Below are 72,089 nucleotides of genomic sequence, written 5' to 3' on the forward strand. Positions count from 1 at the left end.
TATCCCTAGTTCCCTACTACTCCATTTGGTGAGGATGATGGATTCACGGTCGTGTCTTCTTTTCAGACGCGCGCCCTAATTTATTTTGGGTTCCTCTTATGTATTGTAGGGCAAGAGGACTCATGTTTCATGAGTATCACAACATACTTGATAGCTTCGTGGAACTAAAGAAGAAAATCAGGAAGCAAGATGCAGAGCTGCGTATTCCATTTGGTGACGCCAGGAAGAAGACGGGCAAACCATCTACTCTCTATTCCAAATAGGAACACTTCAAATACTATAATTGAGTCAAATTAAAGCCTAGGAAATTATCAAAAAAAAAAATTTAAAGCTTAGGAAGCCATATACATGCATCTTCTCTCCATTTCAAGATAGTATAATTCGTATTAGCATCCTATGGCAAACTTTGTAAAGTTTGTCCAAGTTTACAGGGGGAAAAAACATCTATAGTACCCATATATCATTACACTCATCATGAAATATACTATCATACTGGTATTTATTTTGGTATTGCAGATGTTGATATAGTTTCTAACAACATGGATGGGGTAATTCTTTCTAAGTTTGACTAAAGACAAAATTAGCATGCATTATATTTTGAATGGAGAAAGTGTTATTGATACTCCAGCTCAACCAAGGGTATTTTTGTCCTTAACTGATTGTGAACACCTAAAAGAGATTGGATGAAGAATACTTTGGTCCAGTTCCATGGAAGGCTCGTCGTCTAAACTCTTATAATCAGATCTCCTTCAGCGGCAAGAGATCTCCTCCAGGCCGTCATCTTACTCTTTTCCTCAAGAGAAAAATATATTTGAGGGAAGTATCACAACCAAAATGTATTTGGTCTGACACAAGAAAAGCCAAAAAAATATTTAAGTTTTAATAGTTGAGTTGTCAATTCAACCACACGTGAAAAATAAATACTTGCTTGACAGAATTTATTACTAGCAAAGGTGATGAAGTGATTGTAGCTTGATTGCGGTAAGGTGACGGAACAATACTCGGCGGTTGCAAGTGCAAAGTATCTTAAAAAGAGCAACAACTATTAAAAGCGTAGGCATGAGGATAGATAATGAGATGTTGCATGGACATAATCAGTTATGTAATAGCGGGTAGCATAGGGAGATAGTAGTCTGGCTCAAATTCATCAACTTATTTAATCATGTATTTCGTATGAAGGTATACATGCTTGCAATAAGAATTTGCGCAACATCTTTTGTCATAGCATCCCGTTTCAGCAGGATCCTAATAGAAATTAAGGGTACTTAAGGTATTCATTTCACAGAGTACCAAAGAAAGCAATAACAATCAATAAATGTAATCCTTAAGTTACAACCATTCCCTTTGATATCCCGATTATTGTCACTTGTGTGCCTCCCGTGCCAAACTATAACAAGTGCATACAACCTGCAAGTATGGTCCAAACACATATAATATTCATGAAAACATACATGGTTCAAATCTGAAATCATGGCACTCGGGACTTAGTGTCAAGCCTTAAGCATAGAAAATCACAGCAACATTAATCTCAAGACATATAGGATGCCAGGCATCAAACCCTAACAGTTCCGCTGATCGTTACATGAGGGATCTCATCCAATTCCCACACACATATTCCTACATTAAAATTATTTGCACATGAGTGGGGAGATCATGATGGTGATGATGGAGATGGAGTTGATGATGAAGACCCCCCCCCCCCCCCCGCCGCCCTCTCTGAAGGTCAGATCAACCCCCGAAATAGGTCAAATAAGGCAGTACCTTCGCCTCGAGAAAAAATTCACAAAATTCCGCGTAGCAGTTTTAGGCCAGAAGGGGTTATATGGGCGAAGAGGCGACACCTGTGGGCCCCATGCTCTCCCACCTCACGGCGGTTGGGTCGTGGGCCAGCGCTGCGTAGGCCCCACATGTGACCTCGTGGCATGCCTATGTGGCTTTTTCCCCTGAAACTTCCAAAAAAAATCATGAGTTTCTTGGCGACCTTTCTACAAAAATACACCATGTGAAAATAGTGATGAAAACATTGTCGATCCACATAGTTTTTATTCAAATTATGAAAGTTAAAGGACAAAAATACAGGCAGAGTTTTAAAAAATGTAAATACGTTTAGATGTATCATTTTCCCATGTGTCCATTCTCAGCGGTGGCACATTTCTCGTGAAAACCCATCTGGACGCAACCGAGCAGACTGACATAGAAGGTCATTCAGCATGATCTGGTCAAGCTTCAAATCTTCTTGCCCTTCCAGGTCCAACTCTTCACAACCTTGAGGTTAACCAAGGAGATCGTGATGCCATACCCTCCACACTAGACCCGGGCATGGACAGCCCGGCCCGGCCCAAAAGCCCGACATCTGGGCTCGGCTTTTCCGCCCAAAGCCCGGCCCGAAAGACCGAAAATAAGCCCGAACAGGGCATAAATCATTTTTTTATTAGAAATACAGGCATAATATAATTTAAATATCCCCAAAATCATTATTTTAATTATAAAAGGGCATTGTCCATGTGTTTCGGAGCGGGTTGGGCTCGGATTTGGGATTTTGAGGTTGGGCTTTTCAAAGCTCGGCCCTGCAAATGCCAGGTTTACTCCACACAAAATCTCCACGACCTACACTTCATATTCACTAGCCAACCAAAACATATGGAGTACCTCGTGGAGTTTGTTGGTGTGCAACATGGTGCCCCACGGCTTGAAGCCAAGGCGTGGCGGAATTGTGCCTTCAAGATCTTCGAGGTGGACATCCGCCGCTGATAGTTGTTCCTACCAATACTTGGGGTGACCAAGCCATATTTCTCAACATTGACAGGTGCATGTGTGTCCTGACCACTAGTTTGTCGTCTATCTGCGACAACTTGGTTTATTTTACTCTGCCATGTATCCTCATTGCGATATAGTCTCTCTCCCTCTCTCTGCTAATGAAAGTTGTTCCTATCAACAGGTTGGGGTAACCAGGCTGTATTTCTCAACATTGACGTGTGCATGTGGATCCCGACCAACAGTCTGCCATCGATATGCGGTAACTTGGTTTATTTTACTCTGTTGTGCATCTTCATTGCGATATAGTCTCTCGCTCTCTCTCCCTCTCTCGCTCCCCCCTCACTCCTCTCTCCACTGCACCAAATACACGACATAAAGGAGAAGACACACCCGTTCGCGCGACGCTTCACCATTGTTGATCATCTTCTTAGTATTGTCAGTAAGGGAACTCTTGTTCCATGAGTACGATTCACTATACCATGAGGTTCAAAGGCCAAGAAAAATATTCCCAAAAACGAAACCTTCCCCCATAGCAGAGCTGTAAATACGCCAATAGGGTTAGCAAAAAGAAAAGGAGTCAATGTATAGATGTATTAGATACTCTGCTAACCTCTCTGCCCTCCCCCTTTATTTAACCCACTAAATTTTTGGTCAGTCAACTATATGTGAAATGAACTCGTCAATTGAAAGTTAATGCATATGTTCATAGTAAATCTTGGACATGTGATTTTCTGTTTATTTTTTATCTTGAAAAAAAACATCTTGTAGAAGCTACATGTATTGATACTGCTACCACCCCGTGCTAGCAAAATATCCATATCGTGTCATACCCTCCCCTACCTCTCTTTTTGCCTCCACGACACATCCTACTACCTCACCGCTCTCTCCTCAAAGTATATAGCAACATTTTGTGCCACAGTGTTGGCGGCGAGACACGGTAAAATTCTCCATTCACTTTCATTGAGTCAATGTCCTTTGATTTCAAGTGAAATTTTAACATTGTTATGAAAAATATCGGGACAATAGTATGTTTGTGTGACCAACATGATACATCTTATCCCTATAGTACTTTTTGAGAAAAAAAAGACATATTATGTAAGTTTCAAAAGGTATGAAAAACTCCATGTGGATAATGGATACACATATGTGCATATAAAGTTTGAAACTTAAACATGACCGTTTAAAATGCGTGCAAAAAAAAAGAAGCTGATTGTTTTCATAATAATTTGCTATAGCTTACACATTATGTTAACCATTGCACATGTCGCAAATGGTCATGTTTAGGTTTCAAAATTTGTGCACACATACTTCCCATTCTCTACATGCAATTTTTAATATTTATTTATAAATGGAATCAAGTACTAGATTCCACATATTTGCACAAAAAAGTACTAGATTCCACATAGAGACGAACGATCATGGCAAAAGATTAATGGAATTGAAGTGAAACCACCTCAGTATGGAAAACATGTTGGTGGGCCATCTAAGAAGAGAATAAAGAATCATGTTGAGATGGAAGAAGGGGCAAAGATGAGTAGACATGGCACTATATCCCATTGTAGAGTGCGCAACTCAACAGATCACAACAAAAGAGTGCCCAAATAAAGGTCAATAAGGGTAATCACTCAGCGCCGATAAAAAGACCACAAACACAAGGGGAAGCTACAAGAAGAGAACCATTCTTACACAGGTACAAAAACATTTTGTTTCTCAATTTAGTAGTTAGCTCATTTAATTCTTTGCAACTATTGCTCATACTTTGTTTATAGGAATCTGGTAAAACAAGTTGGACATAGGAAGCAACACAGTCAAACTACCGTGCTTGAAACACTCCTTCAAGTATATTATTCTTTCTTAGCATCTCATTTCCCTGAAATGTGTTGCATTGATGTTTGATGCTTCTCTAGTTGTAAGCAGGCTCAAGCATCACAACAATCACCTGTGCCATGAGGCCCTATTCCAAAATCCACCTTCATTGCTCACAATACAGATGCTTAGCAGCCCACTATAGCTACCACATCCACTGTTGGCTTAAAGAAGAAGCTTACAAAGGCCAATATCACTGAATAAGTGAACATGTTCTCACTTTGGACAAAGAGCTTTTTGGACAGACAATAATTCTATTTGATTATTTTGATGATGCCAGCTAGGTGCCGAAGTAAACCTCATGCATGTATTGTTGTGGGTTTATATGCACCTTCTTATGTGCATTTTGAGGTTCTTATGTAATAGAAACCTAAATTTCTAGCTTTTGTTTCTAGTGACATGTAATTCACTCTTAGTTATATGTACCCAGTGCACTTCATATTACTATTGTTAATGCAGCCAATGCACTCATTTGTGTCAATGTTTCAGATGATGTTCTGTTACAGCTAACATGTGTGTTGTAATTGAGACATTGTTTCAAGCTAGCCTTTTTTGTGCATGGTTGAGGTGAGCTTCCAGGGCCGGTTGTAGCCATGGTACAAGTGAACGAAGCGTGGGAGCTTGCATCCATGGTAGGGGATAAAATGAGGAGGATATACTGAAGGGAAGTGAAGAAAGGAGCAACCTTTCTATGGTTATGCACATGCACGGGGTAAATGCAAGCCCACCAACCATTTCAGAAGGGAGTTTTGCCACCAAAACTGAGTCATCTGACGTGACAAAGGTCAAATTGCCACTGGTGCATGTCAGTCATGCTCCGGTGAGTTTAGGACGGGCGGTGGCACACTTTAGAAAGAAGTAGGACTCAAATATGTGTTTTCATAGTTTTAGGACTAAAGTGACACACCTCGAATACTTTTAGGACTAGTGGTAGATTTTACTCAATTATAAACTATTGCAAGACCATATGAATAGCTAAGCCATGTGTCGGGCTCAAATAGAAGACAAACCCTACCACTAGGGGAAAATAGCTTAAGAGGAAATGTTAAGCATTTGCTTTATGTAGCATACAAGACATGTAATATAAATAGAACCCGCTAGATTGCCATGGTGCTTTCTTGAAAGGCGCTAGAGAGGAACATTGGTTGGTGAAACAAAAGTATTTCCCAAAAATTCCAGAGATATGTCATGCATGTCGTTTTACCTCTTTGATTCGTCGTTACCTCGGTTTTCTTGTTTAAACTTTCATCGATCCATGCCTTATCTAAGCAATCTAGTGTTGCCACGACGTCGCCCCTTGACGAGTCCAGGTTTTACATTGATTACACCTTTTATTTTGTACAGTGGTGTTAGGGTTCTCCAGATTTTACCACGTCCTGACACCCTTGGATCCGTTTTCGCCAAGATTCCTTCCGTGGAAGTATTTGGAGGCACAAGGTAAGGATTCCAACGGTATAAGTGTTGGGAAACATTGCATGAAAAACAAAAAAAATTCTATGCACACGCAATGATCTATCCATGGAGATGCATAGCAACGAGGGGGAGAGTGTGTTTACGTACCCTCGTAGACCGTAAGCGGAAGCGTTTGACAACGCGATTGATGTAGTCGAACTTCTTCTAGCTCCGACCGATCAAGTACCGAATGTACGACACCTCCTAGTTATGCACATGTTTAGCTCGGTGACGTCCATCGCCTTCTTGATCCAGCAAGACGTCGAGGTAGTAGATGAGTTCCGTCAGCACGACGGTGTGGTGATGGTGACTGTGAAGTGATCTCCACAGGGCTTCGCCTAAGCACTACGAAAATACAACCGGAGGCGTAAACGGTGGAGGGGGCGCTGCACACAGGTAGGCGTCTCTTGTGTGCTAGGCACCCCCCCCTCCAACATATATATAGGTGGGAGGGAGGGAGGAGCAGCCAAAAGAAGCGCCCAAGTAGGAGGAATCCTACTTGGGGTCCCTCCCAAGCCGCGCCCCCCTCTTTCCTTATTTGGAGTGCGGGGAAAGGCAGGGGAGGGTGGCGCCCCTGTTGGAAATATGCCCTAGAGGCAATAATAAATAGGTTATTATTATATTTCCTTGTTCATGATAATCGTTTATTATCCATGCTAGAATTGTATTGATAGGAAACTCAGATACATGTGTGGATACATAGACAACACCATGTCCCTAGTAAGCCTCTAGTTGACTAGCTCGTTGATCAATAGATGGTTACGGTTTCCTGACCATGGACATTGGATGTCGTTGATAACGGGATCGCATCATTAGGAGAATGATGTGATGGACAAGACCCAATCCTAAGCCTAGCACAAGATCGTGTAGTTCGTTTGCTCAGAGCTTTTCTAATGTCAAGTATCATTTCCTTAGACCATGAGATTGTGCAACTCCTGGATACCGTAGGAATGCTTTGGGTGTACCAAACGTCACAACGTAACTGGGTGGCTATAAAGGTGCACTACAGGTATCTCCGAAAGTGTCTGTTGGGTTGGCACGAATCGAGACTGGGATTTGTCACTCCGTGTAAACGGAGAGGTATCTCTGGGCCCACTCGGTAGGACATCATCATAATGTGCACAATGTGACCAAGGAGTTGATCACGGGATGATGTGTTACGGAACGAGTAAAGAGACTTGCCGGTAACGAGATTGAACAAGGTATCGGGATACCGACGATCGAATCTCGGGCAAGTAACATACCGATAGACAAAGGGAATTGTATACGGGATTGATTGAATCCTCGACATCGTGGTTCATCCGATGAGATCATCGAGGAGCATGTGGGAGCCAACATGGGTATCCAGATCCCGCTGTTGGTTATTGACCAGAGAGTCGTCTCGGTCATGTCTGCATGTCTCCCGAACCCGTAGGGTCTACACACTTAAGGTTCGGTGACGCTAGGGTTATAGAGATATTAGTATGCGGTAACCCGAAAGTTGTTCGGAGTCCCGGATGAGATCCCGGACATCACGAGGAGTTCCGGAATGGTCCGGAGGTAAAGATTTATATATGGGAAGTCTTATTTTGGTCACCGGAAAAGTTTCGCACTTTATCGGTATTGTACCGGGAGTGCCGAAAGGGGTCCGGGGGTCCACCAAGGGGGTCCACCAGCCCCGGGGGGCCACATGGGCTGTAGGGGGTGCGCCTTGGCCTATATGGGCCAAGGGCACCAGCCCCAAGAGGCCCATGCGCCAAGAGATAAGAAAAAAAAGGAGAGTCCTAAAGGGGGAAGGCACCTCCGAGGTGCCTTGGGGAGGAAGGACTCCTCCCTGGCCGCACCCTTCCTTGGAGGAAGGGCCAAGGCTACGCCCCCCCTCTCCCTTGGCCCTATATATAGTGGGGGGGAGGGAGGGCAGCAATACCTAAGCCCTGGCGCCTCCCTCTCCCTCCCGTGACACCTCCTCCTCCCCGCTTGCGCTTGGCGAAGCCCTGCCGGGATCCCGCTACTTCCACCACCACGCCGTCGTGCTGCTGGATCTCCATCAACCTCTCCTCCCCCCTTGCTGGATCAAGAAGGAGCAGACGTCACTGCTCCGTACGTGTGTTGAACGCGGAGGTGCCGTCCGTTCGGCGCTAGGATCATCGGTGATTTGGATCACAACGAGTACGACTCCATCAACCCCGTTCTCTTGAACGCTTCCGCTCGCGATCTACAAGGGTATGTAGATGCACTCCCCTTCCCCTCATTGCTAGATTACTCCATAGATTGATCTTGGTGATGCGTAGAAAATTTTGAATTTCTGCTACGTTCTCCAACAGCCCCCCCCCCCTTTTCCTTTCTCCCATGAGAGGGAAAGGCAGGAGGGGCTAGCCCTCCCCTTTTTCCTTCCCTAGGGCTGGCAAAACGAGGGAGGGGGCGCACCAACCCCCTTGTGGGCTGGTCTGTCCCCTCCTTTGGCCCATAAGGCCCATAACTTGCCGGGGGGGTGCTCGGAACCCCTTCCGCTGACCTGATTCCTTCCCGGTACATCCCGAAACACTTCCGGTGTCCAAATATCATCATCCTATATATCAATATTTACCTCTCGACCATTTCGAGACTCCCCGTCATGTCCGTAATCTCATCCGGGATCCCGAACAACATTCGGTCACCAAAACATATAACTCATATAACATTATATCGTCAAGGAACGTTAAGCGTGCGGACCCTACGGGTTCGAGAACTATGTAGACATGACCAAGACACCTCTCCAGTCAATAACCAATAGCGGAACCTGGATGACCATATTGGCTCCTACATATTCTACAAAGATCTTTATCGGTCAAACCGTTATAACAACATATGTAATTCCCTTTGTCCATCGGTATGTTACTTGCCCAAGATTCGATCGTCGGTATCTTCATACCTAGTTCAATCTCGTTACGGCAAGTCTCTTTACTCGTTCCATAATGCATCACCTCATGACTAACTCCTTAGTCATTTTCCTGCAAGCTTATGATGTGTATTACCGAGAGGGCCCAGAGATACCTCTCTGATACTCGGAGTGACAAATTCTAGTCTTGATCTATGCCAACTTGTAAGTGCATCTAGTGCCCCTTAGTTATTTTGGTGTATTGAAGACTTATAGGTTAAGGGACTAATGTGTTTGTGAGTGTACACAGGTTCTATAAGTCTATGAGGAGTTTCATATTTACGATGAAAGTCGACCCCTAAAAATGAATGTCTTTAGTTGAAGACTTTGGTTCTCTTGAAGACTTTGAAAGTGAGGAAATTGGTGTGACCTTGAAGACTTTGATATTGATGCGAGGATTATGAAGCGTGAAGACTTTTGTTTTCATAGTTTCATTTTCTCTTTCTTGAGTCATAGGAAACACCGTACTGTTAAAGGGGGTCGAGGTAAAACTAAGGAAAAGTTTCCAAGTGATGCTCATCTCAAAATCGTACACCTACCCAATCCTTTCGAGTGAAGCCATTGGAAATCTCATACAGATCAGTCAGTTTCTTCAGTGACAGAGACGAAGATCTCCTGTTCTTTGAGGAATTTGTTCTGACCGAGGAGTTAGGAATTCGCCAATGCGGATTGCCTACAAGTGAGGAACATGATAGCCCTGAGGAATTTGAGAGCTCAAATTTCCGACTGTTGTTGTGTTATGCGCCACCTGTCCCAAAATATCTTATCCACCTAAAGGTCATATCATTGAAGGGCATTTATGTCTTATCATGTCGGGCTGCTCCCCAGGCTATAAATACCCGCCCCCTACAACCACTAGTTGGTTGTCTGCTCCGAGAGAAACTGACACTTGTCATTAAGAGCATCCCATCCTCCGAGGACTTTGAGCGAAAACCATCAGTGAGGAAAAACCCAAACCCAAACACCTAAAACCCAAAGTGATTGATCATCACTGAAGAGATTGTTCCTGTATGGAACCGGTGCTTGTTACCTTTGAGGACTGTGCATCCTCTAGACGGTTAGGCGTCATGGTCTAGAGCATCCAAGAGGAATTGTGGATTGCCGAGTGACCGAGTTTGTGAAGGTTTGGAAGTCACCTAAATACTTACCACGAGTGATTGGGCGAGGTCTGTGTGACCTTAGCTCAAGGAGAATACGGTGAGAACTGTGTGTCCGGGACTGTGTGCCCTCGGGTTTAAATACCTAGCTGCTCCAACCAGACGTACAATTGTCACAGCAGTTGGAACTGGTCTACCAAATCATTGTCTTCACCAAGCCACTGGTTCTATTTCCTCAACCCTTTCATTTCCTCATTCATGCGTTGATGAACTTGATCGTTATTGTTTGAAGACTTTGACTGAAGACTTTATCAATTTGCTCAATCCTAATTCTTCAGTCATCTTATCTTTAGCCTGCTTATCCTGTTGACACGCTACATGTGCTCTGTGCTTGTTTCATATCATCATGATGACTGTGTTACTTCCATGTTATGCTTGCACCTGAGTACTTATTCCGCTGCATGTGTATCGTTGCTTAGCAAATTCCTCAAGTTGAATTTCCTCAGTGATGAATTTGTAAAAATCGCCTATTCACCCCCCTCTAGTCGATATAACGCACTTTCACAACTCAATAAACACCTTCAGAGATACCTGTAGAGCATCTTTATGATCACCCAGTTACGTTGTGACGTTTGATAGCACACAAGGTATTCCTCCGGTATCTGGGAGTTGCATAATCTCATAGTCGAAGGAATATGTATTTGACATGAAGAAAGCAGTAGCAATAAACTGAACGATCATTATGCTAAGCTAACGGATGGGTCTTGTCCATCACATCATTCTCCTAATGATGTGTTCCCGTTATCAAATGGTAACACATGTCTATGGTTAGGAAACCTTAACCATCTTTGATCAACGAGCTAGTCTAGTAGAGGCTTACTAGGGACACGGTATTTGTTTATGTATTCACACATGTATTTAAGTTTCCGATCAATACAATTCTAGCATGAATAATAAACCTTTATCATGAATAAGGAAATATAATATAAAATAACAACTTTATTATTGCCTCTAGGGCATATTTCCTTCAGTCTCCCACTTGCACTAGAGTCAATAATCTAGTTCACATCACCATGTGATTTAACACCCATACACTACTGGAATCAGGATCTTTGCCGTCAGCCATCTCTTTGTCGTCGGCTAGCTGACGGCAAAGAACCTCTTTGCCATCAGCTTAAGTAAAGCTGACGGCAAAGAAAGAGCGGACGGCAAAGAACATGTATGCCGTCAGCCATAACTTTGCCGTCAGCTAGCGGATGGCATAGAATCTTTGCCATCTGCTAGCAGACGGCAGAGATGGTGGGTGACGGACTGTAAGAACGACCTAACGGACAGTTTCTTTGCCGTCAGCCAGCGAACGGCAAAGAATCTGGCCGTTTCAATGGTCGTTTCCCCCCGGCCCCACCCCACGTGCCCCGCCTCACCTCACCTCCCCCCTCTCTCTCTCTCTCCCAGCCCTCACCTCACCCGCGCCGCCGCCACCACCCCGACCCCCCGCCCCCGCCACCGCCCCGACCCCCCCACCGCCGCCCCGAGCTCCGCCCCGCCCCGTCACCGCCTCCTCCTCGCCTCGCCCGCCGCCCCGACCCCCCGCCCCCGCTGCCCCGAGCTCCGCCCCCGCGCGTCACCGCCCGAGGCCTCTGCCTCACCTCTCCGACACCGTCGTCTCTGCCTCGCCGCCCGAGTCCCATCGTCGACCACCGGCGCCCCGAGCTCCGGCCCTCAGACGCCGCACCAGACCCCGACGCCTTCACCGTCGACCCCCCGGCCCGGCCCCTCCCCCGACCCCGGTCGTTCCCAACACCGAGGTGGGCCACCCCTCCCTCTTCCCTCCCTCCTCTCTCTCTCTCTCTCTCTCTCTCTCTCTCTGTTTAGGTTTAGGTTTAGGTTCGGCATGGCCGGGTTCCGGCCGGTGGCGCTCGCCGCGGGCATTGCCGACCAGGTCATGGCGCGCGCCGGCACTCCCCCGCCAGGCCTCGTCGTCAAGCCGGAGAACGGCATGCTCCGGCTCGGGTTTGGAGTGCCTCTTATAGAGGGGGCCAATCATGGCTGCTCTGTTCTTATCTACATGGTGTGTTGTGCGTGTGATGATAATGTTTTTTTCCTTGGTTTATTTTTTTTCTGCCCATTGTTGATTAGTGGGTGATGATGATGATGATTGAGAGAGGTTTGTTTTCTTGATTAGTCGGTGGTTGTTAATTAGCAGGTACTAGTAGTTTAGATACATGATAAGATAGGGCTAATAATGTGTAGGCTTAATTTATCTGAATTGAATTGTTGTATTATGAACAGAGTGGTCAGTTTGTTTGTGTTATTGTTAGTTGGTAGACACGGACAGAGTGGTCAGTTCTGGAGCTCGTCCTGCTAGCTATCTCCAGCATCTTCATATTATCCCTTCCTTCATCGACCAATCAATCATAATAATGAGCCAGCCGCCTCCACAGCTTAGCACGGCCATGAACTAGACTACTCTTTTGATGAAATGAACTGAACGACTACTCTTTGGTAGTTAAACACTGTTGAGCCCAGCTCTATAATAATACAGTGATGAGTCAGTCCCTCGCAAGCCAGATAATTTGGTCCAAAGAATTCGATCTCCCTCTTCCTTTTTATACTAGTAACATCATGTAAAGAGGATTTGTGTGTGATGAATCCGCTTCTGATTTTGTCTAGAAAAGTATGGACAGAAGTGGCATGCTAATGGGGGAACCGCCCACTAGGGTAACAACAGGGCACAGCACAGCACGGGCTGATTGTGAATGATGATGGAATCCAGGGGCACTAGCAGACATAAGCTAAACGAAAGCTCGCGAGACAAATAACTTGGGGTTATTTCTTATAAGTTGTTGTTTTATTGATTTCAGAACACTTAATTAATTTTGGTTGTGTTTTTTAGATTACTATGCTCTGTTTTTCAACATTTTCAGTTTTCTTTCATGTCTAAAAAATCCCTAGTTTTGAAGGGTGCCAATTGCCATTGCCAACTAACTTATGAAATTAATTAAGTGTTGTTGATGTTGTTGATTATCAGAGATGGGGGGAGGCCACCATCGCAGGCTACGCTCTGCCATAGTGGAGTACAAGTTGGACAGTTTCGAGTTCTTCATGATCATACTTGAGAATTCCTCCAAGAGGTAGGTATATAAAAGGAGAGATCTCCCCTTCACCCATCTTTTTATCATAAATCTGTTGTTTGCTACATAACTCCTTGACCCACGTTGCAGAGGCTGCCTGACACTTTTATGGAGATGCTGGACGGCCATCGGCCAAAGAATGTGACGCTGCGACAAGCCGGCAGTGGGCTTCGCATGCATTGGGATGTGGAGGTGGTGATCAGGAAGGACCACATGTACCTGTGTCGTGGCTGGGAGCAGTTCGTCCGTGCCTACAACCTGAGGCACGGGTACTTCCTTGTCTTCAGGTACGACGGCGACGCCATGCTCACCGTGAAGGTGTTCAACATGACTATGTGCCGCATGCGCTACCAGGACGACGACGATGCCAGTACGCTCCGCCTCTTCTTCCTCTCCATTTGGCTTTGTCTCACACTGATTGTTAAAAAAATTGTTGCATTTGGTCAGGCAATCGGAGCAGCGGCAACGACTCTGGCTATAGCACTAGCAGCAGCGAGTCTGGCTACAGCAAAAGCAGCAGCGAGGATGATCTGGAATGGAGTGGGGAAGAAGAGGAGCAGAGTGGGGATGAGGAGGTGCTGGCTGACGATGGGCAAGAGATGGTGTTGGCTGAGGATGACCTAGCGATGGTGGTGGCTGACGATGGGCAAGAGATGGTGGTGGCTGACGATGGGCAAGAGATGGTGGTGGCTGACGATGGGCAAGCGATGGTGGTGGCTGACGATGGGCAAGAGATGGTGGTGGCTGAGGATGACCTAGCGATGGTGCTGCCTGAAGATGGCCTGGCAATGGTGGTGGTGCCTGACAATGACCTCGCGATGGTGGTGGCGCCGGCGATCCCACAGCCGGGCGACATGACCATGCCAATTGTGGTAGAAGACTACATCCCACTGCCTCCACTGCCTCGCCGCTCTAGGTGCGTCAGGATGATGAAGGAGAAGGAGAAGAAGGAGGAGTGAACTATGTCAGGTATGTCAGATCTCCAAAATGATCTATACTTAGCTTTGTTTCCTCCGAAATGACCTAAGTTAGCTCTAATATGCTAAGTTATCTCTAATATGCTTAGTTACCTAGGTTTGCTCAATAATGACATACAGTTGGATTACTTGTGTAAAAAATGGCATATTTATGCTTAGTTAACTCAAAAATGGCATAATTAGTTAAGTTAGCTCCAAAATGACACATTTAACCTAGGTTAGCTCCAATATGATCCATTTTACCTAGGTTAGCTCCAAAATGACCAAGTTTACCTATGTTAGCTCCAATATGATCCATTTTAGCTAGGTTGGCTCCAAAATGATCCATTTTACCTACGTTAGCTCAAAAATGGCATAATTACTTATGTTAGCACAAAAATGACCTATACTTACCTTATTTTTCCTCCAAATTGACATAATAAGCTTAGTTAGCTAAAAAATGGCATAATTACCTATGTAAGCTCTAAAATGACACAAATAAGGAATAAGAAGAAGAAAAATAAGGAAGAGGAGAAAAAGAAAGAATAGAAGAAGAAAGAGAAGAAAAAGAAAGAATAAAAGAAGAAGAATGAGAAGGAAAAGGGTAAAAACCTTCTTCTTCTTCTTCTAGTCTTCTTCTTCTTCCAGTCTTCTTCTTCTTCTCCAAAATGACCTAAGTTAGCTCTAATATGCTTAGTTACCTAGTTTAGCTTAATAAAGACCTATACTTAGCTGCTTTATATCAAAAATGGCATAATATGCTTAGTTCACTAAAATGGCATAATTAGCTAGGTTAGCTCCATTTTACCTAAGTATGCTTACTTCTTCTTCTAGTCTTCTTCTTCGTCTTCACTTTCTTCTTCTTCTTCTTCTAACTTTCTTGTTTCCCATTTTGCAGATTTCATTTACTTCATAGAAGCTTGCATGGATGGAGTGCTTCTTTTCCCTTTCTGCTTTTATTTTGTATCGATGAACAATGTGGAACTTGTTATATGGATGGATGGATAGGTGTTGGATGAACAATGTGAAACTATTGTTATATGTATGGATGGAACTATGTGTTGGTTATGTATGTATATATGATGAAACTTATGTGTTGGATATGTCTGCTGTGAAATTTGTGTGTTCAAACTTGTGTGTTGAAATTGAATGAATTTAAGAAAAAACTGAAAAAACAGGAGCTATACAGGCTCTTTGCCGTCCGCTGGCAGACGGCAAAGAGCTTTGCCATCAGCCAGCAGACGGCAAAGCTGCCACGCGGCAGCTACCTGTGCAACCTGGGGGCTGGCCTATTTGGTTACTTTGCCGTCCGCTGGCTGACGGAAAAGATGAAATGGTCTTTGCCGTCCGCCAGCAGACGGCAAAGCGCATCGTTAACCCCCTAACGGCCATAAGCTATCACGTGTGCCGTCCAGGTCCTTTGTCGTCTGCTGGCGGACGGCAAAGACCATTTCATCTTTGTCGTCCGCCAGCAGACGGCAAAGAGCCCTTCGCCTAGCCTATTCAGCCGGACCTGTTGCCGTCTGTTGACTGACGGCAAAGGCCTTTGCCGTCCGCCAGGCATGCCTTCACCGTCAGCCATGGCGGACGGCAAAGTGCCTGATTCCTGTAGTGATAGTTCACATCGCCATGTGACCAACACCCAAAGAGTTTACTAGAGTCAATAATCTAGTTCACATCACCATGTGATTAACACCCAAAGAGTATTAAGGAGTGATCATGTTTTGCTTGTGAGATAAGTTTAGTCAACGGGTCTGCCACATTCATATCCGTATGTATTTTTGCAAATTTCTATGTCTACAAAGGTCTATATGGAGCTACTCTAGCTAATTGCTCCCACTTTCAATATGTATCCAGATTGAGACTCGGAGTCTTCCGAATCAGCGTCAAAGCTTGCATCGACGTAACCCTTTACGACGAACTCTTTATTACCTCCATAATCGAGAAATATCTCCTTAGTCCTCTTAGGTAACTAAGGATAATTTTGACCGTTGTCCAGTGATCTACTCCTGGATCACTATTGTACCCCCTTGCCAAACTCATGGCAAGGCACACAACAGGTTTGGTACACAGTGTGGCATACTTTATAGAACCTATGGCTGAGGCATAGGGAATGACTTTCATTCTCTCTCTATCTTCTGCCGTGGTCGCGTTTTGAGTCTTACTCAACTTCACACCTTGCAACACAGGCAAGAACCCTCTCTTTGACTGATCCATTTTGAACTTCTTCAAAATCTTGTCAAGGTATGTGCTTTGTGAAAGTCCTATTAAGCGGCTCGATCTATCCCTATAGATCTTGATGCCCAATATATAAGTAGCTTCACCGAGGTCTTTCATTGAAAATTCTTACTCAAGTATCATTTTTATGCTATTCGGAAATTCTATATGATTTCCAATCAATAATATGTCATCACATATAATATCAGAAATGCTACAGAGCTCCCACTCACTTTCTTGTAAATACAGGCTTCACCATAAGTCTGTATAAAACCATATATGCTTTGATCACCTTATCAAAGCGTATATTCCAACTCTGAGATGCTTGCACCAGTCCATAGATGGATCGCTGGAGCTTGCACACTTTGTTAGCACCTTTAGGATTGACAAAAACTTCTGGTTGCATCATATACAACTCTTCTTTAATATCCATTAAGGAATGCAGTTTTTGACATCCATTTGACAGATTTCATAAAATGCGACAATTGCTAACATGATTTGGACAGACTTAAGCATCGCTACGGGTGAGAAAGTCTCATCGTAGTCAACCCCTTGAACTTGTCGAAAACCTTTTTGTAACAAGTCGAGCTTTGTAGATAGTAACATTACCATCAGTGTTAGTCTTCTTCTTGAAGATCCATTTATTCTCAATGGCTTACCGATCATCGGGCAAGTCCACCAAAGTCCACACTTTGTTCTTATACATGGATGCTATCTCAGATTTCATGGCCTCAAGCCATTTACCGGAATCTGGGCTTAACATAGCTTCTTCATAATTCATAGGTTCGCCATGGTCTAGTAACATGACTTCTAGGACAGGATAATGATGTCTACTACACAACCTTCTTCCTGTAGACGTTGTTGGGCCTCCAAGTGTAGAGGTTTGTAGGACAGTAGCAAATTTCCCTCAAGTGGATGACCTAAGGTTTATCAATCCGTGGGAGGTGGAGGATGAAGATGGTCTCTCTCAAACAACCCTGCAACCAAATAACAAAGAGTCTCTTGTGTCCCCAACACACCCTATACAATGGTAAATTGTATAGGTGCACTAGTTCGGCGAAGAGATGGTGATACAAGTGCAATATGGATGGTAGATATAGGTTTTTGTAATCTGAAAATATAAAAACAGCAAGGTAACAAGCGATAAAAGTGAGCGAAAACGGTATTGCAATGTGTTGAAACAAGGCCTAGGGTTCATACTTTAACTAGTGCAAGTTCTCTCAACAATAATAACATAATTGGATCATATACCTATCCCTCAACATGCAACAAAGAGTCACTCCAAAGTCACTAATAGCGGAGAACGAACGAAGAGATTATTGTATGGTACGAAACCACCTCAAAGTTATCCTTTCTGATCGATCTATTCAAGAGTCCGTAGTAAAATAACACAAAGCTATTCTTTCCGTTCGATCTATCATAGAGTTCGTACTAGAATAACACCTTAAGACACAAATCAACCAAAACCCTAATGTCACCTAGATACTCCAATGTCACCTCAAGTATCCGTGGGTATGATTATACGATATGCATCACACAATCTCAGATTCATCTATTCAACCAACACAAAGAACTTCAAAGAGTGCCCCAAAGTTTCTACAGAGAGTCAAGACGAAAACGTGTGCCAACCCCTATGCATAAGTTCACAATGTTACGGAACCCGCAAGTTGATCACTGTAATGTAATATGATCGGGCTGCTAAAGTGCACGCCTCGATTGATCTCATTGATTGGTATATATACAGGGTTACAAAACTTGTATCGCAAGTTCATCAAGTCGGTTTTAACCTTATATGGTAACCAACTATACAGGATCAATTACAACACGTGGTCGATCCGGTTGGGGATACGTAGAATCATCTAACACGCCCCCGCAATCTGAACGTGGAGACATGTCGTCGCCGATGTGAAGACTGGACCGAAACTCGAGGAACAATGGTGTCGGCAATCCTTTAGTAATATGTCCGCAAACTGTGATGACGATGGAACATGTAGTACGCGCAGGGCTCCAATAGCAACTTTCTCGCGAACAAAATGTATATCCAGCTCAATGTGTTTAGTACGGCGATGTTGCACTGGGTTTGCGGACATGTATACTGCAGATATGTTGTCACAGTAGACGACGGTGGCACTGTCAAGCAGGCAATTTAGCTCAAGTAACAAATGACGCAGCCAACAAGTCTCGGCTACGGCTGTAGCAACTGCTCGATATTCAGCTTCAGCACTGCTGCGAGAAACTGTCGGCTGTCGGCGAGAAGACCATGAGACTAGATTGTCTCCCAGAAATACACAGAAACCGGACGTAGAGTGGCGAGTATCCGGGCATCCAGCCCAATCAGCATCCGAATAGGCAACGAGAGTGTGTGAAGAGGAGGAATGAAGAATGAGACCAAGATCAAGTGTTCCTTTAAGATAACGAAGAATACGTTTGATTAGAAGAAGATGTGGTTCTCGAGGATCATGCATGTGAAGACATACTTGATGGACGGCATATGAAATTTCTGGTCGGGTAAGAGTGATATACTGGAGTGCCCCAGCAAGACTACGATACTGAGAAGGATCAGAGACCGGTGCACCGGCAGAAGCAGAAAGTTTGGATTTGGTGTCTATAGGTGTTGGAGAAGGATTACAGCCAATCATGCCGGCACGACGGAGAACATCGATGATGTACTGAGATTGAGATAAATGAATAGTGGAGGGAGTGCGGGTGACGGAGATGCCAAGAAAATGATGAAGAGGACCAAGATCTTTCATGGAGAATTCACGGCTAAGTTGAACAATTATTTGATGAAGAGTGGGTTGAGAAGAAGCAGTAAGAATAATATCATCTACATAAAGGAGAGGATAGGCAGTGGCTATGCCATGATGCAAGACAAAAAGAGATGCATCGGACTTAGATTCAATAAATCCAATGGAACGAGCATAGGTGGCAAAACGTTGGAACCATGCGCGGGGAGCCTGTTTGAGACCATAGAGAGATTTTTGAAGACGGCAGACATGTGTAGGAAAGCGAACATCGATAAATCCAGATGGTTGCTGACTATAGACTTCTTCATTGAGATTTCCATGCAAAAAAACATTTTTTACATCTAGTTGATGAATTGGCCAAGATTTAGAAAGCGTGAGAGAAAGAACAACACGTATGGTGGCAGGTTTGACAACAGGGCTGAAGGTTTCGTTGTAGTCGATGCCGGGTTGTTGTGTAAATCTGCGCACTACCCAACGAGCCTTATGACGAGCAAGAGATCCATCGGAGTTATATTTGTGGCGAAATATCCATTTGCCACTAACAATGTTAGCACCCAAAGGGGGAGGAACAAGAGTCCAAGTGCCATTTGTCATGAGAGCATCATATTCGTCTTGCATGGCTTGACGCCATGAAGGATCACGAAGAGCAACAAGATAATTATGTGGAAGAGGGGAGCCAACCGTGACGGAAAGATTAAGACGATCGATGGGACCGGGTAACTTACCGGTTGTGCGGCGAGTGCGATGTATAGGAGGTGGTGGTGGCGGGGTAGGGATAGGAGAAGGGGTTGGTGAGTTGTTGGGAGTGTGTAATACGGGGGCGATAGGAGAAATAGGAGAGGATGGTTCGGGTGGGGGCGCTGCCGCGGCAGGAATAGTGGAGGTGTTCTTTGCCACGGCAGATGGGTCGGCTGCTGCTGTAGGGAATGGAGGGGTTTTGGTTGTCGTGGTATGAATTGGGTCAATGATTAGAGGATCGAATATGTCATGGTGAGGTGGGTTGGGAGGGCTAGGTGTTGGAGCATATGGGAAGGTGTTCTCATCAAATGTAACGTGACGGGAGATGATGATTCGCCAGCTTTCAAGATCAAGACATCGGTAACCGCGATGCCGAGAAGGATAGCCGAGAAATAAACGAGTGGCACGAGGAGCTAATTTATGTGGTGTGGTGGATGAGGTGTTGGGATAACAAAGGCATCCAAACACACGGAGATCATGATACCGAGGATGATGACCGTGGAGGAGAAAGAAGGGTGTAGTAAGGTTAGATGAATTGGTTGGTCTAATGTTAATGAGATAGGTGGCAGTGTGTAGGGCTTCAGCCCAAAAAGAAGAAGGAAGAGAGGCTTGAAATAGTAAGGTACGAACAACATCATTGGTTGTACGAATAGCTCGCTCAGCCTTGCCGTTTTGTTGAGATGTGTAGGGGCAGGAAAAACCGAATAGAATGCCATGGCTACCGCAGAAAACATCTAATTTAGTATTGTCAAATTCTCTGCCATTATCACATTGGATGGATTGAATAGTGAGATTAAATTGTGTAGAGGCATAAGCATGAAAGGCGATAAATGTGTTATAAACATCAGATTTTTTCAAAGAGGAAAGCTCCAAAAATACTGAGTGAAATCATCGACAATTATTAAGTAATAGCAATAGCCAGACGAGCTGGGTACAGGGGATGTCCAAAGATCACAATGTAGACGCTCAAATGGACGAATAGTATAGGACTGTGATGGAAAAAACAGTGACCTAACATGTTTTCCTAATTGACAAGCATGACATAAAGTAGAGCCGGCTTTATTGTAGGGGATGTGCTGAAGTTGATGAAGACGCGACATGGTGTGTGAGCCGGGGTGACCTAGGCGACGATGCCAAATATCCGAAGGAGATGTGGTGACATGGGCTTCATGGCTGGCTTGGCAGACTGGATAGAGGGGACCGGAGCTATTGCATCGAAGAATCACGATCCCGGTGAGAAGATCCTTCACAGAGAAACCATAAGGGTCAAATTCGACGGAACAAGAGTTGTTAGTGGTGAATTGACGAACAGAGACAAGATTTTTGATAATTTGTGGAACAATGAGAATTTTGCGTAAATAAAGAGGAATAGATGTGCTAGTTAGAGAGTAGGAACCAATATGTGTAATGGGTAGAGTAGCACCGTTACCAACAGTGACAAATTGAGAAGCAGATGGTATTAGAGAGTCGAAGTTACCATGTCTGATGCCATGTGGGAGGATGCACCAGAGCCCATATACCACTCATGTGTGCTGGGAATCTGCATGTTGTTGAGAGCTGCTAGAAGCGTAGGGTCGACCGCCGAGCTTGATGAAGGTGACTGCAGCATGTTGGAGTTGTTGTTGGCATGGCCGTACGCAGTGTAAGCTTGAGGAGCAGTGTTGGGGCGAGGACCAAGTAGACCTGGAGCAGGAGCCTGCCACAGACGTGACTGCCAGGAAGAGGAGGGCTGTTGCCATGGAGCCTGTGTGTGTTGTTGCTGAAGATATGCCCGCGTCGGAGCACCCGTCCATGGGTCGAACTGCCACGGATTGTCGCGGCCGCGGCCACGTCCACCGCGTCCGCCACGTCCACGACCACTGCCGCGGTTGAAGGTGGAGCCCGTTCCGCGCCCTCCAGAGCCGACGCCCCCGGAGCTGATAGGGAGAGGAGCACGTCCACCGCCAGCGCTCGGGATGATGCTATTCCCGCTAGCCCAAAGGGCAGTGGATGTCGCGTTCTTGGCATCAGTTTTCTTCTGGCTCTCTTCAAGGATCAACGCCAAGCGGGTCTGCAGGAACGAGGGGAAGGGCACCTGGAACGGAAGAAACGAGCGGAGGTGGGCGAAACTGTCGTTGAGGCCACGCAGGAGGGTGAGGACGAGTGTTTCGTCGTTGATCGTCTGGCCAACATCCACGAGAGAATCAGCAAGGGACTTGAGCTTTGTGCAGTAGTCACCGACGGTCATATCGCCTTGCGGGGTGTTCCTGAACTCCGCTTCCAGCTGGATTGCTCGGTGCTTTTTATTGTCGCGGAAGAGATTCTCGATGGCGTCCCAGATCGTGCGCGCGGTGGAGCCGGGGCGCATGACGATGCCGAAGAGGTCGATGGAGATAGAGCCATAGATCCAAGAGAGAACCGTGTAGTTGTCGCGGCCCCAATCCGAAGCCGGCGAAGTGTCAGAGGGAGTAGTGCCGGCATTGCCGATGACATGAGCTGTAAGGCCATAGCGGCCAAGGGCGACAAGGAACAGCTCGCGCCAGTTGGTGTAGTTGGAGGCGGTCAGGTCGAGGGTGATGGGTACATGAAGTTTGATGGAGGTGGCATAGGTGGAAGGGCTGGGCGTGGAGGCTGCTGGGGAGGTTGCGGGAGCTTTGCCCATCTCGGCGACGCGACGATCAAGTTCTTCCTGGCGAGTCTGCAGGAGAGACTCACGTTCCTTCAACTCGGCCTCGAGCTTCTTGAGATCGTCGGCTGTCATGGTGCAGGTAGAAGGCTAGGTTGGGATTCGATTGGAGAGGCTTGTGTGTATTAGGATTTCAAAAGGAGGGAGGATACGGCTGGTGTCTGATACCATGTAATGTAATATGATCGGGCTGCTAAAGTGCACGCCTCGATTGATCTCATTGATTGGTATATATACAGGGTTACAAAACTTGTATCGCAAGTTCATCAAGTCGGTTTTAACCTTATATGGTAACCAACTATACAGGATCAATTACAACACCTGGTCGATCCGGTTGGGGATACGTAGAATCATCTAACAATCACCAAAACATACATCAAGTAGATCACGTGAATATCCCATTGTCACCACAGATAAGCACATGCAAGACATACATAAAGTGTTCTCAAATCCTTAAAGACTCAATCCGATAAGATAACTTCAAAGGGAAAACTCAATCCATTACAAGAGAGTAGAGGGGGAGAAACATCATAAGATCCAACTATAATAGCAAAGCTCACAATACATCAAGATCGTACCACCTCAAGAACACGAGAGAGAGAGAGAGAGAGAGAGAGAGAGAGAGAGAGATCAAACACATAGCTACTGGTACATACCCTCAGCCCCGAGGGTGAACTACTCCCTCCTCGTCATGGAGAGCGCCGGGATGATGAAGATGGCCACCGGTGAGGGATCCCCCCTCCGGCAGGGTGCCGGAACAGGGTCCCGATTTGTTTTTGGTGGCTACAGAGGCTTGCGGCGGCGGAACTCCCGATCTATTGTGCTCCCCGATGTTTTTAGGGTATATGGACATATATAGGCGAAAGAAGTCGGTCAAGGGAGCCACGAGGGGCCCACGAGGGTGGGGGCGCGCTCAGGGAGGTAGGGTGCGCCTCCCTGCCTCGTGGCTTCCTTGAAGCTTCCCTGACGTCTACTCCAAGTCTCCTGGATTGCTTCCGTTCCAAAAATAACTCTCCCGAAGGTTTCATTCCGTTTGGACTCCGTTTGATATTCCTTTTCTTCGAAACACTGAAATAGGCAAGAAGACAGGAATTTGGGCTGGGCCTCCGGTTAATATGTTAGTCCCAAAAAATAATATAAAAGTGTTTAGTAAAGCCCATAAACATCCAAAACTGATAATATAATAGCATGAATACTTCATAAATTATAGATACGTTGGAGACGTATCAGCATCCCCAAGCTTAATTCCTGCTCGTCCTCGAGTAGGTAAATGATAAAAGAAATAATTTATGAAGTGTGAATGCTAGCAAGTGCACAAGTTTTATCAATGATAATTTCATCAATCACCTTTTCTAGCATCATTATATATCATAACAGTAGCTCAACTCATAAGACTTCTCATGATCAAGTAACAAGCTATTCACATGTTAAAGTATAGATCATAAACTTTCTTGAGAACTAACAAACCGTGTTATTAGTCATCAAACAATTATAATTCATCTTATTTTCAGGAAGGGTCTATGTCAGAGCTTTAATTTAGCAAACTTCACATACTCAACTATCATTTAGTCTTTCACAATTGCTAACACTCATGTGATATTTATGGGTTCAAAGTTTTAATCAGACACAGAGAAAGATAGGGGCTTATAGATTTGCCTCCCAACCTTTTACCTCAAGGGTAATGTCAACAATAATAGTTCATGATGCCTTACATCCAATTGGATATACATATCAGGATCTTTCCAACACGGTGTGCTTGCCAAAGGATGAAATGTAAAAAGGAAAGGTGAAGATCACCAAGACTCTTGCATAAAAGTAAAAGATAGGCCCTTTGCAGAGGGAAGCAGAGGTTGTCATGAGCTTTTAAGGTTGGATGCACAAAATCTTAATGCAAAAGAACGTCCCTTTATATTGCCCCTTGTGATAGAGACCTTTATTATGCAGTCTGTCGCTTTTATTTCTTCCCTATCACAAGTTCGTATAAAGCTTATTTTCTTCGCACTAATAGATCATACATATTTAGAGAGCAATTTTTATTGCATGCTCCGATGACAACTTACTTGAAGGATCTTACTCAATCCATAGGTAGGTATGGTGGACACTCATGGCAAAACTAGTTTAAGGGATATTCGGAAGCGCAAGTAGTATCTCTACTTGGTGCAAAGGATTTGGCTAGCATGAGGGGGAAAAGCAAGCTCAACATGTTGAATGATCCATGACAATATACTTTATTTCAGATATAAGAAAACATAACCCATTACGTTGTCTTCCTTGTCCAACATCAACCTTTTACCATGTCATATTTTAATGAGTGCTCACAATTACAAAAGATTTCCAAGATAGTATATTTATATGTGAAATCTCTCTTCCCTCAATATTCTTTCATGAATTGTTCAAGTGACCAATACAATGTTTGCTAACCTTCAATAAATTTACCACCCCTACTTCTTATATGTGAAGTCATTACTCCCCATGGGATAAGCATATGAAACATATATAATTTCAGATTTATGATATTCAAATCATTCAACTATTTACTCATAGGATATAAGTGAAGCACACGAGTAAATGACAAACTACTCCAAAAAGATATAAGTGAAGATCAATGAGTAGCCGAATAATTATGTAACTATGTGAAGACTCTCTAACATTTAAGAATTTCAGATCTTGGGATATTATTCAAACAGCAAGCAAAACAAAATAAAACGACATTTCAAGGATAGCACTCATCATGTGAAGAAGCAAAAACTTAGGCTCAACCGATACTAACCGATAATTGTTCAAGAAGAAAGGTGGGATGCCTACCGGGGCATCCCCAAGCTTAGATGCTTGAGACTTCTTGAAATATTATCTTGGGGTGCCTTGGGCATCCCCAAGCTTGAGCTTTTGTGTCTCCTTAATTCCTCTCATATCACGGTTTCCTAAATCTCGAAAGCTTCATCCACACCAAACTCAACAAGAACTCGTGAGTTAAGTTAGTATAAAACAATGCAAAAACCTTATCATTTTCTACTGTAACAAATCACTAAAATTATTATTCAACATTGCATACTAAATGCCTCTGCATATTTAATACTCCTATCCTCAAATAGAATCATTAAACAAGCAAACATATGCAAACATAACAGCAATCTGCCAAAACAGTACAGTCTGTAAAGAATGCAAGATTCATCATACTTCCCTAACTCCAAACATTATGAAATTCTACCACACTGTAGAAAATTTATCAGAGCTCAATATGCAAAAAAATTCAGCATTTATCATATTCTGACTTCTCTAGGGAATTTTTCCAACAACGGTAAACTTTCTGTTTTGAAACAGCAACATGTATACTTGCAAAATAAGCATGGTAAAGGCTATCCTTCACATTTTTATTGAAAATACAGATGCAAAAAATTATTCAAAATAACAACAAGCAAATACTAACAAAATAAAATGACGCTCCAAGCAAAACACATATCATGTGGTGAATAAAAATATAGCTCCAAGTAAAGTTACCGATGAACGAAGACGAAAGAGGGGATGCCATCCGGGGCATCCCCAAGCTTAGGCTTTTGGTCGTCCTTGAATATTACCTTGGTGTGCCTTGGGCATCCCCAAGCTTAGGCTCTTTCCACTCCTTATTTCATAGTCCATCGAATCTTTACCCAAAACTTGAAAACTTCACAACACAAAACTCAACAGAAAATCTTATGGGCTCCATTACTATAAGAAAATAAAACCACCACTTAGGTACTGTTGTGAACTCATTCTAAATTCATATTGGTGTAATGTATACTGTATTCCAACTTCTCTATGGTTCATACCCTCGGATACTACTCATAGATTCATCAAAATAAGCAAACAACATAATGAAAACAGAATCTGTCAAAAACAGAACAGTCTGTAGTAATCTGTATCAAACGTATACTTCTGGAACTCCAAAAATTCTGAAATAAATTGGCGGACCTGAGTAATTTGTCTATTAATCTTATGCAAAAAAGAATCAACTTAAAAGCACTCTTCTGTAAAAAATTACAGCTAAACTCGTGAGCGCAAAGTTTCTGTTTTTTACAGCAAGATCACATTAACTTCCACCCAAGTCTTCCCAAAGGTTCTACTTGGCACTTTATTGAAACAAAAGCTATAAAACATGATTAGTACAGTAGATTAATCATGTGAACACACAAAAAATAGGGGTAAATATTGGGTTGTCTCCCAACAAGCGCTTTTCTTTAATGCCTTTCTAGCTAGGCATGATGATTTCAATGATGCTTGTATAAAAGATAAGAATTGAAACATAAAGAGAGCATCATGAAACACATGGCAAGCACATTTAATTCTAACCCACTTCCTATGCATAGGTATTTTGTGAGCAAACAACTTATGGGAACAATAATCAACTAGCATAGGAAGGCAAAACAAGCATAACTTTAAAACTTTAAGCACATAGAGAGGAAACTTGATATTATTGCAATCCCTACAAGCATATTTTCCTCCCTCATAATAATTTTCAGTAGCGTCATGAATGAATTCAATAATATAACCATCACATAAAGCATTCTTTTCATGATCTACTTGCATAGAAATTTTACTACTCTCCAAATAAGCAAATTTATTCTCATCAATATAGTGGGAGCAAACTCAACAAAATAACTATCATGTGAAGCATAATCCAATTGAAAATTAAAATCATGATGACAAGTTTCATGGTTATCTTTATCTTTATAGCATACGTGTCATCACAATAATCATCATAAATAGGAGGCATGCTTTCATCATAATAATTTGCTCATCAAAACATGGGGGACAAAAAATCATCTTCATCAAACATAGCATCCCCAAGCTTGTGGCTTTGCATATCATTAGCATCATGGGTATTCAAAGAATTCATACTAACAACATTGAAGTCATGCTCATCATTCACATATTTTATGCCAAGCATTCTATGTAATTCTTCTTCTAGTACTTGAGCACAATTTTCCTTCCCATCATTTTCACGAAAGACATTAAAAAGATGAAGCATATGAGGCAACCTTAATTCCATTTTTTGTAGTTTTATTTTATAGACTAAACTAGTGATAAAACAAAATACTAAAGATTCTATTGCAAGATCTAAGGATATACCTTCAAGCACTCACCTCCCGGCAACGGCGCCAGAAAAGTGCTTGATGTCTACTACACAACCTTCTTCTTGTAGACGTTGTTGGGCCTCCAAGTGCAAAGGTTTGTAGGACAGTAGCAAATTTCCCGTAAGTGGATGACCTAAGGTTTATCAATCCGTGGGAGGTGTAGGATGAAGATGGTCTCTCTCAAACAACCCTGCAACCAAATAACAAAGAGTCTCTTGTGTCCCCAACACACCCAATACAATGGTAAATTGTATAGGTGCACTAGCTCGGCGAAGAGATGGTGATACAAGTGCAATATGGATGGTAGATATAGGTTTTTGTAATCTGAAAATATAAAAACAGCAAGGTAACAAGGGATAAAAGTGAGCGAAAATGGTATTGCAATGTGTTGAAACAAGGCCTAGGGTTCATACTTTCACTAGTGCAAGTTCTCTCAACAATAATAACATAATTGGATCATATAACTATCCCTCAACATGCAAAAAAGAGTCACTCCAAAGTCACTAATAGCGGAGAACAAACGAAGAGATTATTGTAGGGTATGAAACCACCTCAAAGTTATCCTTTCTGATCGATCTATTCAAGAGTCCGTAGTAAAATAACACTAAGCTATTCTTTCCGTTCGATCTATCATAGAGTTCGTACTAGAATAACACCTTAAGACACAAATCAACCAAAACCCTAATGTCACCTAGATACTCTAATGTCACCTCAAGTATCCGTGGGTATGATTATACGATATGCATCACACAATCTCAGATTCATCTATTCAACCAACACAAAGAACTTCAAAGAGTGCCCCAAAGTTTCTACAGAGAGTCAAGACGAAAACGTGTGCCAACCCCTATGCATAAGTTCACAATGTTACGGAACCCGCAAGTTGATCACCAAAACATACATCAAGTAGATCACGTGAATATCCCATTGTCACCACAGATAAGCACATGCAAGACATAATAAAGTGTTCTCAAATCCTTAAAGACTCAATCCGATAAGATAACTTCAAAGGGAAAACTCAATCCATTACAAGAGAGTAGAGGGGGAGAAACATCATAAGATCCAACTATAATAGCAAAGCTCGCGATACATCAAGATCGTACCACCTCAAGAACATGAGAGAGAGAGAGAGAGATCAAACACATAGCTACTGGTACATACCCTCAGCCCCGAGGGTGAACTACTCCCTCCTCGTCATGGAGAGCGTCGGGATGATGAAGATGGCCACCGGTGAGGGATCCCCCCTCCGGCAGGGTGCCGGAACAGGGTCCCAATTGGTTTTTGGTGGCTATAGAGGCTTGCGGCGGCGGAACTCCCGATCTATTGTGCTCCCCGATGTTTTTAGGGTATATGGACATATATAGGCGAAAGAAGTCGGTCATGGGAGCCGCGAGGGGCCCACGAGGGTGGGGGCGCGCCCAGGGGGTAGGGCGCGCCTCCCTGCCTCGTGGCTTCCTCGAAGCTTCCCTACGTCTATTCCAAGTCTCCTGGATTGCTTTTGTTCCAAAAATAACTCTCCCGAAGGTTTCATTCCGTTTGGACTCCGTTTGATATTCCTTTTCTTCGAAACACTAAAATAGGCAAGAAAACAGCAATTTGGGCTGGGCCTCCGATTAATAGGTTAGTCCCAAAAAATAATATAAAAGTGTTTACTAAAGCCCATAAACATCCAAAACAGATAATATAATAGCATGAATACTTCATAAATTATAGATACGTTGGAGACATATCAGATAACCATACCACTCTGGTGCGGAACGTGCTCTATTCGACCTACGAGGTCCAGTAGTAACTTGATGTGAAGTTTCATGATCATCATCATTAGCTTCATCTCTAGTTGGTGTAGGCATCACGGGAACGGATTTCTCTGATGTGCTACTTTCCAGTTCAAGAGAAGGTATAATTACCTCATCAAGTTCTACTTTCCTCCCACTCACTTCTTCCGAGAGAAACTCCTTCTCTAGAAAGATCCATTCTTAGCAACAAAGATCTTGCCTTCAGATCTGTGGTAGAAGGTGTACCCAATTGTTTCCTTGGGGTATCCTATGAAGACGCACTTCTCCGATTTGGGTTCGAGCTTATCAGGCTGAAGCCTTTTGACATAAGTGCAACCCCAAACGTTAAGAAACAACAGTTTAGGTTTCTTGCCAAACCACAGTTCATACGGTGTTGTCTCAATGGATTTAGACGATGCCCTATTTAACGTGAATGCGGTTGTTTCTAATGCATAACCCCAAAATGATAGTGGTAAATCGGTAAGAGACATTATAGATCGCACCATATCCAATAAAGTACGATTAGGACGTTCGGCACACCATTACGCTGTGGTGTTCCAGGTGGCGTGAGTTGTGAAACAATTCCACATTGTTTTAAATGAAGGCCAAACTCGTAACTCAAATATTTGCCTCCACGATCAGATCGTAGATACTTTATTTTCTTGTTACGATGATTCTCCACTTCACTCTGAAATTCTTTGAACTTTTCAAATGTTTCAGACTTGTGTTTCATCAAGTAGATATACCCATACGTACTGAAATCATGTGTGAAGGTCGGAAAATAACAATACCCGCCGTGTGCTTCAACACTCATCGGACCACATACATCGGTATGTACTATTTCCAATAAGTCATTAGCTCGCTCCATTGTTCCGGAGAACGGAGTTTTAGTCATCTTGCCCATGAGGCATGGTTCGCAAGAATCAAATGATTCATAATCAAGTGATTCCAAAATCCCATCTACATGGAGTTTCTTCATGCGCTTTACATCAATATGACCTAAATGGCAGTGCCACAAGTATGTTGCACTATCATTATTAACTTTGCATCTTTTGGCATCAATATTATGAATATGTGTACCACTATGATCGAGATTCAATAAACCATTTACATCGGGTGTATGACCATAGAAGGTTTTATATTCATGTAAACAGAACAACAATTATTCTCTGATTTAAATGAATAACCGTATTGCAATAAACATGATCTAATCATATTCATGCTCAACGCAAATATCAAATAACATTTATTTAGGTTCAACACTAATCCCGAAGGTAGAGGGAGTGTGCTATGGTGATCGTATCAACCTTGGAATTACCTCCAACACACATCGTCACCTCGTCCTTAACTAGTCTGTGTTCATTCTGCAACTCCCATTTCGAGTTACTAATCTTAGCAACTGAACCTATATCAAATACTTAGGGGTTACTATGAACACTAGTAAATTACACATCAATAACATGTATATCAAATATACCTTTGTTCACTTTGCCATCCTTCTTATCCGCCAAGTATTTGGGGGCAGTTCCGCTTCCAGTGACCATTCCCTTTGCAGTAGAAGCACCCAGTTTTAGGCTTGGGTCCAGCTTTGGGCTTCTTCACATGAGTGGCAACTTGCTTGCCATTCTTCTTGAAGTTCCCTTTCTTTCCCTCGCCCTTTTTCTTGAAACTACTGGTCTTGTTAACCATCAACACTTGATGCTCTTTCTTGATTTCTACCTTCGTTGATTTCAGCATCTCGAAGAGCTCGGGAATCATTTTCGTCATCCCTTGCATATTATAGTTCATCTCAATGTTCTAGTAGCTTGGTGATAGTGACTAGAGAACTCTGTCAACACTATCTTATCTGGAAGATTAACTCCCACTTGATTCAAGCGATTGTAGTACCCAGACATTCATAGTACATGCTCACTGGCTGAGCTATTCTCCTCCATCTTGTAGGCAAAGTACTTGTCAAAGGTCTCATACCTCTCGACACAGGCATGAGTCTGAAATACCAATTTCAGCTCTTGGAACATCTCATATGCTCTGTGGTGTTCAAAACGTTTTTGAAGTCCCGGTTCTAAGCCGTAAAGCATGGCGCACTAAACTATTAGGCAAACGTTCATAACGTTTGCATCTGCTCCTACAATAGGTCTGTCACCTAGCGATGCATCAAGGACATAATTCTTCTTTGCAGCAATGAGGATAATCCTCAGATCACAGACCCAGTCCGCATCATTGCTACTATCATCTTTCAACTTATTTTTCTCTAGGAACGTATCAAAAATAGGGGAGCTATATTGTGAGCTATTGATCTACAACATAGATATGCAAAACTATTAAGACTAAGTTCATGATAAATTTAAGTTCAATTAATCAAATTACTTAAGAACTCCCACATAAATAAGATCCCTCAAGTTATCTAAGTGATACATGAACCAAATCAACTAACCCATCTCGAATCATCACGTGAGATGGGGTAGTCATCAATGGTGAACATCTCTATATATGTTGATCATATATACTATATGACTCATGTTCGACCTTTCGGTCTCCAATGTTCCGAGACCATGTCTGCACATGCTAGGCTCGTCAAGCTTAACCCAAGTATTCTGCATGTGTAAAACTGTCTTACACCCGTTGTATGTGAACGTAAGTCTATCACACCCGATCATCACGTGGTGTCTCAAAACGACGAACTGTAGCAATGGTGCATACTCAGGGAGAACACTTTTATCTTGAAATTAAGTGAAGGGATCATCTTATAATGATACCGCCGTTCTAAGCAAAATAAGATGCATAAAGGATAAACATCACATGCAATCAAAATATGTGACATGATATGGCCATCATCATCGTTTGCTTTTGACCTCCATCTCCAAAGCATCGTCATGATCTCCATCGTCTCCGGCTAAACACCTTGATCTCCATCGTTGTGTCATGGTCGTCTCGCCAACTATTGCTTCTACAACTATCGCTAACGCATAGCGATAAAGTAAAGCAATTACATGGCGTTTGCATTTCATACAATAAAGAGACAACCATAAGACTCCTTCCGGTTGCCGATAACTTTTACAAAATATGATCATCTCATACAATAACGTATATCACATCATTTCTTGACCATGTCACATCACAACATGCCCTACAAAAACAAGTTAGACATCCTCTACTTTGTTGTTGCAAGTTTTACGTGGCTGCTACGGCCTTCTAGCAAGAACCGTTCTTACCTATGCAAAACCACAATGGTGATTATCAAGTTTGCTATTTTAACCTTCTTCAAGGACTAGCCGTAGTCAATTTTGATTCAACTAAAGTAGGAGAAACAGATACCTGCTAGCCACCTTTATGCAAAACTAGTTGCATGTCTGTCGGTGGAACCGGTCTCATGTGCGTGGACATGTAAGGTTGGTCCGGGCCGCTTCATCCCACAATACCGCCGAATCAAAATAAGACGTTGGTGGTAAGCAGTATGGCCATCACCACCCACAACTCCTTTGTGTTCTACTCGTGCATATCATCTACGCATAGACCCGGCTCTGATGCCACTGTTGGGAATCGTTGCATGAAAAACAAAAAAAATATGCGCACACGCAATGATCTATCGATGGAGATGCATAGCAACGAGGGGGAGAGTGTGTACGTACCCTCGTAGACCGTAAGCGGAAGCGTTTGACAACGCGGTTGATGTAGTCGAACTTCTTCTAGCTCTGACCGATCAAGTACCGAACGTACGACACCTCCAAGTTCTGCACACGTTTAGCTCAGTGACGTCCCTCGCCTTCTTGATCCAGCAAGACGTCGAGGTAGCAGATGAGTTCTGTCAGCACGACGACACGGTGACGGTGAAGTGATCTCCGCAGGGCTTCGCCTAAGCACTATGAAAATATGACCGGAGGCGTAAATGGTGGAGGGGGGCGCCGCACACGGCTAGGCAATTGTCTCTTGTGTGCTAGGCACCCCCTTCCCACATATATATAGGTGGGAGGGAGGGAGGAGCAGCCAAAAGAGGCGCCCAAGTAGGAGGAATCCTACTTGGGGTCCCTCCCATGCCGCGCCCCCCTCTTTTCTTATTTGGAGTGCGGGGAAGGCAGGGGAGGGTGGCGCCCCCCTTTTCCTTTCTCCCATGAGAGGGAAAAGGCAGGAGGGGCTAGCCCTCCCCTTTTTCATTCTCTAGGGTTGGCCAAACAAGGGAGGGGGCGCACCAACCCCCTTGTGGGTTGGTCTGTCCCCTCCTTTGGCCCATAAGGCCCATAACTTGCCGGGGGGGGGGGTGCCCGGAACCCCTTCCGGTGACCCGATTCCTTCCCGGTACGTCCCGAAACACTTCCGGTGTCCAAATACCATCATCCTATATATCAATCTTTACCTCTCGACCATTTTGAGACTTCTCGTCATGTTCGTAATCTCATCCAGGACTTCGAACAACATTCGGTCACCAAACCATATAACTCATATAACACTATATCGTCAACGAACGTTAAGCGTGCGGACCCTACGGGTTCGAGAACTATGTAGACATGACCGAGACACCTCTCCGGTAATAACCAATAGCGGAACCTGGTGCCCATATTGGCTCCTACATATTCTACGAAGATCTTTATTGGTGGAACCGTTATGACAACATATGTAATTCCCTTTGTCCATTGGTATGTTACTTGCCCGAGATTTGATCGTTGGTATCTTCATACCTAGTTCAATCTCGTTACCGGCAAGTCTCTTTACTCTTTTCGTAATACATCACCTCGTGACTAACTCCTTAGTCATTTGCTTGCAAGCTTATGATGTGTATTACCGAGCGGGCCCAGAGATACCTCTCCGATACTTGGAGTGGCAAATCCTAATCTTGATCTATGCCAACTCAACAAACACCTTCGGAGATACCTGTAGAGCATCTTCATCATCACCCAGTTACGTTGTGATGTTTGATAGCACACAAGGTATTCCTCTAGTATCTGGGAGTTGCATAATCTCATAGTCGAAAGAATATGTATTTGACATGAAGAAAGCAATAGCCATTAACTGAACGATCATTATGCTAAGCTAACGGATGGGTCTTGTCCATCACATCATTCTCCTATGATGTGACCCCGTTATGAAATGACAACACATGTCCATGGTTAGGAAACCTTAACCATCTTTGATCAACGAGCTAGTCTAGTAGAGGCTTACCAGGGACACATATTTGTTTATGTATTCACACATGTATTTAAGTTTCCGATCAATACAATTCTAGCATGAGTAATAAACCTTTATCATGAATAAGGAAATATAATATAAAATAACAACTTTATTATTGCCTCTTGGGCATATTTCCTTCAATAAGTGCTAAAAATCACGCTATTTGGGATAATAATGCTTACCATAAAAAGGGGGAGGGGAAAGAGGTGCAACAGAGAAGACGAGGGCGATCGACGGAGCATGACATGGCCGTGCGCTTGTACCACCCGCCGCCGCCACCGTCTGACTCACTATTTTACCCTTATGTGATTGGATGGTGGATCAGATACCTACAACAATCAAAACTACTCCAGAACAAAGAACCCTAGAGTCCGGAAGGATTCCGCGGGAGGAATTGATAGAGGGGCTCCGGCGCGGTATCATCCCATCGATAGGGCATCATCATCATCCATATACACCATCACCATCCCATCTCCATCTTTTTCACATTAGTCCTCGTGGATCCATTTATGTATTACTTTGGTACTTCATCCATGTTTACCACTATCCATTTCATGATGCTTATGATCTCAATGTGCGAGTAATCTCCCTAGTTCTCGGGGATATGTAGGAAACCCAGTATGTTTAGGAATTGAACAGTGATAGGATTTAATACCCTCTTTATAGTTTATCTTAATGATCTTCTCAATGTCGACTGAAGTCGTGAAGTCTACATATGCCTCTTTGGACGAAAGGTTATTACCACTGGTGTGATGGTTGGTTTGCGGAGGTTTGTAGTGACAATACATATCTACCCCTTCCCTGATCATTACAATAGGGAAAAAATGGAGGCCACCTTAGTTGCGTCCACATGGAAACCCTTAATCACCATTCGGTAACCGAAGTGGGGATGAACAGTGGTTGCGTATGGGATACGAGGCTGCGGCATGTATGAACGTATTTGTGTACTTGGCTCCGCCCACTTATGGAAAACATATAAAGTGGCTCAGGAACCCGTAATTTAAATTATGTGTAGGCATAGGCTATGTTAGATACATACTAGTGAGGAATTCGAACTCCCTTAGAATGCTTTAGTTGATTCCAACAACCACCGTTTCACGTTTTGAGACCTTTTGTTTTACTCTTGCATTTTATTACCATGTTCACAACAACCTTGCAATATTTCAAACTTCCGTTTCAAATTTGCTTTGGATCACAACTAACTTGCAAATACTATACTATAAACCCCCGCGAGAGATAAGACCATTTCCTGTGCTCGCAGTGGGATCAATACTCTTACTTTGAAAAAACTACAACTAAACCCCGTGCACGTGTAGGTCATTACTCCTCATCGAGGAGTAGATCACGATGTCCTCTTACTTCATTGGCTCTATCGGTGGGGTATGCAGAGAGGCACCAGCCTACAACTAGAATTATAGTTAAGTCATCTTGGGGCATGGCACTATGTCTCTGTTCGCCCATCACCTCACCCTTCCAGTGGTGGTGCGTGAGGTGTTCAATAGTGGTTCCTTCGACTTGTTCTCCTGCCTCGGCGACACATGCACTATTGGATATAGCGATGAGATCAGGTGGACATTAGGTATTCGTTGTTCGTCGCTTCGTCCCTTTCGGCTATGGCGGCGGCGATGCTCAGTAAGGTCTCCCCCGACTTCTTCCTCTTCTTTGTCGGTTAATGACAAAATTGGGCTGGTAAGTCTGCCTTTCCGTATGTGGAAACATGGGGAGTTGGCTATGTCTTTCCGGGGCGACGGTGCTTTGGTGACAACTACGCCGATCTGATTATCACATCAACTCGGGCGAACGTCTATGTGTGATCAACCAATCGTCATCTTCTTCTTTGGGTTCTGTCTCACCTGAGATGAACGTTGTTGACACTTATCGAAAAGGTGAACGACTTTCTGGCTATCTGAATCGATATTACTTTCTCATCACAAAGATGATGGCAACCTTGTGCACCATGGTATGTGCGGAATTTCCATTGATCTGATTCTATCTAACACTCTAAGGGTCTGTGATGGGAAGGATGATGAAATTCATTTTTTTTTCAAGGACATGGTTTTTCTTTTAGAACTATTTCCCGAGAACATGATGGAACTCGCAGTAACGCCACAGAAGCACAGCCGACCAGAACCCGCTTGTCAGCGACCCAAGCCATTAGAGCAAGTATAGTAGAGCCCTCAAACCCCTAAAAATAACTGCTTTTTTTTTATAGTTTTCACCGAAAAAAAGCCGTAGACTAGAACCTCTAAACCCTCAAACCCGTAAAAAAAATTAGAGGTCCAACCCTCAAACTGTTTCCCAACCTGTAGAAGTGAGGGTTGGGAGGAAAAACTCCCCCAACCCGCACTCCTCTTTCCTCTCGCGCGGGAGGGAAATTTCATCCCCGCCTCCCCGGCTCCTCCCGCCGCCTCGACCCGCGCCGGCCATGGACGCCTCCGCCGCCACCGCACCTGCCCTGCCCGCCGCCGCGCCCGCCCCGCCCGACTCGGGCCCCGCCGCCGCCCCCGCACCCGCCCGGCACCCGACCGTGGCCGACGTGGTGGCGGCGACCCACGCCGGGGCCAAGCGGCGGCGGGCGGGCCTCGCACCGCCTCCTCCCGCCTCCCCGGCTCCTGCCCCGGCCCCCATCCCCGCCGCCGCGCCCGCCCCCAAGAAGAGCTGGCCGAAGGCGGCCTCCCGTGGGCCGCGAGGGGCTTCCTCCAAGGTCGCCGGCTCGTCCCCGGCCGTGAAGAAGCCGCAGAAGAAGCCCGCCGCCGTCGCCGAACCTCCTCCCGCCGCGCACGAGGTGTTCGAGGAAATGGCAACCCCATCCTCGTTCATGGACCTCCTCCAAGACGCGGAGGTGGACCTCGGGGCTCCGCCTCTAGAACCCTTTAGGGTTGGTGACGACTTGGAGGAAGATGAGGAGGATGAAGGGGATGACGAGGAGGAGGTGGGCGAGATAGGGGAGGAGGCATTCACCGCCGCTTCCCGCCCACACGCGTGGTCGACAAACTACACCGAGGCGGAAGATATCCTCTTGGTTCGTGCTTGGGCAGCTGTGGGGATGGATGCAAGCACCGGCACCGATCAAACCGGTAAACGGTATTGGCAAAGGATCGAGGACAACTATTGCAGGATCAAGCCGAAGAATAGTGGGTTCATCTCTCGCACTTACCGGTCGCTTCAAGGCCGGTGGGAGTTGATGAAGCCCGCTTGTGCTCGTTGGAGTGCGGCCATGGACCAAGTGAGGGATGCACCACCTAGTGGAACCGTGGAGAGTGACTATGTGAGTACATATCTCTTCACTATTTTGATTATGTGTGTGTACTATGCTATTGGTGGGTTCTTATGTGATTATGTGTGGTTGATAGGAGACAACTGCCGGCATGAGGTACAAGGAGATGGCCGCTTCCAAGGGCAAGCCATTCCCATTTAAGCCTGCTTGGGCAATTCTTCAAACCTTTGACAAGTGGAAGTTGAGGGATCAAGAGACCGCACCCAAGAAGTCGGCAATGCTTAGGATGGATGATAGTGAAGATGAGGAGGAGAGGAACTTGGGCAAGCCCGAGGGAACCAAGAAGGGCAAGCTAAGGGTGAAGATGGAAGGAGAGGTGTCAAGCCTAAGGGAGAAGATGGAGCACATGATGAAGGCAAGAGAGGAATTGACAACGAAGACATTGGAGACGAAGCTTCTTATCACCGAGAAGAAGAAAGAGGTCAAGCTTGCACAAGTTGAAGCAAAGCGTGAAGAAGCAAAGCGCAAGGCCGACTTGGAGGAGAGGATGATCAAGCTCAAAGAGGCAAAGGTATGGAAAAAACTCATGGTGGAAGAGAAGGAGCACATGATGATGTCCAAGAAGGACATGGATGAAGACCAATTGCAATGGTGGAAGGACTACAAGGAGGACATCGCGGAGAGGAAGAGGATGTTCCGTGGTGCGTCCTCTACTTTTCGAGGTGACACTCCGATGAGTAGTTGTGGCGATGGCGGTGTGGACGACTCCACCGGCGCCTATGGAGATGCTTGATGGAGCCCGCATGTGGTCTAGGAGATGGCGCCGAGGTGCAACTTTTTGATGATGGTGCCGATGAGAGGGGGAAGATTATGATTTTGTGATGTAAACTATTAAACCATGCATCAATGATTGTCATTTGGTAGTTTGTTTAGAGGTTGATTGTGTTCTTGTAGTCATAAATTGTGAGATGTCAAATAATAGATTTAAAAGTTCGGGTTAAGGCAAAGACTAAAACCCTGAAACCCAAGCCCCCTGTTTTTCAACCCTTAAAAATGCAAAGAACTGGCACTTCTCAACCCTTAAAACTGCTTTAAAGGTTTGAGGGTTCTACTAGGACATGCTCTTACCGGGCCGACCACGCAGGCCCGCACCCAGGCCCTCCTCCTCCCCGCGCTGCTCGGCCGCAGAGCACCTCCTCGCCTCCGGCGGCAACAGACGCGCGTGTCACCCTCCTTCCCTCGCACCCATCCTCTGTTTCCCGCCACTTGCCCGCGCCATCCCCCCCCCCACCCCCCCCCCCCCCCCCCCCGCACCTCCCCTATTTGATCCCCTCCGCCAAAAAATCCCCCGCAAAACCCTAAAACCCGGCGGGAGAAAGCAGCCACCCCTTCCTCGGGCGCTCTCCAATGGCGTCCCGCCGCCTAAGCAACGGCCGCTCCCCTCTCGTGCGGAAGCAGAGCCAGATCACCGCCTTCTTCGTCTCCCCCTCCCCTTCCCCCTCCGCCTCCACCCCGAAGCCCGCCGCAGAGCCCTCCCAGTCGCCGCTGAACCCTAAGGCGGGGAAGCCCCCTCTCGTCGTGCCCTCCCCTTCCCCTTCCCCCGCCGCCTCCACCCCGAAGCCCGCCGCTGAACCCTCCCCGTCGCCGCTGAACCCTAAGGCGAGGAAGCCCCCTCTCGTCGTGCCCTCCCATCCCCCACCAAAGCCGTCTCCGCCGCCGCAGCAGGAGAAGAAGCATGATGCAGCGGCGGCGCCTGCGGGAGAGGCGGTGGGGCGGCGGCTGCGGGTGTACTGGCCGCTGGACGACGCGTGGTACGAGGGCACGGTGGATGCCTACGACGGGGGCTCCCGCCGGCACCGCGTGAAGTACGACGATGGGGAGGAGGAGGAGGTCGACCTCGTTAAGGAGAAATTCGAGTGGGCCGCCGAGGAGGCGACGCCGCCGCCGGCCAGGAAGCTGCGACGTCTTCGGAGGATGTCTGACACCGCAAAGGCGAAGTCGCCGTCTGTGCAGGAGGATGAGGAGACTGGGGATTCCACTGAGGACGAGGACTGGAAGAAGGGCGCTGCTCCGGAGGATGATTCTGAGGAGGAAGTGGAGTTGGATGACGAAGAGGAAGAGGTTGTTGCGGTCAGTTCGCGAAAGGGGAAATCAAGGAACTCCTTGTCCACGTCAGCTTCAGTGTCCACACTGCGGTCAACGTCTGGTCTTGGCTCAGCATCGTCAGGGTCAACGTTGTCAAAGAAGAGGAAACAAGTGGATGTGGGTGCATTGGATTGTGCTAAGAAGTTCAGCTTTCAACTAGCTAACACCCCTGAAAAGGCTGAAATGAAGGTGCCACCGAGCTGTGATAGGAGTGAGTAATGGAATCTGAATTGTTGATGAGTTTGAGTTTGGTGGTTTGGTCTGTAATTTTTGTTGCCATTGTTGCAGGAGAGAGAATTTTAGAGAATGCTCACCTTGCTCTTACTGGAGACCTGTCTGAGCGCTTTGGAAGTCGGCAGACGGAGAAGTTCACATTCCTTGGGCAGTGAGTACTTCTGGAGTACTATTTTGATTATTTCCTCTTGCAGTTTAAATATAGCAGTTTTGACAGCTTGGTTGAAACATTGTCAAAATATTGGGTGTATATCTGGCAAAACACATGCGTTCATTAATGTAATTTATTCTAGCCATACACTTTGCTGTATCAATTGCTTCTTCTTTTCTTAATGCGTGCCTTATAATTTACTTACTTACTAGTTATGATGTGTTCTGAACTATAGGGGGCGCAAAGATGCAAAAGGGAGACGACCTGGAGACCCAGCCTATGATCCAAGAACTCTCTTCTTGCCTTCCCAGTTCTTGAAGAACTTGACAGGTGGACAGGTAATATGTCCATGCTGACAATACATCCCTTTTTCTTCTGCTTAACTTGTCTTCAACACTAACTGTCAGTCTTTATTAATAGAGGCAATGGTGGGAATTTAAATCCCAGCACATGGATAAGGTCCTGTTCTTCAAGGTACAGCTACATTTATCTAGTGCTCACTGAGAACTAAAATTAAGGCTGTCTAGTTTAGTGATTATTCATTATTCCATGAATTTAAAATAGATGGGCAAATTCTACGAATTGTATGAGATGGATGCTCATGTTGGGGCCAAGGAGCTTGATCTTCAATACATGAAGGTGTAATTGTTTTCTTCCCCTTATTGGTGTTCCTGCTATTACTCCACTTTCCATCTTTTAACTTCCCTTGTGATCCAGAACTCTGCTCATTTGTTTTGCATCCTATTGTTTTAGGGTGACCAACCTCACTGTGGCTTCCCAGAGAAGAATTTAGCAGTGAATTTGGAGAAACTAGCTCAGAAGGTCTGGACATATTTGATATAACTTTATTCATCCATAGTAGATAAGTTTTCTTTTTAATAAAACATTCATTTCATCACAGGGTTATCGCGTTCTGGTTGTAGAGCAGACCGAGACACCGGACCAGCTTGAACTTCGCCGTAGAGAGACGGGTACAAAAGACAAGGTTTGTTTAGGTCCCATGGTCAACCAGAGTTACTGCTTTTGTAATACCGACATGCACATACCGTGACTACAAAGATATATGCCAAATATAACTAGTTTTTCTGTTTTGATAACAAATATGGCAGTGATTTAGATTGGAAGCTTCTGAGCAATGTCCTGTTGTTTCATAGTTTTTTCTGCAAATTCAAATCTTGTTCTTGCTGTGCTGGGAAGATGACCATATCTATTTTTGTTGTTTTCCTTCTTTACTCAAGGTTGTGAGGCGTGAAATATGTGCAATGGTCACAAAAGGAACACTGACAGAAGGAGAATCACTTCTGGCGAATCCAGATCCGTCATACATCTTGTCCGTGGCTGAAAGTTATCCATGTAGTTCAACAAACAGTCAAGATGGTCATACAATTGGTGTTTGTATAATTGATGTTTCTACAAGCAAATTCATCATTGGACAGGTAGGTGGTTATATGATTCTAGCGTTTATTTCCAATCATACTTGCATGCTATCAAGCGCCCCTTATTAATTGTGTAGCCTCTTATCATTATGCAATTGTTGTTTTTCAGTTCCAAGATGACCCTGAACGTCATGTGCTATGTTCCATTTTGTCTGAAATACGACCTGTGGAAATCATAAAGCCAGCTAAGATGCTGAGTGCAGAAACTGAGAGGGCACTGAAAAATAATACAAGAGACCCTTTGATAAATGGTTTGCTTCCATCTACGGAATTTTGGGATGCAGAGAAAACTATTCATGCCATCGAGCAATACTACAGCTCATCAGATAATCTCACTGCATCACGAAACACTGTTGGAGTACAAAACAATGTGGGCTGTCTGCCTGACCTATTAAGTGAGCTAATTGAAGCTGGTGATCGAGTGTATGCGCTTTCTGCTCTTGGAGGTTCTTTGTTTTACTTAAAGCAAGTCCTTCTGGATGACAAATTGCTTCCATGTGCTGAATTTGAGCCCCTGACATGCTCGGGGCTCATCAACAATATGCGGAAGCATATGATACTCGATGCGGCCGCACTTGAAAATTTGGAGATCCTAGAGAATGCAACTGGTGGTCTCTCAGGGTACTGCCTGCTTTAAACTCTTCATTTCTGTCAATATATTGAACTCTGTTAAGTGACAACATACTTTTGCGTATACTTTCAGGACCTTGTATGAACAATTGAATCATTGTGTTACTGGATTTGGGAAAAGGATGCTCAAACGGTGGATTGTAAGGCCTTTGTACGATTGCAAAGCAATACAACAGCGTCAAGGTGCCATTGCTATTTTCAAGGTTTGTGTTTTATGTAAATAATTTTCCTAGCATAAAGCTTATTTTGCTATTCATGTAGGATTATTTGAAAACGGTATTTGCATAGTTATAATGACAAATCAGCAATGAAGACATTACATAGTAATGGAAGCTATTTTTTGGGTTGGTGTGTTTTGCTTGGGCAAAATTTGTTTTACATGCAAGAGTAACGCTTCAGATACATGCAAATACAATATCTTACTCAATGATAAAATTTTCTTCTCTACTTGATCATAGAATAGGCAATGCAGCATTAGTTTGTGTACCAGGGGATAGTTAGAAAAATTAGTCTGGAAAAACGAGATGGAAAACTGTAGATGCATGTATACCATCTGGTTTCACTAACCTTTAGTAGGAAGTGACAAAGCATAACAAACCCATAAGTTTTTCTCGGTTCATAGGGGCTCACCCATCCTAAATTAGCACATAGATGATCATATCACAAACCCATATTTGGTTTTCTTTCCCTTCTTTTAAAGTGCTTACAGCGTAAAATAATTAAATGCTTGCATCTATGTTTTTAGCAACGTCTATCTTGCATTTCACTATAGAAAAGGCACCACTGACTCCTGCACCACCGGCAATACCTGACATGCCGCTTTCCACCACACCCGGGGGCCATTGCCTCGGAATCCATTCCAACCACTGCGCTCTTAGGAACCCATTATCATTGCCTACTGGGGTCGCTGCCCCAACATCCTCTGCCCGCAAGCAGATTGTGGTGCCGCACTGGCCGTCCACCCTTTGTCCCTGATGCACCAAATCACCGCCTGCATTCGACAGGACCACTGCTCTCGCATCCACCCCAAGTTGAAAGGAGGGGTCAAGGTGCTGTTGTCGCACGGGGCCTTCTGGAAGCCTGGAAGCACCCACTGTCAGCCTAAGATGAAGCCCTACTCGCCCGCCTCTCCCCTGGAGAAGGAAGTCACATTGAGCAGGTTGAAGGGCCCAGCTAGCAACACGAGGGCCATATGCACAAAAGGACACTCTTTCGTCCATTATATCTATCAATGTTGGAAACTTACAAATATATCTATATGGTTACTATTTTTATCACAATCGAGCATACTGTAGACCAAGTGTGAAATGCCCCATTAGACCATAAACTCAAATTGAAAGAACAGTTTAGGCCTTAAACTCAAAAGCTGCACATTTTAGGCCATAAATTGTTTTAAGTGATACACTTAAGGCCAAAATACGGTTTGAGAGAAAAAAACTGCACATGTGACTGCCACGTCGTCAGAGCCTGAACTGCGGGTGCTAGTCTGATACATGATATCCCAAGAAGTATCTGCACTGTCACATTTACTGGAGGATGGATGCAAAGCGTTGGACCAGGAAATGAAGCAAGCGCCAAAACACACACGTTGAGACTTGAGACAGAGCTTACCACTATCCAACGCGTCTTCTTCATCTTCTTTGTGGCACCGATCATGGCGCTCAACTGTGTGGTGTACTTGTGCGTGATAGTGTCTGTGCTCTACCTGTGTCGGCTCCTGGACCTGGACGCACTCCATCAGCTCCATCTTTACCTCCACTCCCAACACATCACCAAGCCCATGGCTGCCTACTCCACCTCCGCCGTTGCGCTGCACTTCCCGCTCAAACTGCTCCTTGCCTTCGTCCTCGGCTTCGGTCTGCCGGCCGAGCAGGCGTTCACAAATACTAACATGGAGCTCTTCCTGCTCGCCTACGTCAACTGGGTACACATTCACGGGCTTCGTGTGCGCCATTGCCGTTGCCTGGAGGGACTTCTCACCTAGGGCTGGACCAAAAGCTCGTAGCTCGCGAGCTCAATGAGCGCTTGATAGCTCAGCTCGATAAGCTCATAGCTCGCTTAATGAACAGAGCCAATCATTGATTTCAGCTCGTCAAACTTAATGAGCTTAACGAACAAGCTAATGAGTTTCACGAGCAGCTCGTTAAAGCTTGTTAGTACAACACAACACATATTATTATTTCACGTGACAACATTTCATGGCATCTCAACCCACCTACTCAATCTAATCGACCCATCCCATCCCATAGGAGGCAGCGAACTAGCGCACCTCCTCCTATAGTCACCATATTCCTTCATAAAATTACACCCACACTCATTCGTAGGCCGTAACACATCGTTGTCCGTTAACTAGCGCTCACGAGCTTTAAATGAACAGAGCTGAACAAGATTTTTTGCTTGTTAAGCTTAATGAGCTGAGCGGCTCGTTAATCTTCTCTGGCCGACGGCCATGGCGCGGCGCAGCTCGACAGACAGCGGCCTGCATTGAGGCATGGCGTGGTGGTGGCGGCCGGCAATGCCCTCCTTTAATTTTGTCCATTTTGCAACCCCCCGCGTGCTTCTGAACCGTTTGGCTTTAAGTGTATCACTTAAAACAGTTTATGGTCTGAAGTGTGCGGTTTTTGAGTTTAGGGACTAAACTGTTCTTTCAATTTGAGTTTATGGCCTAATAGAGCATTTCACTCGTAGACCAATGAACACAATTATTTACATAGAAGTAAATAAAAGCATTCTGTTTTGCTCCCTTTATTGTGTGTCAGTACAATATCTTTGTTTGAACCTGGGGTGGATGCCATTTAATTAATTATGATCAAGTTATTAAATGCTTGAGTACTTAGAACTGTTTTGATGTGCTTGTTGTTGGTGTCACTTTGTTCCTTAATGCTAAGTTGCTCATTTCGGAGTATTAAAGAAAACCTGACCATTATATGGATCATATCTTATAGCATTGGGATAATTACTGTTATTTGAGCTTATGAAGTACATGATGGTTATCTATTCATGGTGGGAAGCTTGTGTAGTTTCCTCAAATTAAAATGCTGCAACATAGTTATTAATGTTTGAACAAAATTATGAAATTTCAAACTGATGATTACCATATAATAGTATATTCTGATTGCGCATCTGTTTCCACCGTATATATGTATGTATTGAAGTCAGAATTTGCTTTCATGTTTCACGTGATTATGCTTGTCATTTTACTTTTCATTGTTGTTTTTAACACTTTATTCATCTTTCCAGGGAGTTGGGCATGAATGTGCTATGCAGTTCCGTAAAGATTTATGTAGGCTTCCAGACATGGAGCGTCTGCTTGCACACCTTTTCTCTAGATGGTAATTCAATACCATAGCATATTGGTTGTGACATTGTGCAATAAGCTGGATTTGTTTGACTTTTGCATTATATATATTTTTGCTCCAGGTTTAGCTATAGAAGTTTGCATTGCTTTTCTACTCTTGGACCTTTGAAATGTACTCTCTTATTCTTAATGACTCATACTACATTCTTTGCAGTGGTGAAAATGGGAGATCTAAGTCAGTTGTTCTATATGAAGACACAGCAAAGAGACTGCTCAAGCAGTTCACTGCCGCCCTTCGTGGTTGCCAGCAAATGTTTCAGGCATGTTCTTCTATTAGGGTGTTGACAGGCACAGAGGGGTCTTCTCTACTAAATGATTTGCTTTCACCAGGTAGTAACAGCAACTTTCTTCATTAGTTAAGCTACACGATGTCTCTTTTGCTTTTCATTTCTTGTTTTACTTTGTCTTTTTTTGTCAGATTGTTTAACTGCCTCTAATGTGTAAGGTAACCTTCAAGCTCTAACTGTTTACAGGCAAAGGGTTACCAGATGTGTCATCTATTTTAGATTACTTCAGGGATGCATTTGATTGGTCAGAAGCTGATCATAATGGTCGGATCATACCTCTTGAAGGTTGTGATCCTGAATATGATGCCACTTCCTGTGCCATAGAGGAGATCGAATCCAGTCTGCAGGAGTACCTGAAGGAGCAAAGAAAGCTACTGAAGGATTCATCGGTAGTGCTATGCGTCACTTCTGTTTTAAAATGTCGATCATTTATTAGTTTCTTTAGCAATCGCTAATAATTGGTTGACTGGTGCAGGTTAAGTATGTAAATGTTGGAAAGGATACTTACCTTATTGAAGTGTCTGAGAGCCTGAGGGGTTCTGTTCCTAATGACTATGAGTTGCAGTCTACAAAAAAGGTAATTTGACATGATTTTTCTTGTACTTGAATACAAGCATGGAATTGTACTAATACTGTTGCATGTTATTTGGCGTGTTGATGTATCTAGTGCTATGTGGTTAAAAAGGAAAAAAAGATGGTCAGACTGCTCTGAGGAGGATGTAATCAATTGTTCATGCCGAAGTGATTGGTTGAAACTTGAAACATGCTTTTTAGTGGATTAGTTTGACAGAACTGTCATGCCTCAGTGTGTTAGAGCCTTGGGATTGGAGGGCATAGCCGTGGCCTGGAGGTGCCTGAGGGCCAATGAACGATGAAGGTCCACTGGGCATGCGTGTCTTGCCGGCGTTGTGGGGTGACAGGGGGGAAGAGAAGAGCTTGGGGAAAATAGCCTAATATTATTGGTTGCCTCTCCGTATATTACGGGAAGTGCTAATTCTAATTACCTTGCTAAAGGAAGTTTATCCTACTACGATTTGACTTCTTTCAATCAGGGAACTAATACTACAACTCCTGGACAAAGTGCCCCTGCTTGGCCGTAGCCTATCCTGCCACAGGCTGGGGCTTACACCTACTATAGTGGAACCCCCCATGTAACAGTGCTTACTTCCTGTACTGTTTGTGTATAACCTTTCAGTCTGTCCATCCTTGGCATTAGTTGGACAACAACATTGGGATTGGTTTTGATATTTGTGTTTTTAAGAATAGTGATTTGAAACCCCCTCTTTAGACCTCATATTAAATGACCAACACGTTGAAGACCTGGGCTAGTTTGCTATTTGCCTTTGCAGCATGAGCAATGTGCTCAGGAAATGTCAAGGTGGTGATTGTCAATGGCTAATTCACCCTTTTTTTTGCTTGACTTGCTGGGTTGATGATCTACTGATTAAGTCTATGGCTCCAACCCTTTGAAATAGTTTCTTCTAAGGCATGATGAGTTGATTACTGTCACGAGCTGTTCTATTTTGGCCCTTTGCTGGGTTGTTGTCTTGTACCGACTCTCTGCAGCATTCAATGCATTTGTTCACTTTGCCTCAACACATTGAAAATGTTCTATAAAGGCTTATAGATGTTTTACTCAAACTGATATTTCTGTTATTTGAAGTTCATAACATAATTTCAATTTTTGGCCAGGGTGTCTGTCGGTACTGGACACCAGAAGTAAAACAACTAATATCAGAACTTTCTAAGGTTGCAACAGATAAAGAATCAATATTGAAAGGCATTCTTCAGAAACTGATTCATCTCTTTATTGAGCATCACAGCAAGTGGAGACAGTTGGTGTCTGTAGCTGCTGGTAACACTGCATCTGATGTTATCTTATTTCATCCTGTGCACCATTGTTAGCAACTTACCAAATTCCTTATTGCTCCTTGTTAGTTTCACTGCACTCCTGATCTGCTATGGCAGTTAGTTTCTTCTACTAAAAGAATTGGTTGTAGTTGTATGTTTCTGGCATTATATTGCCAGCTGCTGGGCCGCAACAAGGGTGATATCACATTTTAAGGCATAGATCGATTTGTTGAGAGAATGTTACTAGTTTTGCATACTCTCTGAATCAACTGATCACCTTTCTACATATATAGAACTATTTAGCTTCTGCATCGCAGGAAAGATGTATTCTTCTGTATGAATTATGGTGCTAAATCTTTATGGACATAAGGACATATAAGTAAAATGATGTTTGTCACAATTGCTCACTAGATATTATGTTGGTTTTATCATGCAGAGATTGATGTTTTGGTTAGTCTTTCTATTGCGGGTGATTATTTTGAGGGACCAACATGCTGTCCAACTATCAGAGAATTGTGTGGTCCAGATGATACTCCTACTTTCCATGCAAGAAATCTTGGGCATCCCATTATTCGAAGTGATTCGTTAGGCAAGGGTTCATTTGTACCAAATAACATTAACATGGGTGGGCCAGGAAATGCCAGCTTTATTGTTCTTACTGGTCCAAATATGGGTGGTAAATCAACTCTCCTGCGTCAAGTTTGTCTTACCATAATATTGGCACAGGTAATCCACTATCTTATATTGACACAGGTATCCCACAATCATATCTGTCAATGCTGCTTGTTAACTGAAATAATTCTGACAGATTGGAGCAGATGTTCCGGCGGAAAACCTTGAGCTTTCTCTTGTTGACCGTATCTTTGTTCGCATGGGAGCAAGGGATCATATTATGGCTGGAAAAAGTACATTCTTGGTGGAGCTCATGGAGACTGCTTCCGTGCTTGTAAGATTTCTCTTTCAGATATGAATGGTTGTCACAGTTTTCATGTTTGCTTATCTATTTATTACTTCTGTTATGACTTTTGCTTCAGTCGTCAGCTACCAAGAATTCTCTTGTGGCTTTAGATGAGCTTGGGCGGGGCACATCAACTTCTGATGGACAAGCTATTGCGTACGTTCAATTAAAGATCATATCATTGAGTTGTTATGTCCTCTTGGCATTATTTATCATTTTGTTACCCCATTTACTATCACAACTCTGAGATGATTGATTTGCTGCCTTATGGGCTATAACAGGGCATCTGTTCTAGATTATCTAGTTCAGCGTGTGCAGTGTCTAGGCTTGTTTTCTACCCACTACCATAAGTTAGCAGTGGAACATGAGGATGACAAGGTAAAGAGTCCATATCATGCTTTGAATTGAATTCAACCATATACAGGTGTTAACCTGTGTATTTGAATACCTCATATTGTAGGTATCACTTTGCCATATGGCATGCCAAGTAGGCACTGGAGAAGGAGGTTTGGAAGAGGTGACTTTCCTTTACAGATTAACAGCTGGTTCATGTCCCAAAAGCTATGGCGTGAATGTTGCTCGATTAGCAGGTTATTCCCAAGCCAGTATTATTGTTTTCTGAATGCATTTACTCAAATTTGAATGCTCTTCTTGCCTGAGGCTCCACTAAGTTAGCCCAAAAGGAAACAGTAAGTGCTGCATGCTAATTTTGTTGTCTCCATCCAGGAATACCTGCGTCAGTGCTTCAAAGGGCTAATGAGAAGTCAATTGACTTTGAGGCTAGTTATGGGAAACGCTGCTGTGCAACTAAAGATAAGGCGATCTGTACACAGGAGGATAACTTTACTACCATTAAGGATTTGTTCCGTGTTGTGAAGGCAGGGAATCATCAAGGAGATCAGGCAACAAGCTTAAGCAGGATTCGTGAAGTACAGATGCGTGCCAGGGCGCAAGCTATGGAAGCATAGTCAGTTGCATGACCCATTTAGTCAGAGGAGATTGCCCCAGTTTTTCTTCTTTTGCCTACTTGGCGGCCCTTTTGGATTGGCATCATTTTGAAAATGCAGTATTGTCAAGCTACGGAGTATGAAGCAGCACAGGAGTATGAGGCAGTGGGGCAGGACATGGTTTTGCAGCGGTGACATTTAGTTCGCATGGAGCTTACGAAAAGGCCAAAGGGTGGCCACCTGGCCTGCCTGCACAATTTTGAAGCCAAGGAGGGTGCTTAGTTTAGTATGCCCAACTGAGTGACTAGAGGGAAGGAAATGTTGCTCTAACTGTAGCATAAGCTCTGCGAAGACTTTCCCAGTATGTAATTGAGTAGTAGATGGTCAGAGTCGTGTATATATAGCTACTGGAAATCTAACTACGTTGGTCAGCTAATCTAAGCACCAACATCTAAGGGCAATACTAAAGAAGATGTCCTCATTTGTCCATGGACATGTTCGGACGTGTCTGTGTCAGTAGCCTTCCCACACCTGGGCTGACGAAGGCCTGTGCGACGCCTGAGTGGCCCAAGAGAGAGAGAAGGCCATGCCACAGGTTCACTAGGCCTCAGTGGGTATCTTACATGTTTGGCCCAGAGAAACCCACTAGTGACTGATATAAGTGAGCGTAGCGTGTGTGAATAGATCATCCTGGCTTGAATCAGAACAGATCGGTGGTGGCTGTAGGGTGTGTCTCTCATCTTGTACTTCATCCCCTTTCTCGAACCTCCTTGTAATTGCCGCTATATCAAATTTGCCATTGATCTATTGAGAGAGTAGTAGTTGGTACCTAACACGTGGTATCAGAACCAGCCTGCCCCTCTTTCCCGCGCTGGAGACGCGCAAGCAGACAGCCGATTGTCAACGACTCCTTGCCGCCATGGATCCGGCGCTCAAGTCCTACCTCGACAAGATGGTGGAGAACTTGACCAAGGCGAGCGACGACACCCGCGCTGACATCAAGCAGCTTGCGGGCCGCATCGACACCCAAGCGGCGCAAGTCGAAGAGCTCTCCGCCTGAAAGCCTGATCTGGAGGACCGCATCTCCAAACTCCAGGAAGCGGTCGGGGCGCTGCAAGGCAAGCGGCCACCGGCAGCAACAACATCCATGGGTGGATCGCGCGCGGTGGATCTGCCCGATCTGGCGCCCGGCGACGAGATCCACGGGCCCGATGGCCACGGCGGTCCTCATCAGCATCGGGGCGGTCCGCCGGCGGGTGGCACCCCGTCGGCGTCCTCTCCGACCAATGGTATGCCACAATTCCTACCCCAGGCACGTCTACTTGATTCCGCACTAGGCCCTTGCCTCGCCCAGGGACAGTTCGTGGCGGGGCTCGGCCAAACAATTCCATCAGTCTCATTTCCCCAGTTCTCCGGCGAGAATCCTAAAATCCGGAGAACTATGTGCGAGCAGTACCTCACGATGTTCCAAGTCCAACCATCCTATTTCATCCCCATGTCTACTCTGCATTTCACTGGCCCCGCAGCGATTTGGTTGCAGTCGGTTCAGCCAAAGATCGGCGAGCTCGATTGGGATGCATTTTGCAACCTGCTTTGTTCTCGTTTTGAGCGAGATCGACATCAGCTGTTGATTAGGCAATTTTATGCACTTCGCCAGACTAGTTCTATTTCCGATTACATTGAGCAGTTTGAAAATTTAATGAATCACCTTATTTCTTATTCTGATGTTGTACATCCCTTGTATTTTCTGACGAGGTTCGTGGAGGGCCTGTGGGCATATATCCGCGTCGTGGTTATGGTTCAGCGTCCCAAAGATCTGGACACAGCTTGTGCACTGGCTGTCCTGCAAGAGGAAGTGGCTGAGGGCCACAAAGGGCCGTGGTACAGTCAGCCGGAAGGCTCTGGGTTACCTGGCCGCGCGCGACAGCCAACGCCAGTACCGTTGCCGCCACCACCAGCGCGGACACCAGCCGCACACCCTGCAGCGGAGGATCGCCGGGGAACGGATGCGGCTCGAGCCAACAGTGATGCGTCGAAACTCACCGCCCTTCGCAACTTTCGCCGTGCCAAGGGGCTCTGTTTCAAGTGTGGGGAGCGGTGGGGGCATGATCATGTGTGTCCCCCGACAGTCAAGCTGCACGTAATTGAGGAGATCCTCAGTTTGTTCAGCCTGGAGGCGTCCGATGAACATCCAGCTCCGCGTCCGGTAAATCAAGATCAGGACGATGCATAAGAGCAGGTTTGGCAACTGTCTTTGCAAGCAGTGTCGAGTACAGATGCGCCCACATGCCTCCAGCTGCACGGGTGGATTCAGGGGCAAGAAGTGTTGATGTTAGTCGACTCGGGTAGCTCTGCATCATTCGTGTCCCAGCAGTTGCAGTCCAAGCTAAGAGGAGTTCAGGATATGCCGCGTCCCGTGAAAGTAGCAGTAGCAAATGGATCTGAGCTATGGTGCAGCCAAGAAGTGTTGGGGTGTTCTTGGTACTCGCAAGGCAATGTGTTTACCACCAATTTCAGATTACTGCCACTGGGCAGTTACGATGTCATTTTGGGCATGGACTGGCTTGAATATCACAACCCTATGCTTATTGACTGGCCAAGGCGTCGCATGCAAATCGAACATGAAGGTTTTACAGTCATCCTGCAAGGAATCACCTCCTCGGTCAGCAAGTGTGATACATTGAACAACATTCAGCTTGCGAGCATGGAAAAACAATCAGCAGTCGCCTATGCAGTCCACCTCTGTTATGCCCAGGATTCGGAGAACATCACTGACATAACATGCACTGAGCTGCCACCAGAGATCGCCGAGGTGTTGCTGGAATACGAGGATGTATTCATGGAACCTGTAGGGCTGCCGCCGAAGCGTGATTGCGATCATCACATACCACTGATGCAGGGTGCGCAGCCTGTTAACATCCGAGCATATCGTCTTAAACCTGAAGTAAAAACAGAAGTGGAGCGTCAGATCGCAGAAATGCTCAAGGCAGGCATTATTCAGAAAAGCAGCAGTCCTTTCTCCTCGCCCATCATCCTAGTGAAAAAGAAGGATGGAACTTGGCGAATTTGTGTTGACTACCGAAGACTAAATGCCATGACCATCATCAGCAAGTACCCAGTACCAGTTATCGAGGATATCTTGGATGAACTAGCAGGAGCTCGCTGGTTCTCTACGCTGGACCTGCGATTAGGGTACCACCAAATTCGTCTAGCCGAGGGCGAAGAGTGCAAGACGGCTTTTCAAACACATTTCGGCCATTTTGAGTACAAAGTGGTTCCGTTTGGCTTGGGAGGAGCACCTGCAACTTTCTTGGGGGGATTGAATGTCACTCTGAAACCAGTTAATCGCGTATGTGCTATGTCGTTCTTCGACGACATTCTCATCTTCAGCCGCACCTACGCGCTGCACATTCAGCACTTGCGTCAAGTCCTGTCACTTCTCAGGAAGGATCAATGGTATGTAAAGCAGTCCAAATGTGTGTTTGCACAGCAGGAGGTCGGTTATCTTGGGCACACCATCTCAGGCAAAGGAGTGGCCACCGACCAAAGCAAAGTGAAGCAAGTGATCGACTGGCCAGTTCCAGTCTGTGTCAAGGACGTCCGAGCGTTCCTTGGTCTGGCGGGGTATTACATGCGCTTTGTCAAGCAGTTTGGCATGCTAGCACGACCACTGACAAATCTTCTGCGCAAGCATACTCAGTTCCAGTGGACAGCAGCAACTCAAGCTGCTTTCAAAGCCCTCAAGACTGCACTGACTTCAGCCCCTGCACTGGCTTTACCGGATTTCACCAAACCTTCGTGGTCGAAACGGATGCGTGTGAGTATGGGGTGGGCGCAGTTCTCTAGCAAGAAGGCCACCCAATTGCCTACCTCAGCAAAGCATTGGGCCCGAGAACCAAAGGCCTGTCTACGTATGAAAAAGAATACTTAGCAATTGTGTTGGCAGTTGAGCAATGGCGACCCTACCTGCAGTTTGGGGAGTTTGTGATCAAAACTGACCAATGTAGTTTGGTGCACCTGGAAGAGCAGCGCTTACACACTCCCTGGCAACAAAAAGCTTTCACCAAGCTCTTGGGGTTGCAGTACCGTATCTGTTATCGCAAGGGATCGAAGAACGGTGCCGCCGATGCGCTTTCCAGGCGACCGGTGCCCACTACTGAACAAGTCCAGGTCATATCAGTTTGCCAGCCTGCGTGGTTACAGGAGATAGTTAAAGGCTATGATACCGACCCCAAGACCCAGCAACTGATCGCACGGTTGGCAGTGGCACCCGTGGAGGACAACCATTTCACTCTCAGCAAAGGCATTGTGCGTTTTAAAGGGCGTGTCTGGCTGGGCAACAACACCCACATGCAGCGACAGATCATGCGCGCCTTGCACGACAGTGCTGTCGGCGGCCACTCAGGGTTTCCAGCCACCTACAGAAGAATCAAGCACTTGTTTGCGTGGCCAGGTATGAAGCAACACATTAAGGAGCACGTCCAGTCTTGTCAAGTGTGCCAGCAGGCCAAACCGGACGGAGCTCAATATCCAGGGCTGCTCCATCCGTTACCAGTCGCCAAGCGCTGTTGGGACCTGATCTCCATGGATTTCATCGGTGGATTACCTCCCTCTCGACAATACAACTGCATATTGGTGGTGGTAGACACTTTCTCCAAGTTTGCCCATTTCCTTCCAGTCAAGCATCCCTACACAGCGCTGACTATTGCACAGCTCTACATCGATCAGATATACAGGTTACACGGCATGCCAGAGGCCATTATATCTGACAGAGACGCTGTTTTCACAAGCAAAGTGTGGCAAGAGATCTTCAAGCTGCAGGGCGTGGAACTGAAAATGAGCTCGTCGCATCACCCTCAGATGGACGAACAGACCGAAAGGGTCAACCAATGCCTAGAAACCTACTTGCGTTGCTTCGTCCACAGCTCCCCCAACAACTGGAGCAGATGGTTAGCGTTGGCTGAGTTCTCGTATAATTCAACATACCATTCCACGCTCAACAAGACAGCATTCGAAGTGGTTTATGGCCAGGAGCCGCGGCACCTTGGGCTGATTCCTGAACAAGCAACACCAATTCCTGAGCTTAATGAGTGGTTGGAAGAGCGGCAGCAAATGCAAGATATCTTGAAGCAACACTTACTGCGTGCCAAGCAGGTCATGAAGCAACAGGCAGACAAGAAAAGGACTCCTAGAGAGTTCCAAGTGGGCGACCAGGTGTTTCTCAAGTTGCAGCCATACATTCAGACGTCCGTGGCACGCAGAGCCAATCACAAGCTGAGTTTCAAGTTCTTCAGACCCTATACGGTGATCCGCCGAGTGAATGAAGTTACGTACGAGCTGCAGCTGCCTGAAGGATCACCGATCTTTCCAGTCTTCCACGTTTCACAGTTGCGCAAGGCGCTGACCCCAGGTGCGAGTGCCTCGTCTTCCCTTCCATCACTCACTGATGTGGTTAATGTTCGAGTGGAGATTTTGGACACAAGATGGCGTCGCGGCTCAAACAAAATGCGAGAGCAAGGACTCGTTCGCTGGCAAGATTCCAAGGCTACTCCGGACACCTGGGAAGATGTAGAAGATCTTCGCAGACGATTTCCCTCTGCTCCGACTTGGGGACAAGTCGTTTCTGAAGAAAGGGGGGGTGTCAGCAGCCTTCCCACACCTGGGCTGACGAAGGCCTGTGTGACGCCTGAGCGGCCCAAGAGAGAGAGGAGGCCATGCCACAGGTTCACTGGGCCTCAGTGGGTATCTTACATGTTCGGCCCAGAGGAACCCACTAGTGACTGATATAAGCGAGCGTAGCGTGTGTGAATAGATCATCCTGGCTTGGATCAGAACAAATCGGCGGCAGCTGTAGCGTGTGTCTCTCATCCTGTACTTCATCCCCTTCCTCGAACCTCCTTGTAATCGCCACTATATCGAATTCGCCATTGATCTATTGAGAGAGTAGTAGTTGGTACCTAACAGTCTGTGGACAACAATCGAATGCTCAGTCACCTAATGCTGTCACTTATTTCTCCCCCATTTTAGCACTTCAAATACGAAATTTAGACATGGTCTGGATATATTACAAGCTAACTAGATGCAAATTATGTAGACTAAACCTCCTAAAATCTAGTACGTGATGAGCTGGGCGGTGATTTTGAGTGCATGCATAGAAGCCGCCCCCAGTGTCGTCGCTCTAGCTGTGGGCGTTGCCCAAGCCCTCGTGCGATCCGTCCTGGGTTGCCGTGTCACGCTCATGTTACCCAAGCTGTCGTGGGACCTGTCCTGGGTCGATGTGTCATGCTCATGTTGTAGGTTCGGAGTGTTTTTCTACATATCCCTTGATAGGATATCCAACCAGACGAGTAGATCGGATGGTAATAGTGACGGAGTTTACCAGGTTCAGGCCCTTGATATACGACGTAATATGTATTCCCGCTAGTGTATTTTAATTGTATAGGGGTTACAAAGATCACGGGGCTGAGCAAAGCTCTTAGGTTCTATTTGTCTATATTCAACCAGCCTCACCTCGGATTATATGGATACTGGGGCCTAGGGTTATAGGTACTAAGTCGGTTAGGAAGAGTCCTCCGGGCGTTGGTTGTCTTGTCGTGTACTCCAAGCCTTCCTAGCCCATCTGGTTGTAGGGCCATGGGCTCTGTTGATTAGCCCATGAGTTACCGACCTGAGGGCTAGGCTGATTTTTGCTAGGGTGAGGCAACCTTGGGCTGTAACACCGTTAGTAGCCCCTGAATTGGTCCTCAAATCCGACTTCTTTCCAAGCGGGGTTGATTTGCTCGCGCGGCTTGCGCAAGCTTGTTGAAGTCTAAACTGGTTCATGAAGCTCTCCTCGTCTGAAATTGTTCATGTATATAGCTGATCTCCACAACGAAGTCATCTCGTAAAGCAGGCTCCCGCAGGCCGGTTTCCCGCAGAGTAGTCGTGAAATTTATTGGAACCAGAGCCCAAGTCCTACAGAGAGATTGGACCAGACTAGACTCCAATTGGTCGGACCGGACCACATTGGTCAGGCCAACCATCGGTCAACATGAGGCGCTTGTGGGTTCTTGGGACCCACTAGTGCCACGTCCTGTTAGTCATTATGACATCCACTCATGCCACGTCCTGTGAGTCATTATGCCATGACTAGACGACACGTCTTAGGTACTGGTGCCATTAATAGAAATGCCTCGACCTCCACGCGCTTTAAGCGTGGTTAGTGGTGAATGAGCAGCCCAAACCCACCGCATGTCATGACATTACACCTGCTGCTTCCTATCCCGCAGGGATTCATAAAGAAGAAAAACCCACCGGGCGCGGCACCTTGCCCAGTTTCTCTTTCATCCATCTCTCTCTCAAGCACCCTGCCGCCATTGCTGCTGATGCCTAAGCTCCACCGCTTGCCCCACCTCGCTCACCGACGCGCGCACACCATTGATGGCTCCCAAATCGAGCAACGCATCGGTGGCGAAGAGTGACATCATGAGGAAGAGGACACCGCCGACAAAGGACCTGCCGTTTCCAAAGGCAAGCTGAAGGCGGCTTCCGACACCAAGGGTAAATGGATCCCTCCATCACCACTGCTAGGCACCTCCAGCACCTCACCAAGATTGGCCATCTTTGTTGCCAGGGTTTGTTGATTGGAGGTCACTGGTAACGGAGGACGAGGACGGGGAGACTATCGTCGAGTCCACCCCATGCCTGTGGGGAGAAGAGCGGGTATGCTCCATTCTTTCCTACTGTGAAACTTTGGTTTCTTGTTTCACGCTTTCTTTTGGGGCCTTCTCCATTTTTATGGCCTATAACTTCATCATCCCACTCCAAACGGAGTTCCCCACATTGCATGCTTTGTTACTTTGTGTGAGCTTTTTCTCGGCATTGAACCACATTTCGGTCTCTGGCATTGGCATTTCTCAGTAAAGCTTCAAACTAGTTTGACCGAGACCCGCGAGTGTGGGAGAGCTGCATCTCTAAGGTGGTTGGATCCGGGTACCTTTGCGGGGACCTAGCCGATACCAACAAGAAGTGGTAAGAAAACTGGTTCTATAAGGCTGAAGTAGAAATACTGGACAACTCAGGTGAGAAATACTTACTGCTTACACGGCTGCTGCTAGTCGCGCTCGAGGTTCTCGATCTGGAGGCAACGACACTCCGGCCTTACCCCGCATGATCAGGGCAGGGGTGGTGGAGACATGCATGGTGGCAAGCTGTGGTGCCTTGTCTTCGAGCACGTTCCAGCGCTTCTCTCGCCTTGCGTCCTCCGGTGGCACTACAAAAAAACACTTCGGTGATGATACGTGTTTGTCACAGTAGGTCACGTTTTCTGTCATGCATGTACATCCATGACGATTTTATGACAGAATCAAGATAGTCATACCTGTGCTGTCGTAGAAGTGTTCCATGACAATACTCAAATTATCATCACAGAAGGGTCCACTTCCATGACGATAAATGATGCATCATGGAAGTGTTTTCATCAAGGGTAACTAACATGTGGCATCCACCATAACAGGTCACCGTTAAGCTATCGGGTCCGGTTTTCAATCCGACAACCTGTTAACATAATTGACCAATGCCGATTTTCCACGTGTAAAATTCTCATTGGCCGAAGGGACCATGTGTGTGACAGCCTGGATTTTGCCTTCTCTCTTTTTCCGGACTTCATTTGCCCTTGCTTTGAAATTTGGTTTTTGAATCAATTCAAATGGACTTGAACACTTGGGCTTGTCCTTGATTTTCACCCAAGTGACCCCTCCATCTCCCATTCAACTTTCTTTCTCTGAAAAATCCCAAAATAGCCCAAGGAATATTTTTCATAAAATAAAAATATTCAAAATCTTTCTGAAAATCCATACAGAAACTTGTGCTCCAAAGCAACCCTCATTTTTCTTGCTTCCAAAAAACTGAGAAAAATTCCCAAATATTCTTAGAACCTTGGCCCACCTCCCTGAGAAAAAATATTGCATACTTATTTGGAATATTTTTGCTACAGAAAATCATTTCTATTCTGGCCTCAAAATCCAGTTTCTACAGCAAGTGCATTTTCCTTGATCTTTTGAGGCTGAATTTTCTTGAGCTTGGTTACCTTCCTAGATAAACCTTAACTCCAGAAGTTTAGCCCTAATCACCTTCTAGAAGGCCTCCAAACTTGGCGACCAAGTTTCTGACCAGAAACTTGCCAACAAGCTCAAGTCTCATCCAGTCGGCCTGGCAGTGTGCCATCACCCTTCCTAGACCTAACACTGCATAGACAACACCCCAGACATGGTTTGGCCACGAGTGGGCGTCGTTTTGACCATGCCAGCGCGGTGACCGCGTGTGGACACCACTCTGTCAGCGCGCCCGACGCGCTCTGCATCGCGCCCGAGCGTTTGTGCATCGCGTGATCGATCCAGAGCTCGCCGACGACTGCCGCACTGCACCACCACCTTCGTCTCTTCACCCTTGACCGCTCCCTGGCGCTCGCCGACGCCGGAGACGCCGCAGCGACATGGGCACATCGCGGCCAAAAGCCACAGTGCGCCCCATGCCCCTGTCTTCTTCCTCCACCGCCTCCTGTGCTCGTCCGCACCTTTGCACAGCTCTCGCGTGATCACTGAGCCCCTCCAGCCCTCGCTGACGCCGTTCGTCGTTGCTCGCCGGAGAGAGCTCTGGCGGAGCCACGTACCCCCTTTCCCTCTGGCTATAAATTCGAGCACCTCCCTCCGTTCTGAGCATCCCAAACCAACCACCCAACCTCCACAACGCAGTAGGATAGCCGTAGCCCGGTCGGGCAGGCCTCTGCCCGCCGTCCCCGACCCGAGCTCGCCGGCGATCCATCGCAGCCCTCCACCTTGCTCCGGTGCCTCTCGAGCTCAAGCAACCGACTCCCTGAGGGTTCACTGGTGCCGTCTGGACGTGCTGCAGCCCCTAGGACCGCCCCAATCCGTCGTCTTCTTCCTCTCCGGCGAGACCCGACCGCAGCCGCCGCTCGCGAGCTTAGTTGCGAGCTGCTCCGTGAAGGAAATATGCCCTAGAGGCAATAATAAAGTTATTATTTATTTCCTTATATCATGATAAATGTTTATTATTCATGCTAGAATTGTATTAACCGGAAACATAATACTTGTGTGAATACATAGACAAACAAAGTGTCACTAGTATGCCTCTACTTGACTAGCTCGTTGATCAAAGATGGTTATGTTTCCTAGCCATTGACATGAGTTGTCATTTGATTAACGGGATCACATCATTAGGAGAATGATGTGATTGACTTGACCCATTCAGTTAGCTTAGCACTCGATCGTTTAGTATGTTGCTATTGCTTTCTTCATGACTTATACATGTTCCTATGACTATGAGATTATGCAACTCCCGTTTACCGGAGGAACACTTTGTGTGCTACCAAACGTCACAACGTAACTGGGTGATTATAAAGGTGCTCTACAGGTGTCTCCGAAGGTACTTGTTGGGTTGGCGTATTTCGAGATTAGGATTTGTCACTCCGATTGTCGGAGAGGTATCTCTGGGCCCTCTCGGTAATGCACATCACTTAAGCCTTGCAAGCATTGCAACTAATGAGTTTGTTGCGAGATGATGTATTACGGAACGAGTAAAGAGACTTGCCAGTAACGAGATTGAACTAGGTATTAAGATACCGACGATCGAATCTCGGGCAAGTAACATACCGATGACAAAGGGAACAACGTATGTTGTTATGCGGTCTGACCGATAAAGATCTTCGTAGAATATGTGGGAGCCAATATGAGCATCCAGGTTCCGCTATTGGTTATTGACCGGAGACGTGTCTCAGTCATGTCTAAATAGTTCTCGAACCCGTAGGGTCCGCACGCTTAACGTTTCGATGACAGTTATATTATGAGTTTATATGTTTTGATGTACCGAAGGTTGTTCGGAGTCCCGGATGTGATCACGGACATGACGAGGAGTCTCAAAATGGTCGAGACATAAAGATTGATATATTGGAAGCCTATATTTGTATATCGGAAGTGTTCCGGGTGAAATCGGGACTTTACCGGAGTACCGGGAGGTTACCGGAACCCCCCGGCAACATAATGGGCCTTAGTGGGCCTAGGTGGAAGAGAGGAGAGGCGGCTAGGGCTGGGCCGCGCGCCCCTCCCCCCTAGTCCGAATAGGACAAGGAGAAGGGGGCGGCTCCCCCTTCCTTCTTCTCCCTCTCCTCTTTCCCCCTCCCAAGTCCTAATCCAACTAGGAAAGGGGGGGGGGGAGTCCTACTCCCGGTGGGAGTAGGACTCCTCCTGGCGCGCCCCAAGGCTGGCCGCACCTCTCCCCCTTTGCTCCTTTATATACGGGGGCAAGGGGGCACCCCATAGACACAACAATTGATTTATTGATCTCTTAGCCATGTGCGGTGCCCCCCTCCACCATATTACACCTCGATAATATCGTAGCGGTGCTTAGGCGAAGCCCTGCGTCGGTAGAACATCATCATCGTCACCACGCCGTCGTGTTGACGAAACTCTCCCTCAACACTCGGCTGGATCGGAGTTCGAGGGACGTCATCGAGCTGAACGTGTGCTGAACTCGGAGGTGTCGTGCGTTCGGTACTTGATCGGTCGGATCGTGAAGACGTACGACTACATCAACCGCGTTGTGTTAATGCTTCCGCTTTCGGTCTACGAGGGTACGTGGACAACACTCTCCCCTCTCGTTGATATGAATCACCATGATCTTGCGTGTGCGTAGGATTTTTTTTGAAATTAGTACGTTCTCCAACAGTGGCATCCGAGCCTGGTTTTATGCGTAGATGTCATATGCACGAGTAGAACACAAGTGAGTTGTGGGCGATATAAGTCATACTGCTTACTAGCATGTCATACTTTGGTTCGGCGGTATTGTTGGATGAAGCGGCCCGGACCGACATTACGCGTATGCTTACGCGAGACTGGTTCTTCCGACGTGCTTTGCACAGAGGTGGTTGGCGGGTGTCAGTTTCTCCAACTTTAGTTGAACCGAGTGTGGCTACGCCCGGTCCTTGCGAAGGTTAAAACAGCACCAACTTGACAAACTATCGTTGTGGTTTTGATGCGTAGGTAAGAACGGTTCTTGCTAAGCCCGTAGCAGCCACGTAAAACTTGCAACAACAAAGTAGATGACGTCTAACTTGTTTTTGCAGGGCATGTTGTGATGTGATATGGTCAAGACATGATGCTAAATTTTATTGTATGAGATGATCATGTTTTGTAACCGAGTTATCGGCAACTGGCAGGAGCCATATGGTTGTCGTTTTATTGTATGCAATGCAATCGCCATGTAATTGTTTTACTTTGTCACTAAGCGGTAGCGATAGTCGTAGAAGCAATAGTTGGCGAGACGACAACGATGCTACGATGGAGATCAAGGTGTCGCGCCGGTGACGATGGGGATCATGACGGTGCTTCGGAGATGGAGATCACAAGCACAAGATGATGATGGCCATATCATATCACTTATATTGATTGCATGTGATGTTTATCTTTTTATGCATCTTATCTTGCTTTGATTGACGGTAGGATTATAAGATGATCCCTCACTAAATTATCAAAGTATAAGTGTTCTCCCTGAGTATGCACCGTTGCGAAAGTTCTTCCTGCTGAGACACCACGTGATGATCGGGTGTGATAGGCTCTACGTTCAAATACAATGGGTGCAAAACAGTTGCACACACGGAATACTCAGGTTAAACTTGACGAGCCTAGCATATAACAGATATGGCCTCGGAACACGGAGACCGAAAGGTCGAGCGTGAATCATATAGTAGATATGATCAACATAGTGATGTTCACCGTTGAAACTACTCCATCTCACGTGATGATCGGACATGGTTTAATTGATATGGATCACGTGATCACTTAGAGGATTAGAGGGATGTCTATCTAAGTGGGAGTTCTTAAGTAATATGATTAATTGAACTTGAATTTATCATGAACTTAGTATCTGATAGTATCTTGCTTGTCTATGTCAATTGTAGATAGATGGCCCGTGCTGTTGTTCCATTGAATTTTAATGCGTTCCTTGAGAAAGCAAAGTTGAAAGATGATGGTAGCAATTACACGGACTGGGTCCATAACTTGAGGATTATCCTCATTGCTGCACAGAAGAATTACGTCCTGGAAGCACCGCTGGGTGCCAGGCCTGCTGCAGGAGCAACACCAGATGTTATGAACGTCTGGCAGAGCAAAGCTGATGACTACTCGATAGTTCAGTGTGCCATGCTTTACGGCTTAGAACCGGGTCTTCAACAACATTTTGAACGTCATGGAGCATATGAGATGTTCCAGGAGTTGAAGTTAATATTTCAAGCAAATGCCCGGATTAAGAGATATGAAGTCTCCAATAAGTTCTACAGCTGCAAGATGGAAGAGAATAGTTCTGTCAGTGAGCATATACTCAAAATGTCTGGGTATAACAATCACTTGATTCAACTGGGAGTTAATCTTCCGGATGATAGCGTCATTGACAGAATTCTTCAATCACTGCCACCAAGCTACAAGAGCTTCGTGATGAACTATAACATGCAAGGGATGGATAAGACGATTCCTGAGCTCTTCGCAATGCTAAAGGCCGCGGAGGTAGAAATCAAAAAGGAGCATCAAGTGTTGATGGTCAATAAGACCACTAGTTTCAAGAAAAAGGGCAAAGGGAAGAAGAAGGGGAACTTCAAGAAAAACAACAAGCAAGTTGCTGTTCAGGAGAAGAAACCCAAGTCTGGACCTAAGCCTGATACTGAGTGCTTCTACTGCAAGCAGACTGGTCATTGGAAGCGGAACTGCCCCAAGTATTTGGCGGATAAGAAGGATGGCAAGGTGAACAAAGGTATATGTGATATACATGTTATTGATGTGTACCTTACTAATGCTCGCAGTAGCACCTGGGTATTTGATACTGGTTCTGTTGCTAATATTTGCAACTCGAAACAGGAGCTACAGATTAAGCAAAGATTGGCTAAGGACGAGGTGACGATGCGCGTGGGAAATGGTTCCAAAGTCGATGTGATCGCGGTCGGCACGCTACCTCTACATCTACCTTCGGGATTAGTTTTAGACCTAAATAATTGTTATTTGGTGCCAGCGTTAAGCATGAACATTATATCTGGATCTTGTTTGATGCGAGACGGTTATTCATTTAAATCAAAGAATAATGGTTGTTCTATTTATATGAGTAATATCTTTTATGGTCATGCACCCTTGAAGAGTGGTCTATTTTTGTTGAATCTTGATAGTAGTGATACACATATTCATAATATTGAAGCCAAAAGATGCAGAGTTGATAATGATAGTGCAACTTATTTGTGGCACTGCCGTTTAGGTCATATCGGTGTAAAGCGCATGAAGAAACTCCATACTGATAGACTTTTGGAACCACTTGATTATGAATCACTTGGTACTTGCGAACCGTGCCTCATGGGCAAGATGACTAAAACACCGTTCTCCAGAACTATGGAGAGAGCAACAGATTTGTTGGAAATCATACATACAGATGTATGTGGTCCGATGAATATTGAGGCTCGTGGCGGATATCGTTATTTTCTCACCTTCACAGATGATTTGAGCAGATATGGGTATATCTACTTAATGAAACATAAGTCTGAAACATTTGAAAATTTCAAAGAATTTCAGAGTGAAGTTGAAAATCATCGTAACAAGAAAATAAAATTTCTACGATCTGATCATGGAGGACAATATTTGAGTTATGAGTTTGGTCTTCATTTGAAACAATGCGGAATAGTTTCGCAACTCACGCCACCCGGAACACCACATCGTAATGGTGTGTCCGAACGTCGTAATCGTACTTTACTAGATATGGTGCGATCTATGATGTCTCTTACTGATTTACCGCTATGGTTTTGGGGTTATGCTTTAGGGACGGCTGCATTCATGTTAAATAGGGCACCATCAAAATCCGTTGAGACGACACCTTATGAACTGTGGTTTGGCAAGAAACCAAAGTTGTCGTTTCTTAAAGTTTGGGGCTGCGATGCTTATGTGAAAAAACTTCAACCTGATAAGCTCGAACCCAAATCGGAGAAATGTGTCTTCATAGGATACCCAAAGGAGACTGTTGGGTATACCTTCTATCACAGATCCGAAGGCAAAACTTTTGTTGCTAAATTCGGAATTTTTCTGGAGAAGGAGTTTCTCTCGAAAGAAGTGAGTGGGAGGAAAGTAGAATTTGATGAGGTAACTGTACCTGCTCCCTTATTGGAAAGTAGTTCATCACAGAAACCGGTTTCTGCGACACCTACACCAATTAGTGAGGAAGTTAACGATGATGATCATGAAACTTCAGATCAAGTTATTACTGAACCTCGTAGGTCAACCAGAGTAAGATCCGCACCAGAGTGGTACGGTAATCCTGTTCTGGAGGTTATGTTACTAGACCATGGCGAACCTACGAACTATGAAGAAGCGATGGTGAGCCCAGATTCCGCAAATGGCTTGAGGCCATGAAATCCGAGATGGGATCCATGTATGAGAACAAAGTATGGACTTTGGTTGACTTGCCCGATGATCGGCAAGCCATTGAAAATAAATGGATCTTCAAGAAGAAGAGTGACGCTGACGGTAATGTTACTGTCTATAAAGCTCGACTTGTTGCGAAAGGTTTTCGACAAGTTCAAGGGATTGACTACGATGAGACCTTCTCACTCGTAGTGATGCTTAAGTTTGTCCAAATCATGTTAGCAATTGCCGCATTTTATGATTATGAAATTTGGCAAATGGATGTCAAAACTGCATTCCTGAATGGATTTCTGGAAGAAGAATTGTATATGATGCAACCGGAAGGTTTTGTCGATCCAAAGGGAGCTAACAAAGTGTGCAAGCTCTAGCGATCCATTTATGGACAGGTGCAAGCCTCTCGGAGTTGGAATAAACGGTTTGATAGTGTGATCAAAGCATTTGGTTTTATACAGACTTTTGGAGAAGCCTGTATTTACAAGAAAGTGAGTGGGAGCTCTGTAGCATTTCTGATATTATATGTAGATGACATATTGCTGATTGGAAATGATATAGAATTTCTGGATAACATAAAGGGATACTTGAATAAGAGTTTTTCAATGAAAGACCTCGGTGAAGCTGCGATATATTGGGCATCAAGATCTATAGAGATAGATCAAGACGCTTAATTGGACTTTCACAAAGCACATACCTTGACAAAGTTTTGAAGAAGTTCAAAATGGATCAAGCGAAGAAAGGGTTCTTGCCTGTGTTACAAGGTGTGAAGTTGAGTAAGACTCAATGCCCGACCACTGCAGAAGATAGAGAGAAGATGAAAGATGTTCCCTATGCTTCAGCCATAGGCTCTATCATGTATGCAATGCTGTGTACCAGACCTGATGTATGCCTTGCTATAAGTCTAGCAGGAAGGTACCAAAGTAATCCAGGAGTGGATCACTGGACAGCGGTCAAGAACATCCTGAAATACCTGAAAAGGACTAAGGATATGTTTCTCGTTTATGGAGGTGACAAAGAGCTCATCGTAAATGGTTACGTCGATGCAAGCTTTGACACTGATCCAGACGATTCTAAATCGCAAACCGGATACGTGTTTACATTGAACGGTAGAGCTGTCAGTTGGTGCAGTTCTAAACAAAGCGTCGTGGCGGGATCTACATGTGAAGCGGAGTACATAGCTGCTTCAAAAGCAGCAAATGAAGGAGTCTGGATGAAGGAGTTCATATCCGATCTAGGTGTCATATCTAGTGCATCGGGTCCAATGAAAATCTTTTGTGACAATACTGGTGCAATTGCCTTAGCAAAGGAATCCATATTTCACAAGAGAACCAAGCACATCAAAAGACACTTCAATTCCATCCGGGATTTAGTCCAGGTGGGAGACATAGAAATTTGCAAGATACATACGGATCTGAATGTTGCAGACCCGTTGACTAAGCCTCTTCCACGAGCAAAACATGATCAGCACCAAGGCTCCATGGGTGTAAGAATCATTACTGTGTAATCTAGATTATTGACTCTAGTCCAAGTGGGAGACTGAAGGAAATATGCCCTAGAGGCAATAATAAAGTTATTATTTATTTCCTTATATCATGATAAATGTTTATTATTCATGCTAGAATTGTATTAACCGGAAACATAATACTTGTGTGAATACATAGACAAACAAAGTGTCACTAGTATGCCTCTACTTGACTAGCTCGTTGATCAAAGATGGTTATGTTTCCTAGCCATTGACATGAGTTGTCATTTGATTAACGGGATCACATCATTAGGAGAATGATGTGATTGACTTGACCCATTCAGTTAGCTTAGCACTCGATCGTTTAGTATGTTGCTATTGCTTTCTTCATGACTTATACATGTTCCTATGACTATGAGATTATGCAACTCCCGTTTACCGGAGGAACACTTTGTGTGCTACCAAACGTCACAACGTAACTGGGTGATTATAAAGGTGCTCTACAGGTGTCTCCGAAGGTACTTGTTGGGTTGGCGTATTTCGAGATTAGGATTTGTCACTCCGATTGTCGGAGAGGTATCTCTGGGCCCTCTCGGTAATGCACATCACTTAAGCCTTGCAAGCATTGCAAGTAATGAGTTTGTTGCGAGATGATGTATTACGGAACGAGTATAGAGACTTGCCGGTAACGAGATTGAACTAGGTATTAAGATACCGACGATCGAATCTCGGGCAAGTAACATACCGATGACAAAGGGAACAACGTATGTTGTTATGCGGTCTGACCAATAAAGATCTTCGTAGAATATGTGGGAGCCAATATGAGCATCCAGGTTCCGCTATTGGTTATTGACCGGAGACGTGTCTCAGTCATGTCTACATAGTTCTCGAACCCGTAGGGTCCGCACGCTTAACGTTTCGATGACAGTTATATTATGAGTTTATATGTTTTGATGTACCGAAGGTTGTTCGGAGTCCCGGATGTGATCACGTACATGACGAGGAGTCTCGAAATGGTCGAGACATAAAGATTGATATATTGGAAGCCTATATTTGGATATCGGAAGTGTTCCGGGTGAAATCGGGATTTTACCGGAGTACCGGGAGGTTACCGGAACCCCCCGGCAACATAATGGGCCTTAGTGGGCCTAGGTGGAAGAGAGGAGAGGCGGCTAGGGCTGGGCCGCGCGCCCCTCCCCCTAGTCCGAATAGGACAAGGAGAAGGGGGTGGCGCCCCCCTTCCTTCTTCTCCCTCTGCTCTTTCCCCCCTCCCAAGTCCTAATCCAACTAGGAAAGGGGGGGGGGAGTCCTACTCCCGGTGGGAGTAGGACTCCTCCTGGCGCGCCCCAAGGCTGGCCGCACCTCTCCCCCTTTGCTCCTTTATATACGGGGGCAAGGGGCACCCCATAGACACAACAATTGATCTATTGATCTCTTAGCCGTGTGCGGTGCCCCCCTCCACCATATTACACCTCGATAATATCGTAGCGGTGCTTAGGCGAAGCCCTGCGTCGGTAGAACATCATCATCGTCACCACGCCGTCGTGCTGACGAAACTCTCCCTCAACACTCGGCTGGATCGGAGTTCGAGGGACGTCATCGAGCTGAACGTGTGCTGAACTCGGAGGTGCCGTGCGTTCGGTACTTGATCGGTCGGATCGTGAAGACGTACGACTACATCAATCGCGTTGTGTTAACGCTTCCGCTTTCGGTCTACGAGGGTACGTGGACAACACTCTCCCCTCTCGTTGCTATGCATCACCATGATCTTGCGTGTGCGTAGGAATTTTTTTGAAATTACTACGTTCCCCAACACTCCGGCCACCTCTCGTCCAGCCACGGGTACAGGCAGGTGCGCCTCGACCCCCTCTTTCATTCTATCCCTTGGGATTGGGCCAAGGAGCCCTCCTCGCCGGTGTGAGCTCCGGCGAAGCCCCGCCGCACTCTGTTTCTTTCCCTCTCTCTCCTGACCAGTGGGGCCCGCTGTCAGCCTCTCCACTCGCGCCCGAAGCGGTACGAGTGGAGGCGTATTCTGAGAATACGTCTTCGACGTCACCCCCCTGGTTTTCTGTTTATTCAAAATTTAATTTAAAATTTGACTAGTACTTTGACCAGCCATAACTCCTAAACTACAAGTCCAAATGAGTTGATTCTTTTTGCATTGTGTTTGTTTTGAAAATTTCTGGGAGCATGATGTCTATTACACAACCTTCTTCTTGTAGACGTTGTTGGGCCTCCAAGTGCAGAGGTTTGTAGGACAGTAGCAAATTTCCCTCAAGTGGATGACCTAAGGTTTATCAATCCGTGGGAGGTGTAGGATGAAGATGGTCTCTCTCAAAAAACCCTGCAACCAAATAACAAAGAGTCTCTTGTGTCCCCAACACACCCAATAAAATGGTAAATTGTATAGGTGCACTAGTTCGGCGAAGAGATGGTGATACAAGTGCAATATGGATGGTAGATATAGGTTTTTGTAATCTGAAAATATAAAACAGCAATGTAACTAATGATAAAAGTGAGCGTAAACGGTATTGCAATGCTAGGAAACAAGGCCTAGGGTTCATACTTTCACTAGTGCAAGTTCTCTCAACAATAATAACATAATTGGATCATATAAATATCCGTCAACATGCAACAAAGAGTCACTCCAAAGTCACTAATAGCGGAAAACAAACGAAGAGATTATGGTAGGGTACGAAACCACCTCAAAGTTATCCTTTCTAATCGATCTATTCAAGAGTCCGTAGTAAAATAACACGAAGCTATTCTTTCCGTTCAATCTATCATAGAGTTCGTACTAGAATAACACCTTAAGACACAAATAAACCAAAACCCTAATGTCACCTAGATACTCCAATGTCACCTCAAGTATCCACGAGTATGATTATACGATATGCATCACACAATCTCAGATTCATCTATTCAACCAACACAAAGAACTTCAAAGAGTGCCCCAAAGTTTCTACCGGAGAGTCAATACGAAAACCTGTGCCAACCCCTATGCATAAGTTCATGGAACCCGCAAGTTGATCACCAAAACATACTTCAAGTAGACCACGTGAATATCCCATTGTCACCACAGATAAGCACGGCAAGACATACATCAAGTGTTCTCAAATCCTTAAAGACTCAATCCGATAAGATAACTTCAAAGGGAAAACTCAATCCATTACAAGAGAGTAGAGGGGGAGAAACATCATAAGATCCAACTATAATAGCAAAGCTCGCGATACGTCAAGATCGTGCCAACTCAAGAACACGAGAGAGAGATCAAACACATAGCTACTAGTACATACCCTCAGCCCTGAGGGTGAACTACTCCCTCCTCGTCATGGAGAGCGCTGGGATGATGAAGATGGCCACCGGTGAGGGATCCCCCTCTTGCAGGGTGCCGGAACAGGGTCCCGATTGGTTTTTGGTGGCTACAGAGGCTTGCGGCGGCGGAACTCCTGATCTATTCTGTTCCCCGATGTTTTTAGAGTATATGGACATATATAGGCGAAAGAAGTCGGTCAGGGGAGCCACGAGGGGCCCACGAGGGTGGGGGGCACGCCCAGGGGGGCAGGCGTGCCTCCCTGCCTCGTGGCCACCTCCAAGCTTCCCTGACTTCAACTCCAAGTCTCCTGGATCACGTTCGTTCCAAAAATCACGCTCCCTAAGGTTTCATTCTGTTTGGACTCCGTTTGCTATTCCTTTTCAGCGAAACACTGAAACAAGGGAAAAAACAGAAACTGACAATGGGCTCTGGGTTAATAGGTTAGTCCCAAGAATAATATTAAAGTGTTTAGTAAAGCCCATAAACATCCAAAACAGGTAATATAATAGCATGAATACTTCATAAATTATAGATACGTTGGAGACGTATCAGAGCATACCAAAGTTTAGATTTTTCCTTGCCGCCTAGAATTTCTGGTGATTTTCAGAGTGGTTCTTGATATTTTATTTTGTTGTTTTTAAATATTTTCACAGGGAGATTGCTTAGTGCTAGCTATGTTGCCTTGATTGGATTACTTTAATGTGGTACTGGTTGATTGCTTGAGCTAGTTTAAGTCAGTAGAAGAAATTTTTCATTAAAGTGTTATGCTTGCATGAATAATGGTAGTTTCTTTTTGTGCTAAAATGATATTATTATTTTTGAGATAATTAAAATGATGAATGCTAATAACCAGTATAGTTGAACAAGTAAGTTTAGTTGATGAGTAGTGCAAGTAAGATATTTTGATGATGTTGATCTGTTGCTTTGAGGGATATGTTTTGCATGTTTAGTAGTTGCATGATCATGGCCTATGATGACTCGAGTTATTTTATTTACAAGATTAACCTGATGTTAATCCAACTTGAACATAACGTTGATCGAGTCATGGTGCCACTGAATCAGGTTTTTTCCCAGTGCGACCACATTTACCTTTATGGGGAGCTCTTGATTCGGTCCATTGCCGTGCCTCTAGTCGGTACCTCCAACGAGGGAAGGTTATGGGCGTGTGGTACCCTGGCCCGGTAAGCAGACATAACCTCGTGTGCTCGTTTGTTGTTATGGCACCTTGTCCCCGTTTGGGACCGTTTTTGCCACGACGGTGGTCGTTGATGCCTTTGGTAGGCACGGGGCCACCCATGACTTAGCCTAGTGGGGAGTTGGTCGGAGTGGCCGGGAGAGTGTCATGGCAATGGGAGGGTTTCGTCGGAATGCCGTTGGTCCACCCGAATGGGATGACGAGGCCATGGATTCCATGGTGTGGGTAAAGTGCGCTACCTCTGCGGAGTGTATTTAATCCATCGATAGCCGCGTCCTCGGTTACGGACATAGCTCGTGAGTAAGTCACACCATGGATCAACATTTATAAATAAACTTGCACACTAAGGTTTCTTTGTTGTCACTGGTTATGTGATGAACTCTGTGGGATCATGAATATGATCGTGGCGAGAACCAAAGTGTTGGTTTCGTTTGTGATCCAGGTATGATCACCATTTGGTTACGAGGTAACCCGTCTGGTAAGAGAGTCCGAGTGGCTCAGTACACATGTTGATTTCACCGCATCCGTAGTATCATGTTGCATTGCATTAAACTGATTAATTGTCATGATATTGTTTGTCACTATGGTTATGTTTGTTGTGAGTTTGCAAGTACATTCAATGTACTGACCTGGCGTGTCATGCCAGATTTCAGGCAAGTCGTTTCGGATCGGAGAGCTTCCCGTGTCTAGATCGTGTCCACATCGGTGTCCCTATGCTATGGAGTTCCACTTCGTCGTCATTCCGCTGCCGCGTAATTATCATGATCGAGGCCCCTTCATGTTCATTAAATAATGTACATACGATTCAGTCGCACCGTGTGTGCCACTTGGCCTCGCTACTTGATGTAATCTCAGCCCTATGTTCCACTAGTACCAATAAAGTGGTTGTTTTAT

The 72,089-nt window shown here is 45.3% G+C and overlaps 1 protein-coding gene across 1 annotated transcript; it reads left to right on the forward strand.

Annotated features, from left to right (window-relative positions):
- Positions 1–39,042: 39,042 nt before the first annotated feature.
- LOC109772035 (DNA mismatch repair protein MSH6) lies at positions 39,043–50,274 on the forward strand. The gene is made up of 21 exons (XM_020330728.4): positions 39,043–40,144; positions 40,222–40,318; positions 40,554–40,656; positions 40,739–40,792; positions 40,883–40,957; positions 41,072–41,140; positions 41,220–41,303; positions 41,557–41,754; positions 41,864–42,375; positions 42,458–42,587; positions 45,625–45,716; positions 45,897–46,072; positions 46,216–46,418; positions 46,505–46,606; positions 47,722–47,884; positions 48,317–48,606; positions 48,689–48,826; positions 48,915–48,994; positions 49,120–49,216; positions 49,299–49,428; positions 49,565–50,274. The coding sequence occupies exons 1-21, from the start codon at positions 39,196–39,198 to the stop codon at positions 49,804–49,806; spliced, it is 3,984 nt and encodes a 1,327-aa protein (XP_020186317.3). The 5' UTR covers positions 39,043–39,195; the 3' UTR covers positions 49,807–50,274.
- The last annotated feature ends 21,815 nt before the right edge of the window (positions 50,275–72,089 follow it).

Source organism: Aegilops tauschii, chromosome 5, assembly GCF_002575655.3.
Source record: "Aegilops tauschii subsp. strangulata cultivar AL8/78 chromosome 5, Aet v6.0, whole genome shotgun sequence".
Lineage (NCBI taxonomy): Eukaryota > Viridiplantae > Streptophyta > Magnoliopsida > Poales > Poaceae > Aegilops > Aegilops tauschii.

Excerpts from the sequence above, each read along its gene's own strand:
- LOC109772035 (XM_020330728.4), top strand. The coding sequence starts at position 39,196 with ATGGCGTCCCGCCGCCTAAGCAACGGCCGCTCCCCTCTCGTGCGGAAG. Across the intron at positions 42,588-45,624 it reads GTGCCATTGCTATTTTCAAG|GGAGTTGGGCATGAATGTGC; the intron begins GTTTGTGTTTTA and ends TCATCTTTCCAG. Across the intron at positions 49,217-49,298 it reads TGGAACATGAGGATGACAAG|GTATCACTTTGCCATATGGC; the intron begins GTAAAGAGTCCA and ends CTCATATTGTAG.